Here is a 58,456-nt window from a genome sequence, read left to right on the forward strand (position 1 = left end):
TACTTGAACTTTTTTCAACCATCAAATTATAGAAACTTCGACAAAACACCTTATCATCCATCATTGACATGTTCCCACTTTCATTTTACAACGTATTTATCATCCATCAAATTAGTGGTACGTGAGACGGGTTGTACGCTCAACTAGATGTAGACATCGATATACAATTATGATTCGAAAATTACGTATTTAACTAAATAATGAGGATATATGATTGTCGATGCCATTGTAGAACGATGTATATATATGAGGATGGATCGAGTATTTTGAATAAAGTATATATATGGGGATGGATCGAGTATTTTGAATAATGTATATATATGAGGATGGATCGAGTATTTTGAATAGTTGCACCTTCGCAACCGTAAATAATGTTTCATTAATGTGAACTTGAGCCACAATTTTTTCTTGCAAAAGAATAGACCCCCAAAGAACCAAAAGGAATGAGAAAGGCAATAAATTACAGAAGGAAGAAGAAAATCAAAAAATGGGCAAATTTCCTTACATAGAAAGGGCACTATACCATCTCTGTTTCACAAAGGCTTCAGGCATCGCGATCAAAACTCCATTTATATAATACGTAGAACGAGTAATTGAGCATCATTCTATTGCACCAATGGGGCTTGTCATCCCTCTAAAACCCGAGGGCAGGAGGAAATATACGAAGCATCACTTCCCTCCTTGTTCTTGAACAACCATGATATCCTGTATTCTCGGTTTGCTTTCTTCAGCCTCGGTAGTTTTGTATGCCATCATAGTTTTAAGCTGCGCTAACTCTGTTCATTGATTGTATCTCCTACAAAATCCTAAATTTGTATATCATCCGATCTTCTTTCCATTAATAAACCTGTTCACCAATCAAATCGAGACCAACAAGCAAGAACGAAATCCCTTGAAAGAGTAAGAAGTAGAAGTGGATGCCTTGCGCCGAGAGAAGGCTCCTGGCTGAAGCTGTCAAGAGAAGAAACGCGAGCGACAACTCCTTCATGTAAATCCTATTGTGCTTCTTCTTTTTCGAACTTTTAAGGTCTTGTTTTCGTAGTTCCTCCTTCATTTCCACAAGGGTAGTTTCCGAAAAGCTCTTTTCATGGCTTGGCTGTTCTTTCTCACCTAAAGAGACAAGATCGCCTTCTGATGAACGCCCAGATTTCTTAGTTACAACCCACTCATATGCACTACCCAACTGAAATAAACCGGAGATCATGGCATTAAACTTTGTGACCGACATTGTATTCTCAAATAGAAGGTACGGGACAATGAACGGGAAGGATTTTGGGGCGGGAAGGATATTGAGGAAAGACATTGTAGCGGGAATGTAGCATACAACCCAAGCCGGAAGCTCTGCCTCAGGAATAAACATGGTCATTGGTAGGATTATGCAGAAGAGTGTGAAAGAGTAGAAGGGCAAAATCAACTTCCTCAAGAGGAAAAAGAGGAATATCATATTGGCCTTCTTCCAAAAGCATATCTGAAATTTCATCACATAACATATATACATGTCAAATTCATACTCAGCTACAACCGCCAAATTTAACATATTCCCAAAGTAGGGCAAAAGATTCATCCTCTAAAATTACCTTTGATCTGATAATGTCGGGCAAACATAGACGAAATAATTGCATAGGCCCCGAATGCCATCTATGCTGTTGCTTTCTATAAGCTTCATAGGATTCGGGTAATTCGCACGTACACTACAAAATATGAAAATTCCAATGATCAATATTAATCCCTAAGGTTAAAACAAAAACAGAGACGGTCTCTTTGAGAGACCATCCCTAAATTGGTGAGTCCATTATAATTTTTTAGTTTAATTAAACTTTTAATGGGTTGGGCCCGTCTCTCGGAGACCACCTGAAACAAAAATAGTGCTGATTCTATTCGGGTTTAGTAGCATAGGAAATAGAAAAACAAAAGTAATGGGCACTAAGCTAATAAAAGCAAACACAAGGGCAATCCAACTGGAAAGAAAGGGACACAAAGCAAAGGGAATGGGAATACCTCCACATCATTTAGGTAGACAAATTTCCAGCCTTTAAGATGAGCTCGGACAGCAATGTCCATGTCCTCCACAGTGGTCCTTTCCAACCATCCACCTGATTCCTCGAGTGCTTTAATTCTCCACACACCCGCTGTCCCGTTAAAACCGAAGAAGTTGATAAAGATCCCATTTACTTGTTGCTCCACTTCAAAGTGAAATGCCAAGTTTATGTTTTGCAACCTTGTCAATAAGTTTTCATCCTTATTCACAAATGACCACCTTGCTTGCACTAACCCCACTTCTTCATTATCCTGTCCCATTTCAATCAAATACATATCTAACATTAACCAACCATATCATAAACTTTCTTTTTCTATAATGAATTAATGAAAATTAACATTTAATAGAATTTCAACCAATAAACATTAATAATCCATGTCAATGTTACACTCCACTTTAGCTCAAGTATTCGTGTCGGACCCTTAACATCGGACATGAATGGGATACTTGAACACTTCAATTTGATTAAAAAAATATTGGGATTTATCATTAAGTAGCCAAGATAGATACTTAATAACATCACATATAAATTTTGAAATGCTCCATAATATAGCCAATAAACTATAATAAATGAGTAATTGAGCTTAAAAATCACCTTAAAATGGATGACAGTACGCTTAAGGAAATCAGGAGAAGGCTGAAAATCAGCGTCGAAAATGGCAACAAATTCATAGTCCTTAACATAGCTGCAACTCATGGCAGACTTAAGATTACCAGCTTTGTACCCATCTCTAAGAACTCTATGACGGTATACAATGTTGGCACCTTCTACTTGCCATTTATGGACCTCTTCCTTTATCAACATTTGGGTTGTTGGATCATCCGAATCATCCAATATTTGAATTAGCAACTTGGATTTTGGCCAATCCAAGTTACATACTGCAGCTATAGATTGTTGATAAACCTAAATCAACAAACCCAAAATCAATGTTCAACAATTAGGGTTTTTTTATTAAAAAAAAACTCAATTACAGAAGAGCAGAATAGAATTATATTTATTATTACCTCTTTTTCATTGCACATGGGGATCTGAACAAGAACCATTGGGAAGTACCCACAACCATCGCCGGACTCAACATCGATGACTTGATCCGTTTTTGGGATGGGTTTGATCTTTTTGAGTCGGATCCAGAAGCAACCTAAGCATAGGATGAGTCTATCCAAAGACTGGAAGAGAAACAACACAATGCAGATATTAGCCAGCCATTGAAGAGGTGGAGCAAGGTACCCAACCCGGATAAGGACCCAGTTTTTATAGACCCACCCGAAGAAATCCCGGAATGCGAAAGCAGTACCACTGCCGGATATTAGAATGTGATCAAAGTAAAACGCAGAATCTTTGAAATGCCAGCCTTTAAAGTAAGCAGCAATTTCAAAGCATAGTAGTAGAAGAGAAATGGCTAGAAAAGCTCGGATGAAAGTGTAGAGACGTGTACGCGGTGTAGAATCTTCCGTACATGGTGTGTCGGTGCGGCCAGATTTAACACGGCGGCGCACGGCGGAAGCTAGAGAAGAAAGACAACCAGCTGCACGGTGGGCTTTAAGGAGAAGAACCCAAGTAAGCTGTTTAGCATTTTTTCCTCGGAACCTTCTAGATTTCCTTGGGATGAAGTCATCTTCATCTGAAGAAGGGGTTTCAAATTCAGAAATTGACCAATTAGGGTTTTCCATTTTGATAACCACAGGTGTTCCTCTATGATGTTTTTGATGATCTTTACCCCCTCCATTCCACCATGGAACCATTTTTCTAAGCTCTTTTTTCAGATGGGTATAACACAGATGTGGAATAAAACAAACAATTAGGAGGGGGGGAAGAAATTTGGTTGATTACAAAGTATAAGCAACCATTGTTGAGATTTTAAGGAATTCAAAAAATGGAAGAGAGCTAATTAACAGCTGGAATTGAAGAAGAAAAAAAGGGGGATTATGGAAGAGGGATATAAACAAGGGACGCTGATGAAGAGAGATAAAGGAAGAAGAGAGAGAGAGCGGCAATGGGAAAGTGATAGACAGGTATGGAGGTAATGGTATGGTAGTAACAGACAGCTCAACACGTTTTTGATTCCCAGTACAATTCAATTTCAATTCTTTCCCTAATTAATTAATTAATTAATTAGGTCAAATTAATTTGAATTAAACCCTAATTTTAAGTCAAAATTAGGGTTTTTTTAAATAAAATTATAAAACAAAAAAGGGGGAAAAAAGGAAGAAAACGATGGATGATTGATGAAACAGAGAACCCGGAAAGATCCGACAAAACCATAAATAAAATAATCAATTCAAACAAACCCACATCTTTTCTTAATTTGAATATGCCCCAGAAAACACCTAACTATCGACATCTGGGGATGATTGCTTTAAATTTGAATTTTTAGATTCAAATTAATGAACAGAAACCCAGAAAAATTAAATATTAGGCTGTAATTTTTGTTTACAATTCAGGAATTTCGGTTGATTATTTGAGGAGGAAAATTGAATTTGTCCAGAAATCAATTTGCCCCTTCCTTTTTGGGGGAAGATTGGGGCGAAGTCTGGGAAGATTTCTACAAAAAATGTTTAACAAGGGGGGTATTTGTTTTTTGATATTATTGTAAGATCTATAATTTACCTATTGATTTATGATTTGCAAGGTAAGATTTTGAATCATGTTTATTTTTTTACTAAATAAAGATAAAAGATAAAGATAAACATCATAGAAATACTTTTAATTTTAAATTTTATAAGAAAAATAGCAAGGATATTCTCAGGGTAAAAAAGGAAAGTCTTTCACAAGGAAAGTGTGATTTTCTAACAAAGTAAATACTCGGTCCAAGGCTCCACCATTTTATCATATTTACTTTTGGCACGCACACAAAAATTTTAACATTAATTCTTAAATGAGAGAGTTTTACGGTGAGATCATTTTTATTTGGCTGATCTAATATATATTTTTGTCTTATAATGATCACTTCTAAAGTTAAAGTGATCACTTATAATTTTAATGTGACCTTAAAACTGTTACTTATGATCTTAAAGTAATCAATTAAAGAAATGGACTATTATATAAACCCGTCTCATGGTGAGACGTTTTCATACAAGATGAGCTGAAATTTTAAGTGGGCATTTGATATACGGGAATGGAAATATAATAATAAGAATGTGAGATTGGGATTGAAATTTGATTGTTGGGAATTTGCATAATATATTTTCATTTCTTGTTTGGTATGTTAATGGAAGTAAATTGAAAATTGTGGATACATATCGAAAATAAAATATTAATTTACAATTTTACTCCATTAAAAATAAAAAAAAACTCGTGAAATTCTATAAATAAGAGTATAATTCTACCAAAATAAAGAAATAAATAAATAAGGGTATAAAAGTTTTTTTCACCCTCTAATACTTGCCCCCTTTAGTATTGATAAAATTTGAAATGAATAAGATAAATTATCAAGAAAATAAACGAAATAAAATAAGTTTCAACTTATTTCCAAAAGTAAACGTGCGATTTCCAATCCTGTGGTTTGGCGTTGTTCGCAGTCAGGTAAAAAAACAAATTAGTTGTTCTCAGTTATTAACTGCGAACAACTTTGACTTTTTTTTTACCTGTTCGCAGTTAGTAAATGCGAACAACTACTTCAATTTTTTTTGACCTGTGCGTATTTGTGGAACATGTTGTTCGCAGTTACTAACCACGAACATGTCAAAAAAAAAGTCAAAGTTGTTCCCAATTACTAATTAGAAACAGCTAGTTTGTTTTAGTTAGTAACTGCGAACAGCCCCAAACCACAAGTTTGAGAATTATACGCTTACTTTTGGAAATAAGTTGAAACTTATCTTATTTCGTTCATATTGTTGTTAATTTGTCTTAATCATTTCAAATTTTCTGCTATTGAAACCTTAGGAATTTACGAGAAATAATCTCATTCCCAATCCTCATTTCTAATCCCAAGTCCATTTATCAAACACGAGATTTTATGAAATTTATGAATTAAATTCCCATGTCCATCCGGCCGTCCCATAATCCCACATGTCAAACACCTCTAGAATATAATGGGTTGAAGTGCTCGAATATTTAAAAATAAAAGTGAATATAAATGGTAAAAGTTATGGAGCCATCAAAAAATAAAAACAATATATATCTATTGGGACGGATTAAAATGAAAAATAGATACATTGAGTGAGCGAAAGGAGTAAACATACAATTTAATTGATTTTGTTGGACGAAGCAAAAAGTATCTGAAAATTAGTTGTTGAATATTAATTGTCGATTTTTTAATTGATTACAAAATTAAAAGTGAGTATTTCATTACACAATTGTAAAATGCAAATCGTTATCTAATATAGAGCAACTTAATAAAGTTGGAGTATATTAAAAAATAATAATAAATAAAGTTGGGAGTTTATCAGTTTATTTAATTTTGTTCCTAAAGTTTAGCTATAACAAAGCAACGTACATATGATATACTTGTCCGTCATGGTTCACAAAGTGAATAAATTGTCTTTTTTTCATCCGATCAATGAAATATAAAAGTAATCTTTGAAATTTATGGTTCACAAAGTCAACGGATTACTTGCAAGTAGAAAAACTTACAATTATTTTTGTTTAATATCCTTACGCCTTTTTTTCTACTTTAAAGAAACAAACTTGCTTTCTTAATTCGTATTTTTGGAGTATAAGACAAAATACGTTTACGTAAAAATAAGTGAATGAAATATATAGAGACAACACGTATCTCGATGAGAGAAGTGACAAAATGTGAGACCATTATCAACAATAAAATTTTTTCAAAATCGAAGAAAAATCTAAAATTAATAGTATCAAAAAATTAAGATAGGAAGTACAATTTTACCGATGCTTCCTCAAGTAATCAAGTGACAGGGACCAAACAAATTTGGTACAATAACAGAAGACGGAGAGGAAAGATTTACCAAAGATATAGGTATTTAAAACAAATCCGACGATCTGAGATTAACTCGACCTTATAACCGAACCTTAATTTAACTCGACTTTAAAATGAAGTTAGGATTATGCAACAACCAATGTTGATACAAGAACTGATTTTAATTCGACCCAAAATTGAGCCGTGATAGCCGAATGACATCTAACTAGGAAAGTAGGTTAACTTATTTACCCATCTTCCCTAAAGAAATAAAAGCATCTATTTATTACTCCCTCAATGCTAACAATGAGACATGAGATGATAACAATGAATTACTCATTCAAGAATTTCCTCATTAAAGGCGTAAGGCGAGCCCCGATAATGCGTGCGTCTTGGACTCTCGGTTGGTATGTCGCCTTCACGATGTTGGACAAAGGTCTCTGCAATGCATTGCTACTTACTGCACTCTAGTTTAGTAAGATGCAGTAGATCAGAAAACTAAATCTCACTTCTCATACTATCAAATTAGATATCGATCCCTTTACAAAAAAATAGTCAGTACATACCGATTTAAACATTCTGAAGCTTTTTGTTCACTTGGTACGAAAAAAATGATCAAGTTCGAATGGTTATCAAACAGCTTTTCAATTTACAAAGAAGTTGTGAACCTAACAAAACACCTTCTCTAAAACTCGAAGAAACGTCAGGAGCTGAACACATTTACAACACCACACCGAGGCCTGCATTATCTGTTTCCTGCAAATATATATTTTTCCTTCGTTTTTTTCTACTCAGGTCATTGCGTAGTCAACTATAAATTGAATTTTAGGTTAGGAGGGATCAGAACCTGCAAATTTCCCACAATAATCCTACATTTCCAACTTTGAGCTACCTGCCGAGGTTACAAGGGACAGTGTTTCAGCTATCGTCATAACAAGAAAAGGAATTTGAGGGAAATGAAATTAATGAGCAAATATGTCCAACAGATTTCTATTTCCTACCATTTAGTCCTAGACCACAGACAGCAGAGTTAGAGTCAAAACCCATTTGAAGAAGACTTTGAAGGTCACTATCCCAAACAGCCTGTATATGCCAGGAAATTAAGGTGTTACAGTTTTTTTTCACTGCCAAATTCACCATGGTACTGATAAATTTGTTATTGGGCATGTACACAACAAGGCCCCTATAAGAGGAGAATTAACTGCACACAAACCCAATGAGGTTCCATCCTAAAACCAACCAGCCCATCTTGTATTAGACCGTCTCACGGTGAGGTTTCATTCTATTGGGCTATTTAACCCAAATATGAAACATGTCTCATGATGAGACCATCTCATACAAGAATTTGTGAAAACCAATTGGTCTTAGGAGGAGTAGCCCATCAAATTATTCTTCGATGTAGGATCGCATGTGGGTTATTTTTCAACATGCTATTTTGTCAAAGAGTTTCACCTGAGGCAAGTGATGATATTGTGAAGTTGAATTTGGCATTGTGGCCAAACATTGATGAAGTCCCTGAGAGAAAGCAAGAGAGGAGCTCATGGGTTGGTTGAAACCGAGAACAGGCGGACCGCTACCTCGTGAATGTAGAATCTGCAACACAAAGCAAATGTGGGCAATGTCACCAATCAGGCTTGGAAAGTAGAATCAAGTTTATGATAAAGAGTTCAATGGATTTGTGGTTACATCTTTGGATAGAAGGCGCTCAATGTCGAAGTTTAATTCAGGATTGACGGTGGCAAGTTTCATTGATAGAAACTGCAAAAGAACAAAGCAAAATGTTTAGCTAGCTTCAGATATCCCTTTTTTAAGGGTTACTATAGGTACGGACGTATGTTTCCCAAACCAAATCTTACACCTTAAAAACGGTAGCAAACACATGGAAAATGTATGTCTAGATGCATACTTCTATATTAGTTTTCCAGATAACGAGATTGAAACTATTAGAGTATATAACATATCCTAGGGCCTCAACTATCAGCTTAAGCTTTTGGTTCCTTGACATGGTATCCGAGCTTAAGCTTAAGCAGATGATTGAGGCTCTAGAATATGTTATATACTTTAACAGAAACGAGTATAATGAAGAAACCTAAAATTCATACATCTAAAACAATCAAAAAGACAAACTTAATTGATGTATACTATATGCTATTTCAAAATAAATACCCCAATGCCAAAATGGCTGCCACCTATGGAGGGTTTGGAGGCTATGTATGCAAACTTAACCTTGTTAGTCACAACAAAGAGGTAGCTTTTGATTAACCTTGATAGCAAACATCATCTGGAACTAGTGTACATGATTTAACAAATCATTTTAACATATAATACATTATAATCCAAAACCAAACAATTATGAGTCTCGCCCTATCGAAATAAGGGGCATAAAAATAAGTGAATTGCATGCAAGAAGATACAAGGATCCATCTCTAAATTGTAAGATTATAAAAGCATGCCAAAAAAGCTTACCCATAGAATAATGGTTCACAAATATTTTATATGAAGATATACTTTGATTTGGTGATGGTTTTTTCAATAAACAGATTACTCACCTCAACCTGTTGCTGAAGTGATTGCACATAGTTTATTATCTCATCAAGCATCACAGCTTTCCCGGTAATCTAAACAACGGAAAGCAAATTATGATCAACTTAGTTTGCATGAACATCACTTTTAGCCACAATTATAGCAAAACATCACAGAAGTCATTGCAATTGCGGTAACGGTCGCGATGTTGCGGAAGCAGCACCTTGTTTACATGATTCGCTAATCACCTCGCGAACCACGAATCGAAAAAAGCAAATTAGGGTTGTTTTAGGCTATTTTTGAACCATTTTGAGTGAACGCGAATTCAAAAAGCGAACTAACTAGAGAATTATGTTTCGCCGAATTCAAGTTTTCTAGAACGTGTATATTCAAATTAAAGCTTATAACAGGCTTTTTAGAGCCTAATACACTTAAATAAAGATAATAATGGATAATATGTTGGAATAACACCATATTATGGTTGTTATTACATGATTCTAAATCACATGTTACGTAACCGGGTTTTTTCGGTTCAGTAAGTTCAAAATCCATTATAAGCGGCCGTTATGTAACGTAACAACCTCATTTTTTTCCATGGTCACAACTTAAGGTAAAAAGAAAATTTCAGTCACCTTATTACACCCCGGAACAAGCTCTTGAAGAAGTCTCATTCTCTCGCTGATCTTCTCTCGTCTTACCTGACCATTGAATATACTTCCAATTTCAGCACATGTTCAAAAATCGAACTTTGAATAGATACCACAAGCACAAGGTGTGTGAGAAAATTACCCTTTCGGCAAGACTGTGACTATTTGTAGCCTGACCGCGTCTAGCCCTCACATGAATGTAATTTTGTTTAGGAGCTTTTTCGTCTTGAGAATTTTCTTTCACTTGTTTTCCTGCTTTCTTACAGCATGAATCACCAGCAGCATCCCGGTCATTTTTCTTTTTCCTATCCTCTTGTTCGTTTTGGCATGAAGCATCACTTAGATGGTCTTTGTATAGCTCTCCAGTAGTATTCTGTCATGCACAAAAGCCAGCATATAAGCTAATGCAACAAATCACTGATCAAAAAGCCAACAAACTAGAGTAGGATTACATCATGGTGTTTAGGCTGTGAAATATATATCGCTTATGATAATTAATAACAATGCCAAATTCTTAATCCCGACAATACATAAGACCTATGTTACTCGGACTTTTCATTTTGCTTCACATACCCGAGTCCGATCCTTGAAACTCGGACATTGGTAAGGCACTTAGACGCTTTATTTTAGGCGTAAAATTGAATATTTAGATGTATCTGATACTTGGACACGTACCAGTATCCAACATCAGTCCCCGAGTCCAAGTAACATAGCACAAGACTTACAAATTACAGTGATCAAACAACAAAAAATTGACTAATATTCAATCAAAATGCACAATCAACACAGATAATAGAAGTAATATAAAGAAGATAAATTACCTCTTCTAGTGAAGGAGAGTCCGTGCCTCTCTTCCTCTTGCCGTTTGGTGATACTCCTACAGTTCTTTCCTCCACGAATTGACAGCCTCTCTTAGCTTGTGTAACATCCACCGATTCCTTCTCATCTAACCCACTTCTACCGGATGCATAATTTTGTGGAAAGGGAGCATTAAGAGTGTGTAGACCCCCGGAAACGTCAAAGGGATTAGCAATGTCAGTGTAATTCTTGTTCCCCAACATTGGAAGCTTCGGCAACATTTGAGCAACGTTGGGATTGGAGTAGTTTACAAGGTGTGTGCTACTAATCCCATGGTTTTCCATTAAAAGAGGATATGACGACGATTTAATCAACTCGGCATGAGAAACCATTGAAGCAGAAGCACCAAAATTATCAGTTTGGCTAAGGGAAACCATGGAATCCCAACCAGAACCATACACTGAAGTTAATTTCATAGATCTAGTATTCATGCTAGAAGATGGAGAATTAAGCATAATCTCACCACTTTGTTGAAAACCCATTTGACTAATCCCATCATCACCCATGTTCTAGAGAATAATAAAAAACCAGAATGTAAGTTACTAAAATACACCCAAAGTGTAAAAATAGTCACACACAATTCAACATATACCACTAACTAGAGGTGTTCAAAACAGACCCTATGACCTGAATCTTACCCGAACTTGTAACTGAACCCGATTGACCCGACTTCAAAAATTATTTACAATTATGTAAAAACCAATATGAACACATAACCCGATATCAAACCGACACAAAACACATAACCCGAAATCAACCTGATGACCCGAATGAACACCTCTACCACTAACAAACCAGTACATAAAAGATGCAAAATATGATAAATTAAGTAAAGGAGCTATGTGAGCTAAAGCCAAAGGTGACCAAAATCAGCAACTGATATCTTGTAGAACTCAACAAGGAACAAATAACCTTTGCAGCTTTTGTAGACACACTGACTAGAAAGGACCTAAAGCAAAAGAAAACCTCTTAATTCAGCATCTTATGATGCAACTAATTCCCAGAAAAATAAAAGGGAAATCCAAAGTATCAGGCATAAAATCTACTCCTAGTCGGCTAGTCCTATATCTATTCTCTGACCCTTTGAATTTGCTACACCTCGTTCAAAAAGCTCTCACTTTAAGTCGCCTAATTTAGCAAATTTAAAGGGATAGAGTAGTACATATCTACACATACTATAAGGTAGTTTCTCCCTTGATTTTCAACACTGGTTAGTAGAAGTATAGTATCACATAACAGACAGGAAAGTGAGAAATTTTCAGGGCATAAAGTATACAAACAAAGAAGAAATGAATAGCATAAATAGTGACTAGTGCAAGTAAATAACAGCTCACCAGAATTACATAAAGAAAGCAGATTCCCTTTTCTTCTTCTGTAACTTGTTTTCTTCAGTGTTGGACTTTTGATTTCCTTTACTCACTAACAGTTTTCTTTGTATTTTTTTTATAAAATCTCAGTTACTTCTATTATACAACAAACAATCTCAAAGTCTTAATCCCAAAAAATTATGGTCGGCTACATGAATTAATAGATCAGTTCTAACTTCTAGTGGTTTGTCCCGAAACATTATTGTATAAAACCGAGAATTTTTTAGCTGGGTTTCTTTTTCTTTAATAAGAAAGGAGGATCAGATTCAAGACAGCTTCTTAAGCAGAATAGTTGTGGGAAACTGGGATCCAAATGGGTATTCAACTATCAATGATACAGAGCAAATAATACATTGAATTTGCACAAACATCAAATCAAACACCAGAATTAGAAAGAAAATTGAACAGATTGAAAAAAAAAAAAAAAAAACTTTTTGGTAATAATCCGAATTGGGAAAATTAAATAAGGTCAATTGGCAACAAATTCCCCTTAAAAATGTAAAAATTTGCCTTAAACTGGTAGAGAATCAAACAATTTATGATTTTGGGTATAAACCCAGAAAGCATCAAACAGTTCTTTAGTTGAATTTAGGATGAAATATCAAAAATTCAACAAAAGATTCAAATCCCAAAATGTAAGGTATCGATCACAGTAGAATTAAAATTCCAATAAGAAGTTGAAGAAGAGAGTGTGTAATGAATAATGATTAGTACTTCTTACTGAGGGAAAAAAGGAACATACCAAGTTTGTAGAATGGGGCCATAGATTAGGAGGAGTAAATTTGGTTACCTGCTCAAGCAAATTATGACATGATTAATTTATTTAATGCAGTTTAATTAGTAATTACTGGCAGTGCCAACTGCTCCTGTACTCCTCTTGTTTGGTAGAATCATTTCATAAGAACTTGTTCAATCATTTTTTTAGTTTTTTTGGCCTGTAAAATCATTTCAAAACTTTAATTAAAGAATTTGAAGTTATAATAATTTAGGTATTACTTCTACTATGAACTTCCTCTTCCAATTATATATTCACACCCAAATATAACATGATATATGAAAAAATATCATTATCAATATAATAAGAATAATGAAATGCAGCAAGTATATTTAATACTCTAATCCATGGAGTGTTGGGGACTTGGAGTGGTGATTCTTGAGTCTTGAGAGGGTTTAGGAATTTAAGATAGACATGAAATTTGTGTTGTTTTGTGTTTCGTTAGAATGGACTAAGTACTTAGAGGAATGTGCTCTATCGTGACATGACATGATATGAGCATGCAAGTCGTGTTGTGTCGTGCTATGATATTAGCAAAAATATAATTTTTTACTTTTATATTTTTTATCTAAAAACTGTCATATAGTGAAAAATTGGAAATGAACATTTATTTATATGTGTTGAATTAATGAAATTATAAAATGATATTTTCCTCAAATAAATTTTTTTTTCTTTTATTGACAAAAATATTCACTTAAATATTAGGTTTTTTTACAGCATAAAAATATTGATAATGTCAGCAATTTTAGGCCACTTATATATAAAATCACCTATAATATGAGTTTTTTTTCTTATTTAAAAAAATTTCCATACATGAATAGTAACGTGAAATTATGTTAAATGAAAATAAATTTTAAATTTTTTTTATTGAAACATTTATTTCTAAAAAAATTCAATCACATTAGTTGGAAATAAAAAGAATTATGGTATTTTTTCTTCCCTTAAAACTTAAACACAATAACAATTATTATCTATTTATTTTTAGTACCTAAGGGATTGCAATATTTTTTATTTTAGTGTATCTCTTTAACTTTGCTGAAATTCGATATTACATAGTAATCTCATCGCTTTTTTTAATTCTTATTCATATATGTTCTTTCTTTTCTCTTATTTATTTTTAATAAATCAATCATATGTAAATGCACATTTTAATGGGCTAAATGGCTAAATTTCAATGTACATAATAATATATCATCCTAGTGTTATAAGATCAATGTATATATTATATGTATAATTAATGAAATACGATCAAGGTCAATGAAAAGAGAATATGTCAATTTCATACTAAACTTAATTTATCTTGTAAATAGTAATTTATTAAATAAATAATAAAAAAATAAAGCTAATTAGTGATTAATAAACATATTTAGCTTCTCTAAGGACCACATGCAATCAGATTGCGTTTAGCGTTGGCCCAAAACGCAAGTTCATTGCATTTTGAGATGGGCTAAACACACCCATATTGTGTATAAAGCTCATGTAAAAAAATTCTATTATTGTGGTCTAAATGACCTTGACGAGTTCGTATTTTTATAATTTATATTAGTTGAACTATTTAATTAATAAAGTTAAATTTTTATTTTGTGAGAAAATATTAAGTAAAAGAGTGAATAAGATCAAGAGAGAAATTGGAGAAAGTAGTAATAACACAATAAAAGAGATGCCGAAGTTTAAAATGCTTTTAAATATTATAACTTTTATGAAAGTACCTTTAATAATATAACATCATAAAATGATAAAAACGCATTGATAGTTAGCATATGAATTTTTAAGCTCTGATTTGTATTTGTAACAACTTTTTATTTTGTGGTTGCTCTAAAATTTAATGATTTTTTCATCCACTATTATAGTTGCTCTAATGACATGTAGCAGCTGCAAACTAGAACTTAAAAGAAGGAGGAGCGTAATCTACCATTGAAACTGGGACCCAAATGTGTTTACATCGTGGAGCATGATTATAATATCTTCTTAAAGCTGAAAGTGAATCAGACTGGCATATAGATTATCCAAACACGACACGACACGACACAACATAATACTGATCATGACGTAATTTCACACAATATGATTTAACATAAAGCACTAACACTATAGACATAATACACCAACGATCCAAAACAACATAATTTCCATATTCTAATTCTAACTTAATTGCAAAAGCCAAGTTCTTATCCACTAATTAAATGCAAACCTCATCATTCCTAAAATATGGTAAAGAGACTCCAAGCGTGCAATTATGCACACGAGCGGTTTAAATCTTGTCGCATTTAAAATAAAATCGTATTTTTAGATAAATTCAAATATTAATTTAGGGAAAAACCAGAGATTATGAAAAATATTTGTGTTGCTATTTATTAGACCTAATAAATACTGATGCGACACAAACCTAACTCTAAATAAGCGAATTTAAATTTAGACTTTTAATCTTATTAATTAAATAAATTGACGCGACTTAATTTATTTGTTAAATAAGTTGAATTTTGGTGAAAAAATATACTGTATGTTGAGAAGCCTATACATTAAAAATGACAAAGAATCGTATTAAATATCTCTCACAAGATTCTCCCTTTTTCCCTCTAATTTTGGCCAAAAAGTTCCAGTATTTTGCTTATAAACAGATAAATAACCCTACTTTTGTCCCTTATTAACTCTAATCACAACCTCCTCTCATTTTCTTCCACTAAATCCTCTTTTGTTCCCCACAAACAAAGATTTCTTCTCTTTTCTTTTAACCCACTATTTTTCCTTACTTTTCTTTGTCCCTTTAAAGCTAATATATAATCCCACATTTAAATATGAAAAATTAAAAATTAAGTTTAATGGACTACTTCTTTTATTATCAATCAATAAGTCTTGTATGCTGTTTTACCGTGAGATAAATATATAAAATTAGTCAATTTTTCTAATTAATCACATTAAGATTTTAAGTGATCACTTTAAAGTTATAAATAATCCCTCTAGTTCTATATAAAGTTATCACTTTGAAACTGTAAGTAATTATCTTAAGGTTATAAGTAATCCGTAAGTATACATTGAGTCAGCCCAATAGAAATGCTCTCACCATGAGTTGTTTCATTTGAAAATTTGTCATCATCAATTGGTTTTAAAATACAGTCAACTCTGTTCTTATATAAGTCTTATTGTATATATGTCCGATAACAAATTTGTCAACTTTTTCTCATGTAACATAAAAAAAACTTACTCTAACTTTCCACAGGAAAACTACACCAAGTTTTATCAAGCATCATTCCAAGCACCAACACGCCAGTCACTGGCCTGCTAGGTGTTGTTATCCAAGGGAAGGAAGACCATAGAATTCAAGGTCAAATTCTAATCTGGACTATCTTCCCTAGAGCTATTCAAGCTCGTTCTCCTACCATTAGTAATGTTTGAATCAAGCAACACTAACAAATCCAATGAATAAAACCTCAAAAATAACAAAATAGCAGACAGCGACGAGTCGTCGCCTGAAAAGCCGACTCGGCTTTTAGCCCAAAGCCAACTGGCTTTTGGTTCTGTCCCAAAATTGCGCAACAGAATTAAGAGACGACTCGTCGCCTATGGGAGCTACAAGTCAGCGTTTTCTTCTGTTTCCTTTTTTTCTCATTTTATGGCATATTTTTGGACTTGCTATTTATAGCATGTTTGTCCCACTATTATTTTAAGTAAGTAGTATATAAAATTTAGGTCTATATACTCTAAATGTTCAACATGCGATTCCCAAAGTCAATAATTTTTTTAAAATTCTAAAATACCAATTTCAAAACTTTAAAGGCTAATTCTAAGACTTAAAAGACAAATTTTATAATTTGTAACATCAATTTATAATGTTTAAGTCATTCAACTTTAAAGTTGTAATGAAAATTTTAAATGTTGAAATTAGTCTTTTTAAAACTTAAAATTGGTCCTTAGTCTTAAAATTAACCTTTAAAATATTAAAATTATTAAATTTTATGACTTAAAACTTCAATTCCAAAGCTTTAAAATTAATCTCTAAGTCTTGGAATTGGTCATTTTAGTCTTTAAGTTAATCTTTTTAAATTGATGAATAAGTCTCACTTGAGACGGTCATACAAGTGAAGCGGTCTCACGAATATTATGTGTCCAGGGATTGGTATGAGTCTTAGATAAACACTACAAAATAGTATATTTATTGGCCCAACTCCTGAGCCTTCTTTTTCAAGACAAATAAGCTTACACAAATTCTTGTTAGAGGGTATCTCGTTGAGAGATCATTTCTAATTAGATCGTCCTATTATATATTTTTTAAATATTATAAGTAGATATTAAGAATGATATATATAGATATTTAAGATATTAAAACTAGGTATTAAGGTTATGTTAAGTAAGCATTAAGGATAAATAAACATTAAAAATACAGTAAGTAGACATTAATTTTTAATGGGCTGAGCTTGAGCTTAAGCTTGAGATATGTCTCTCAAAGAGACGTACTTTTATTACGACTCAAGTCAAAACCTAGTCTTAAAGTTGTGCCAAGCACATCCTAAACCGTTTTACTAGTTTATCCTCGCTAGAGATGATGACAACAGACCCGACGACAACACATTTACTCGAACTTATAACCAATAATATGAAAGAACACCTCTAATTCTCACGCACACACTCATCCCATAGAGCTAATACATGATACTCCATATAATTAAAATAATAGACCCACGGAATAATATCTAACACAAGTGTGATACATGATAGTACATCAAACAAGCTAAAAAGTAGATAAATCTGAGTCTTTGTTGGCGAGGATAAGCGAGATATTAGCTATCATTTCAACATTTAAAAAAATTAGTAGTATTCACATGTCACAACTCACAAGCACTAATCAAATCATTAAATTTCAGGCATCAAACGGAAACTTTTCTGCAATTAGAAAGGATATATATTACATAAATCTGGATTCTATACTGCAAGTGTTAATGAATTGATGAAATAAGATATAGAAAAGATCGATATATAACACGATTGAATAGACAGGGATGAAGGAGATTACAAAAGTACTATTGTACACAGACTGCTACAAGCAGCCTCAACTCCCTCAGTGTATAAATCATGAACATACAAACATTCCTCAATACAAGTGGAATTAAATCTATCGGACTAGCTGGACCGACCAATAGAGAGCACTTTTGACTGCAGTTGTGCATCCGCGGCTCTCAAATTCTTCCTTGTATCCCCAACTCACTTCCCAGTCCTTATACTCGAGTTATCAACCTCCGAACTAGCAACTCCATTCATCTGACGATTGTCATTTGGTTTTACGTTAACCTGAGCATCTACAAAACCATTATAACCATTAATCATTCCCATCAAAGCAACCCCACCATTGACCCCAGTAGGATAAAAGCCGGTGCCATAGGGTAAAGGTCGAACACCCATCATCCCGCTGCCGTTCCAAGGAGACCTAGGAGGAACCATGGGCATCCCATAACCAACAATGCCATAGCCACCGTAAGGATATCCGCCACCATAGTAATACCCAGGGTAAGGAACGGAAAGAGGATACTGGCCAGGATAATTCACATAGGTAGCAGGACCTCTCGGCCGATTGTTATCATCCGGGTAAGCAATTGGGGAAAATCCATTACTAGCAACTCTAGGGTTATTTCCATTATTATGATTCCTAGTTACCTCCCTAGGTACCGCTCTCTTAACCTCCACACGCTTCCCACCCAACTCATGAACATGGTGACTCTTTTGCATAAGCTTCTCAACTACTTCCTCAGACTCAAAAGTTATAAACCCAAACCCTCTAGGTCTGTTAGTGGTGTTGTCATGCATTACAACTACATCTGTTATCCTACCAAACTTCTCGAAATAATTCTTAAACTCCTCTTCAGTTAAGTTAGCTGACAATCCACCTACAAAAATTTTCTTAGCCCGTACGTATTGATCAGTATTATTAGCTCCAAAACTACCATTAGTGTTCCTAACATAACCTTTACTTGTATGTGAGTTCACATTGTTGGCTTGTCGTTGTGGTTGTTGTTGTTGTGGTTGTTGTTGTTGTTGTTGTTGTTGAGCATTTGACTGTTGTTCATGTCTTGGTATAGCTCTTTTCACTTCTACCTACATCTCATACAGCCCAAACCAAATAAAACAAATTAACTCAAACTGTTCATATAAGTATCCTTTCTTACAGCTTAAAACAATACTTCGGAAAACGCTAATTAAGAGTCAATTAAAAACAAGCTCTTTTGTATTACAAGGCTAAATTTGTATATGATTGATCCCAAGTCCTACCTAGGCGGAAGCCACTTGACAATACTTCAATGATCGGTTCTTTTTCAGGTAATACACACATAAATGCTAGAGCTTTAAAACCCATGGTATAAATTCAAAGACACTAATCCTACTTAATACAATAAGAAATGAAGAAAATAATTGAAAGCTCAACTTTTAAATCTAAACCCCAATTATTTACGAGTTTTTCTGAAATAATGAATCGGAATCCAACAATTCACAAATAAAATATAATTACATTGCTCAAACAAAATCTAATTGTTTGAAACTAAGATTTCATACCAAAAATATTATATTATTATAATTTAAAAAGAATAATATCACATATACAAACACTTGATCTCAACAATTCAAATCACAAGCATCTCTAAAGCTAAAAATCTAGGGCTCATGGAAAGGAGAGGAAAGCACCGACATTGAAAAAAAAAATTCAATTCAAACACAAAAAAAATTGAAAATCCAAAAAAGACAGAAATCGGTTTAGAAAAACTGACCGTTCTACCAGAAATAATATGATGATCGCTAAGAGCACGATCAACAGAAGAAGGGTCAGAAAAAGTGACAAAACCAAAGCCCCTAGAGAAACCAGTGATGCGATCTATGGCAATATTGGAGAATGAGACATCGCCATATTTGCCAAAGTAATTTTTAAGAGTATAATCAGTAGTATCCCTTGAGATTCCACCGACAAACAATTTACCGACATCGGAATCCGCCATTGCTGTTAGAGATCGAAAGCAGAGTCCGAAAAATTAAAGAACCCTAAAATCAGCTGAAGTATCGCTTTTGAAAGCGAGTGCGAACAAACACTCGTTCTTTCTTTCCTTTTCTTTCTTTCCTTTTCTCACTCGCTGACCCTATTTTTCCATATGGGTAGTAACTTCGTGTAAAGTTACTAGGGCCTAGGCCCAGATTGGGTTTTGGGTTGGGGCTGAGGGTAATAAGCCCAGAGCATTTTTGGACTTAAAAGGGTATTCGCTAATCGCTACTCTTTTGAGAAATCGTCTCTCGTTAAGACGACCTTAATGAGAGTCTATATTCTCATAATATGTATGAATAGACTATTTAACCCATATATGAGGCTCGTCTCTTGGTAAAGCCATCTCATACAATAAATTTTAATTCACAAATTCTCAAATGAGGATTTATGGGTATGAAGCTAGTAGGCCTAGAGGATTTTTATGTAGTGCTTAAGGATTTTGCTAATACTTTTTCCGGAAAATGAGCTACTCTTATGAGAAATTGTCTCTCGGTGAGATCATCTAAAAAAAGTAGCCTATATTCTCATGATATGTATTAAAGGACTATAAGATGCGTCTTTCAATGAGACCGTCTCATACAATAATTTGTGCTGGTAAATAATTACTTGTGAATTGAAGATTAAATTACTCTTGTAAGATACCGTCTCTCGGCGAGATGACTTCAAGATAAAAAGTCTAAATTATCATAATTTGGGCTATTTAGCTCATACATGAGGCGCGTAACGAGTTATGTATTAGACCGATTCACTATAATATGAGCCCATATAATTTACACAATTCTCTAATTGATTATTTTAAAAATGTAGATCATCACTTTAAGGTTATAAGTAATCACTTTAAGACAACAAGATTATTTTTAATTGATTCATAATAACAAACACCACCTGCAACTTCAAATAAATAAAAAATGTATATTTCCTTGGAAACCATTATAACAAATGACTACTTAAAAAAAAAATGATGCATGAATTACATAATAAAGGTGATTTTCATACAATATTTGGCTTCTTATAAAAAAGAGAAGGTATGTAAACATATAAGACTTATAAGTAAAAGATGGTGCAGAACTATTCAATCCCAATACATGTTTCACATGGCTGGTTAGTTGTAGTATGTCATTGTTATTCCATTTGTATTGCTAAACTGAAAAATCAAGCTTATGATAAAAGCCAAAAGGACCATAAAATAATAATACAGCCAAACTAAACTTATGCGTGCGAATATTTCGAGCATCTACTGAATATTACTCCACTATTCAAGTTTATATACTTCCCTCGTGTCAATGAATTTGCTTAGATTTACTATTTTATTCATTAAAATGAATATATTATGTTTGAAAATGATGATTTCATTTGAAAATTTGAAAATGACTCAAATTTATTGTTTGGTAAATAAAAAATTTTCAAAGTTGAATTTGGATCAAATTCCAATATTATTTTTAAAGTATTTAAAGTTGGAATTTGAAAATGACTATCCAAATCTTGTCATTCTCAAATTTCTCATTTATAATTTCATAAATTAAAATAAAATACTTGTTTCCAAACACTACATTATTTTATTTCTAATATTAGATTTGGCCCTACTATTTTTACTCTTAATAATTTTTGTTTTATTTATCATAAATTCTTAAATGAAACTGTCTCATATTGAGACTATTTCTATAGTAAGGAGATCACTTATAATTTTAAAATGATCAATTAAAAGGACTAATCATATAAACAAAATTTATGGTAAGATAATTTCATACAAAATAAGTAATTTAATTATAAATTGTTACTTAATTTCTTAATTTTTGTTTTATTTGTAAAAAAAGGGGTAACTAACTAAACATATGGTTTCACGTTCATTTTTAAAGCAAATTAATTAATCCTTCATCCTTTTCTTCTTTTTATTATGTCGATGCGATAGTATGCGCTATTCATGTGTCATAGCCTTGGAAAGTTATCATGCACGCTGTCTCACCATCAAATCTCAAAATTTCAACCGAATATAATAATTCTTTAAGTGTTACTTCATATAATACTTCAATGTTGTTGAAAGTTGCAAAATATTGGGTGTGTTCGATTGGAACTAATGCTTAAAAGTTGTTTGTTAGTGCAATTACAAATATTGGCTATAGTTTTGAAACCCAAATATTTAAGTTAGTTATAGAAGTATTTGGTGATAATTAAAATTATTAATTGTTTTTGACTTAAGGTAAGGTGTTTGGCAAAATAACTTTTTAATTGACTTTTTACTTTTTAAGTGCTCAAACAGCCAAAAAACAATTAATAAATAATTTTTAAGTCAATTCAAAAGTTATTTTTCAACTAAACTGAAAAACTAATTTTTAAACCAAAATCATTTCCATATAAAAATTGTTAATGATAGTGGTTTTACCCTTGCCAACTCTTCAAAAATCAAGATGACTCAGTATATTATCCACATGTAAGAAATGTTATTCTGCAAATAAAAATTAATTATTCAAAGAGATTTTAAGGTTTTTTGAATACAAAAATCAATTAGCTTATTATTTTCGAAAATTTATAAGTAAACGAAATAAGTGGAACAATTAAGAAATAAAATTATAGCAAATTGATTAAAACCGACAAATAATTCATATCTCTATCCTTAAGAGTGATGAATGATGATGATTTGAGCACATGCACATATGCACTGTTGCACCCTTCATTATATAGAAAAAAGTGTTGGTTTGACTAGCAATTTTAGGATGTAAAATAATAGTCAGGATGAAAAAAAGATAAATTAAATTTTTAGATGAAAATTAAAGAAATATTATGAGTTATAGTCAAAAATTGAATTATGACAAATTATATTGGACATATCAAAATGGATATACACCAAAATTGGTGGCGTAGAAGTAAAAATTCCAAAGAAAGCCTCGTATGAAGTTATTTCACAATAATTTTATGTGCACAAATCTTAAAAGATTAAAATAATAAGTATTTTTACTTGAGAAATACAATCAAGTATATTTATTAAAAAATACTTATTTATTATTATTAAGTTAATATACACTAAATAGCGTAGAACAAATCTATAAAAGATTATTAATATCATAGTATGAAATATATTTAGGGGCCGTTTGGTTCGCACAAGGGAATCGGAATGGAATCAGGAAAGGGAATGAAGGAGAAAGAAATGGATTCCCCTAATTTAGCCTAGTTGTTTGGTTGTGTTCAGGAAACGGAATGAACTGCTGAATGATTCCCTTTGTGACTGTTTGGTTCAAGCTAAGGAATCAAAATTTGATTTTTTAAATTCTTTTATATTTTCTCCAAAAATAAGTAGTTGTTATATGATAAACTTGAAAAAATTATTTTTTGAAAAAACATAACTCTAAATAATAACAACGTAGCTCGATTAATTATTTTTTGAAAAAACATAACTCTAAAAGAACACCAAATGTGTATCGATTTATACGAAGATAGTTCCTACACAAAGTGTCACTTTCTCTAATCATTCTATTCAAGTTGTGCAATCTCATTTTTCTCCTAGTTTTTTTATCAAGCTTAACATAATGGGAATCGTATATAGTTTTTCTCATCGAGTACAACATCAAATGTAGCAACACAACACAATTAATCATAGTAATTATGAACCGAATACAATCCCAATTTCTCTTCCTTTTCAAAGAAGTACCAATGCTAGCCATTTTCTGTACAAATGAACATCAATAAGAACATCAAAGAATTACCAAGCACCTTGTTTCCATGTATTCTTGAAAACCAAACAAACAAACAAACAATGATACATAATCAAGTTTCTAAAATCCCAATTTTTAATCATACTAAAACAACATCAATAATCCCAATTTCTAAAATCCCAAGTTTCTAAAACAACATCAATTTGGATATCAACAATCAACAAGATTCAACAATCAACAGCAACACGATATAGTTAATGATACAGCAACAAGATTCATCAATTTAATCATACACCAATACTGCTTCAACAATCAACACCATACAAGATTCAAACATCAATTTAAATGGGAAATCAACAAGCATCAACAAGCATCAACACAGTGAACTCAAATTTGGTTTCAACAGCAACAAGATTCAAGCAACTGAAAACGAAGATTCAACTTTTAATGGAACAATACTGTTAATGAAAACGAAGATTCAAGCAACAAGATTCAAGCAACTGAAAACGAAGATTCAACTGTTAATGGAACAACACTGTTAATGAAAACGAAGAATCAAGCAACAAGATTCAAGCAACAGCATCAATAGCTAAATCTAAAACGAACGATTTCAACAGCATCAACAACATCAATGGAACTCAAATGGGAAAACGAACGAAGGAGCAGAAAACGAAATCTAAAACCTAAAATTGGAGATTCCGTTAATGGAGAAAGAAGAAAAAGCAACAAAAAAGCAAACGAAAACAGCAGCAGAAATCTAAAAAAGGAGAAAGAAGAAAAAGGAAGACTCACCTGTTAATGGAGATTCCGTTAATGGAGGCGCAGCAGCAGCAGCAAGGAGGCGCGAGGAGGGAGGCGCGAGGAAGGAGGCAGCAGCAGCAGTAGGGAGGCGAGGAAGGAAGCAGGAGCTGAATGGGGAAGGGAATGGAATGGGAAAGTGGAGGGGGAGGTGGGGAATGGGGATTACGTGATTTAGGTTAACCAAAACCTAAAATTGGGTAAACGGAATGATTCAAAATGCGAACCAAACAACATCAAAGGGAATGGGGTATTTTCATTCCCTTTCCCTTTCCTTAATACCCCCAACCAAACGCCCCCTTAATGTTAATGTACCTAGCATCTCTAGGTGTTATGCAATTAAGTATCCTTTCTAGGGTTTCACACTCTGAATAGTCATCTTCTCGAACCCAAAACCCATGGATATAAGACCTTAGACTACATCTTTTATAAAATATTGCATTTTGCATAGGGTTTAGAGCCTAAAAAGTTATAATCCTTGATACCATAACTAAAAGTATTGATACTAATTTCAACCTAATTAAATTAATACCGACATTAGCTAACTTATGCATTTTGTTTATTGGAATTTGATCCCATTCGCTAACCTCTTATCTCATCTATCTTGATGCAAATTACTATGTACAAAGTAGCATACCTAGACACATGACTTGCATGCCATCAAAGCTCATTTGACCATGCTATCCTCTTACAGTGAGAATATGTTTTAGCTTATTACCTCCATTCTGAAATACTTGTAACTAATTATAATATGTTGTGTCGGAAAATATTATATCAATTACAAGTATAATAAAACGAAAGAATTAAACATGTTTGAAAAACGGATAAATGCTGATTGTCAGTAGTTGATTGAAGTGACTGATTTAAATAATTGTTTTATCAATTTGTTTGACCAATTGATTTTGAACTCATTGTTAGGAGGCAATTTTTTTTTAAAATAGCTAAGTCATAACAATAGATGATTCAACCACCCAACCATTATTTGTATCAAAATAATGTAACTAAGTAATTTTACCAAACATCAATAACAAAATTTTAATCTATTAGGAAAATTATATTACATGAAGTAGTATTTACAATTCACTACATACTATCACTACTCACCATATAAAGTTACTTTTAAGTTATCTTATTTTTATTAGCTTTGAGGATTAATACGAGAGACGATCTTTTTAGATATCATCTTTAATTGAATTGGATCATTATATATTTTTAAAAAACTTATAAGTAAGCATTAAGAATGATCTAAGTAGACATTTAAGATACAGTAAGTAAGCATTAAGGATAATATAAGTAGGCATTAAGAAAATGGTAAGTAGGTATTAATCTTTAATGGACTAAACTTGAACGTCTCTCAAATAGATGGTCTCTTAGAAGACTAGCTGTATAAAGTATTCATATGTTTTTAAAATCTAAAATCATATTCCCTCCTATTCAGCTTATGTGTTCTATTTCCTTTTATGGTCAAGTCACCTTAATTATCCCATTTCTATTTTTGGTATGGGTTTTTGACTTTTATGCCCTTAGTAGCTTTATCCTATTTTCAATTATACCCTCCATTACCCATACTAATTTTACTCCCTTACATTAAAAATCCATAATGCCACTCTCTTTCCTACCCTTAGGGTTCCACTTTTGACTCTCTTTTAAAATTCGTGAAAAGTCAAATGAGACTCTCAAGGTGAATAGGAGATAGTATTAAATTAAGAATTTTTGATAAAATTTAGTGTTGATTGAAGTATTTATAATCAATGCTCAATATTTATCCTTTTACATTCTTAATTTATTAACTTAATGCTTCCTAACCTATTGTCCTTGCAGTGTTAAGATACTTTTCAATTTCAGTATTAATTTATGATATTTAATTGGTACTATGTTGCAAAATAACTACTCATAATAATAATAATAATACACTTTTAAAGTCTTACAAATATTAATAATAATTAGTATACTTCATCCTAGGGCAATAAAACATAAAGAAGATGAACCTAATGTAACTTTAAAAATAAGGGAAAAAAGAATTAAACCTCAAAACTATGTTAATTAAATAAAGTAAAGATTTGAGCTATTATCCTCTTTATTATAAATACGATTAGTTCTACCGGTAATCAAAGGTTTATCGCTAATTCAAATATTATTATGCGATTTTTAAAGTTATTATTACATATATATTATATCATTTCAAAAACATTTTGCAACATTTTTAAAGTTATTATCACTTGTAAATATTGTTTCAAAATATGAATATAAAAAATGCTTTATCGGAGTAAATATTATGTACCACACAAAAAGTTCCAACAGCTCTTAACTATATAAAACATTAATCTCATATTTTTCCTATTTATATGCCATAACTAGTAGGCATTTTAATTGAATTTAAGTGTTAAAAAAAATCAAATTTCATATCAAATAAAGAGTAAGTATCAATTTTTCGAGTAAGAATTTAAATTTGATTTTCATTTAGCTCTTATTTGTGTTAATGAGTACTTGATAGAGGGACAAAGAATGCTTCCCCTACATCACCTCTTGTTTAGTATAGTAAAAGTTAGAAAATCAATGACATTGAGCTTGTTAAAAAGACAAGTATGATTTGTTAAGCTCAAAAATTAATCCTTTTTTAGGGGTTACTATTCCAAACTCCAAGGATTACAAAAAACTTTAGTAGTTTAACGGAATTTTAGTAACTTAACAGAACTCCGTTATATCTTTCAACCTTTTGTCCTCAATCTTGTTTGGAGTTTTGTTAGTTGATAAGTGATACTTCGAGGGATTGACTTGATCAGCTGATATCATTAATTGAATTATTTTAAATATATTGGTGTAAATAATTTGCTGTAAATTATGAAGTATGATTTATATAAATGAGTTTCTTCAATCAGTTATATTACCGAACACTAGGTTTAGATGGTTTGGTCACCCAATTATATAAAAAGCTAAAATTTTAAAACAAGTTATTTTGTCAAATTCTATCCGGGCAAATAAGACATTTAGACGGAATAGAAAGAGTACTAATGAAAATGACTTGAGGTATTCAAAACAAACCCGATAACTCTACATTTATGTGACCTGTGTAACCGAATTTAACTTAACTCGACTTCAAAACAAATGTAAAACAATAAAAAAAACAATATAAACACAAAACTCAATTTTAAACCGTCCCAGACACAAAATCCGCCAAAGTGAACACCTAAAAAATGAGCCCATTGTTGCATCCTTTCCTTCTCCCTCTTGATCTCTAGCTCACTCACTGTTTTTCTCTCTCCAATTATTCCCCTTTCTTAAAATATCCTCTCTTAAAAGAGAACTAAAAGCTCTTATATTTCCTCAACAAATAATTTAACTTTCATTCCAAAATCCTAGTACCCAATACCCAAATGTCTTGTCTTCAACACTTTCACATACCATTCTTAACCAAAACAATGCAATACCACCTTCTTGCATTGCTCTAATCTTCACTTTCATGGAGTTTGGACTCTTGGGTTTGGGCGGGTTTCCGGGTTCTACCAATGGGTTTCCTTCGCCGTCCTTAGATCATCCATCTAAACAAAAAGAAACTTCTAGAACTTCTCTAGATGATACTATTCATGGAGAATGTAAACCCACAAAATTTGCAAAACTAAATGAGGATTTAACACCCATTAAAAACTTTCTTCCTTCTAAGCATTCATCATCTTCTCTTGCTTTCTTTGATGGACAACAAGAATTGAATATGCTTAGCTTTTCCACCCCAAAACTAGACTTTAAAAACCCACAAATCTCTGCATTTCCTTATTTTCAGCTTCCTAATTCTTATTACAATAAGAATTCAGGTAATGCGTGAATTAAGTACTTATAAGTATTTTATTTCACTAATTATCAACTGTTTATTTTATTCTTTTTGTTTAATGGTTTTGTTGTTTCCTTGTGGGTTGCAAAAAGATTCAACCTTTTATATCTTTTTACTTTTTTTTTTTCTAATTAGTATTTAATCTTCTATAAGTATTATTGAGTTTTTTGCCCCGGCGAAAAACCGCCACAACTTTAAGCGAAAATAGGTCGAAAACATTTATATCAACATAATAAAAATTTTAATTTGTTAAAAGGGATGAAAATTGATTTCAGGGTATTTGACCAATATTGTTATTGGAGTATTGACTACTAAGACCAACAAACATTAATAGTAATCAATGAGTTCTATTATAGGCTAAATATAACCATAATTACACTAGTGAATTTTTAGGATGAGACGTGACTGACTTTCGCCCACTAGTGTTTTGAAGACGGAGCAAAAAAGTATGGAATAAAGTGTTAGACAATCGGACTTTGTCTCAGTTGGAAGGTGAATACCTCGTTTAAAAAAATATGTTGAGTTCGATTCTCATGTAACCTTTCTTGTTAGCCTATCCCGTAATTAAGAGATTTTATCTTTTTAGTGCTTTATATTAATGGTTGAAAAGTAGAATTAAAAGTCTTTCATGTTATGTATTAAATAATTGATGTTGAAGTGTTCTTTTGTTGGTGCGTATTGTAGGATATTCCTATTCATGTACTGAAAATGTGAATGCAAACACTTATTATCTGAATGGAGTAAGAGGACCATTCACACCATCTCAATGGTTTGAGCTAGAGCAACAAGCATTGATTTACAAGTACATCATAGCAAATGAGCCTATACCACCTAATCTTTTGATTCCCATAAGAAGAGCTTTTGAATCAGCTGGGTTATGTACTTTTCCTGGTGGACTTCTAAGACCCAATACCTGTAAGACTTACTTACAAATGTTATGATCTTTCTCTAACGATTGATTTGTTTTGGTTTGGTTCATGCAGTCGACTTTTATTTATCACTTTTCTTTGGTCTAATACCTTATGTCTAGATTTAAGATGTTCACATTGTTTCAATTAATCTCATAGTTATAGTTGGCAATGAGACATGATTTAATATAAATAACCTTATACAACAAACCAATGTTACTTGGACTAGGGTACTGATGTTGGATACTGGTACGTGTTCAAGTGTTGGATACGTCAAAATATTCAATTTTACGCCTTAAATGAAGTGTCTAAGTGTCATACCAATGTCCGAGCATTAAGGATCGGACACGGGTGCATAAAGCAAAATGAAGAGTTCGAGTAACATAGGAACAAACAATGCCAAAACCTTAAGATGGGAGGTGAATTAATCTTTTGTTGATGATGGGAATCATAGTTTTATCAAATAGGTGGGAGAAAAGCCTACGACCACTAGACCAGCTTAGGATACTCGTATGCATCTATTGACTTGGAGAAATAAGCTATTTATTACGTTAGTTTAGGAAACCATGGCCCCAAGTGTAAATATGTGAAGGACAAGGCACCCTATAGATTTGAATTAGTTCTATATAAGGTTAGGTTTAGCACTAGAATTATTGAATGTCTGTATTAGGATTTAGCTGTGAAACATGTCTTATATAGAAGAGTATATACTTGCCTTAATAACTTCTTTAATTCACCTGTTGGATTCCCACAAATGCCCACCTACCAGTCTTTAATCAAAAGGATAAACCATTTATTGCTAAAAGAGGTGTATGTCTTTTCCTTGGCCATACCGTGAATTTATGGTTATAGGACTACATTTTAATTGGGAAAATCTGTCATGTTTTACTTGCCTTTAATCTCAACCTAAACCCGGGAGAATTTATGAAAATTCAACCAACAAACGCTGATACATACCACATTTCATTACCAATGCTATCCACTGTCTCCCATCTAGATGGGGTTTGGGAGATAACTGTAGGCAACCTTGTTTTTCTGATAGACCCTTGATAGCAAATATCATCTTCAACTTCACATTAAAATAAAAGTGCACATGATTTTATGAGTCTATTTAATGTACTTTTATTCATTATAATTCTAACCAAAGAACTTTATTTGGCCTATTGAAACGCGCTTTATATAGGGGTTAAATAGTCCATCTAATATATATTATGAGAATATAAACTCTTTATTGGAGGTCGTCTCATTGAAAGACGGTTTCTCAGTATCGCATTGAATTAAGGGTCAAAGGACCAACAAATGGTGATAATGACCAACAAATGGTGATAATTGGACTCATTTAAATAATTGATCACATAATAATCAGAATGATAAAAAAAAACTTACTGAATCTGGGGTACTATTGCTAAATGGCATGCTGATATTTGACTGTGTGTGCTGTAGTTGGATATGGATGGGGTCCTTTCCATCTTGGCGTAGCCAATAACACTGATCCAGAGCCAGGACGGTGTCGTAGGACAGATGGAAAAAAATGGCGGTGCTCAAGAGATGCAGTACCTGATCAAAAGTACTGTGAGCGGCATATCAACAGAGGCCGCCATCGTTCAAGAAAGCCTGTGGAAGGCCAGTCTGGCCATTCCATCTCTGGAGCCACCACTAACAAAGCTAGTAACTCCGCTACCACCTCGTCTGCATCAGTGATGTCTGGAGCTGGTCAGTCCAACAACTTTGCTATAAATCTCGATCGAAACAAGGACTTGCAGCCTACATCTTCCCTTGTTAACAGGTAACATCCCAGATTTCTGCACATTACATAAATTGGTAGAAATGTATCAGAGTTTGATCATTGATGTACTAAAACGCATTATCGTCGTTTCAGGCTTATGGTGAACAAAGAAAAGACCAGTCAGGAAACAGGGGTTGACCTTTTATCCCCTAAAATTAGCCTGAGTTCCACCGGGAATACATTCTCTGTTACCGAGTCAACTGCAGATGATTTTGCATTTCTCACATCTGATGCCATCTACAGCACCACAAAGACGGGATCATCTGTCTCGAGAACTTATGCCCAAGGATCCGATGCACAACAGTTTTCTCACATATTTGTAGATGATCATGCAAGTATTTTGTGGCCTAAGTTACAAACACAATCAGACAAGACAACAGCTGATTTCATGTCTTCAACGTCTTCTCCTACAGGTGAAAGAAATACTCTTTCATCCCTTAGATTGTTTCGGGAACTTGATTCAGTCCCAATGGGCTTGAGTACGGATACTGATGTCTCAAATGAGCGGAGCACCATTTCGTGGGAAACTTCCATGGGTGGGCTGCTTGGAGAGGTCCTTAAGATCCCCATGAGCAGTAGCTTGGGGATGCAAAGCAAGGATGTTCCGGCTTTGAACCTCTTATCTAAGGGATACGGGGAAGGAAGCCCTCAATTGGCTTCATCTCCAACAGGTGTACTTCAAAGGACTGCACTCTGTTATTTTTCTAACAGCAGTGCAGGCAGCAGCCCTCGACCTGAAAGTGGGAAAGCACTCGAGAGTGGCAGCATTTGTTGTGACCTTATCGGTTTCACCCTTGCAAGCTCCTCTTGTCTGCCCTCATAGGTCGTTGAGATCAACGAGTTCATGCTGAAGACCCGTCTGTCTTTCATCTTCTAACGTGAAATTTGTACCTGAATCACTGTCATAGCTCGGAAATTTATTGTATAATACTGTTTTTGTAGTCTACTATTGTATAATGTTCTTTCAATCCCAAGTCAGATGTTGAACACAAGGCTAAATGCAGGATGGTTTTTCAGCTTGCTAGTATTTCTATATAGGTAGAGTTTGTAAAAGGCTTTGTTGTGTTCTCTGGGCGATGTGTCAAATTTATTGAGGATATTATGAAAAAAGCTACATTAAAGACTAATGAAATGTAAAATTTCAGCATTCCGCTGCAGCAAACAGGAATCAACATGAACAAGCGGTTTATACCTAGAGTCATGTTGAATCCATCGCTAACTCGAAAACTCCTATCAAACATACAAAGTCGGCCTCTGAAATGAATCCCCAAGATTCCTCCATAATAAATAATACTTATCCAACAAATGATCCCTAACATACTGATCCAAAGTCATCACCACCATCTCCGTTGCCTTAAGATTAGGGTCTAGATCTAGACCTGACCCTAATATTAGGGTCCAGATAAGGGTCAGGTCCAGGCACTAAAATACCCATCTGGCCATCCTATTGAGTCTCATATCGAGTTTCACCTCAAAGTGTCACAATTCCCATTCCAAACAATTCAAATCTGTTCATTTTGCTATCAATATTGTAATTTGTTACAGAAATAACTCATTTTTCTCATTAGTTACCATCGATAAACTGATGTACAATCACATCATTATGAACCCCATTCATACAAGACTATCATGCAATCCTAGCCTATCATCTATCATTCAATTATGAGTAGATAGTTGATTAATATATTCCTTCCAGATCTTTAATAATCCGTCATTGCTATCATTCTCCATGCTTTCTTACATCTTCATTCAGTATTAAGCTTTTCCTAGAGCCTCTTCACCATCTCATTTTCAACATTCCTAGAAGAAGGCCTTTGTAAAAGTTTATACATTTCAACAAAACATCTTTCTAATGTTCCTACACTACCCATTTTGAAAATTTAGAATTTGCCAAGGATAGTGGTTTGAGTATATAACTCATATGTTTATGTTAGTGGTAGACTGAAAGGGATTATGATAACAGAAAGGAAGAATTTTGGTTATTGCGGTAGGTTAGGGATGACCATGGCCCACGGGTGCCTACTTAGTGAATTTTCTCGGACCCAATTAGAACCAGCTCCTGAAAAATGGAACCAAAACCAAAACCGATAGGACGAACTCCAAAATATCTAAAAAACTGGTCCTGGGAACTAGATCCAAAATTACCTATTATCATTGTAAATGCCATCATAATGAACAAGTATTTCTAACCCAAATCTATAAATCAAATAAATAGATCTCAACCAACAGAACATAACATTCCAGTATTTCACTACCCAAATGCCATTAAGTGGCTCCTAGTCTCCAACTTAGGGTGGGTTTTGGGGAATTGGATGTACACAACCTCAACTAACAGAACTATCTCCCTAATAGATTACAAGAAAATAAAGTTCAGAACACCTCGTGAGATTAACATAAAGGTCCAACAAATTGAGTTTAAAACAGAGTTCAAAACGACTTGCATCCATTTCTGCCTTGTATATCGTCTCTGGCAACTTCCGCTCCTTTTCCAGGCAAATCACCTTCAATAATTAAATTTCAGGCCTGCAAGCAGTTTCGTAACAATTTTCAGTTACAAGCAGATGAAACTGATTAACGATAATTCAGACAAAGTGTAACAGGATTTACTGCAAGTCTGCAAGTGAAATTCCACAGCATAAATAAACAATCAAACAATAACACTATGTATTGAAACTACGAATCCATCAAATTCAAGAATTCAACACAAATCTTACTTTACACCATGGTCACAAATCGTAAAGGAGATTTCTCTGACTAGAGTAGATTTTCACAGCTAATGACTATACATTTCCAAACACCAGATATATATTAGAAACTATAGAGGAGATACAATCTGCAATGACAAACCCTGTGTATCTACAGAAAGAGAATTCAGGTTATTTTCTTTAATAATCATAAGCTTTCGTACCGTCTACCCCCAGAAATTGAGTTCCAAATATTCAAACAGTTCAAAATCACATCTCCCACATCTCAAGATCCTTTAACAACCCGCAAAGAATTGAGGATCCATTTTCAGCACCAAATTTACGAAATTTACAGCATTCAAACATATCCTCACATAGAAACAAATAAAACAAGTGATCGATTTAATTACAGCAAAAAGGCTGATGTCAAGTTCAACAAAACAGCCCCAAAAATGAATGGGAAGAAGAGCATATGGCAGTTTTTACTTTTTCAGCATAAGAGTTGAAGAGGCACAGTTATGCATGAAGTTTCTGCGAGCTGTTAACAAAGTTGGTGATGCACCCAAAGTTGGTTTTCGGACAAAATTTTGGCATGTACCCAATTTTCAGATTCAGGCAAAAAATCTGTGATTGTAGCAAGCCGAGTCGCAATATAAGTAGAACCACATTGTTCGAAAATCAATTTTGTGGAGTGATCAAGATAGATTGTTGGTAAATAGGATTATAGTTTATATGAGCACTAGATCAGTCGACACTCGATACTGAACCAGATCAAATTGGAACAAAATTTAGATCTGAAATAGTTGGAATTGTAAAATACTCGCTTTAACACAGGGGAAATGACCATTTTACAAATACAGTTGAGAAAAAAATCCGCTTCCCTGGGTACTAATTGAGTTTTTCACAAAGGGGTAAGGGGTCATACCTATAGTGTGTGAGTACGTTGTGCTCTGTCTAGAAAATGGCATTTCAGGCTTCAGGCATCCTCACTTAACTTTACATCCTGTACTTGATATCCAAACCGTGACCACAAGATCTGCATTAAGCCACCATTTGCAACATGCAAAAGGAATATCCAGGTTGGATTCACAAATGACGCAGAGATTAACTTGAGGACAACGAAAACACAAGCAGTGCCCAGAAAATTCCAGTTGATACCTTGCGCCTACACGCAGAAGATCAAATAAAGCGGGAGATTGTCATACAGTCACAAAAAAGAGCGACGACTAAATATTGCAAGAGCATAGTACCTCTTTTAGTTGAAACACCTCTTCAGATGTTACTTTGATGAAGTCAGCAATCAAGCACCCAAAAAGTAGACCGAAAGGCACCAACAGTTCCTGATTCCTAGATATAGTTGCTATAATGTCTGACAAAAAGCTCGAGAAGAACCACGCTATGAAAGACCATTTAAATACTTCTCCGCCAAAGGACAACAATCGTTGCAATGCTTGGTGTTCTGCTTTTTTCCACGGGAAGTTTTTAACAGAATCAGGCAGAGAGTTTTGTAACTGCTCCTTGACAACAATCATTTGCTTCTTTGCCTTGTCACGCATCCCACATTGAGCAATTACTTTTTTCATCAAAGGATTGTAAGAGACATTATGATGGGCAGCACGAGTCAACTTATATTTTTGAGGTAGAAACAGAGAAACACTAAATGATTTTTCCTGTCACAGTATGAGAAACACAAGAAAAAAGGTCACAAAGGCTTAGAGAATCCCAGAAGAAAAAGAACAAAAGAATAAAGATAACTGTAAAGAAAAATTGTTTCACGATTATAATAAGTACTAATGATAGAAAGTTTAACTACTGAAGATCCTACATGTTTCATTTGATCTTTTTCTTTAAAGGAACTTTAAGAACCAAAGTTCACCAAAACAATCACAAAACAATAACTTGGGTTGCAAATTATGGAACAGGGAGGGAAGGAAAAGGGAGGTGGATAAGTTCACTCATCTAGACAAAGGGTTGGAGAAACTTCCATCCTATGATATACAACACCCCCCTAATGTTGGAGATTTTTGGCAGAAAATGGAGCTCCATTTTCCCCTTCCCATCCTTGTATCCTCCTCTTATCCTCACCTCCCTCTTCCTTTTGGACTCCTACTTAAACAAGCTATAAAGCTTTAAGTAAAAAATTCCAAGTGCAAGATGACACATTGAGTGAAACGATTATTGTGAATTTGTTGAGTTGGAGGGCAGCATTTAATCATCTCATCAAACTCTTACTTTCATGCTATACGATGAGAGAAAATAGAGGAAAAAGGAAGAGATGAACTATTAAGGGACGTAATTTCCTTTATTAACCAAAAGGGCGGGAGGTAAATGAAAGGAACAAATAGGAGGGTAAGACTTCTTTTTATTTTGTAAAAACAAAATCTTCCTACATTAGAAAAACTGAAAGTAAGACACATCGTTCTTCCCCTCCCTCCCTTTTGTTCTTCTTCCCTTCCTCCCTCTCCCTAATCTTTTTAAATGTTCTCCAAAAACACACTTCCATCATAACAATAGTCAATTAAGGAAAATCATGGGTTAGCCTAGGTGTTAATGTTTTCATTCCACCTCGTGAAAAGGGTTCAATTCTCATCTACAGCAAGATCAACTCCCCTTCCTCCCCTTGCCCGTAAGTAATTTTCCTTACTTAAAAACATAAATATGTTTGAGCAACATTATAAAAGATAAAAAAAAGGGAGTGGAGGAAAATGGAATTATATTTTCTTTCCAAATCTTTCCATTGTAAGAAGAAATTGCTGTATATAAAGATGAAGGATTTCCTCCATTTCCCTCACTTTTCCCTTTTGCCTATCTCTATTTCCTTCTATCCAAACACAACTTAAAGGATAAAAAGTTGAATCTCCAGGACTTTTACTTATCTGTAAAGCATTCCAGCAACAAAATGAAAACAAGAACCCAATTGCACACAAATTTCCAGTCAATTTGCAATTTGCAGTTGTAATCTCGCAATAGATTCAACTCTAAAACATGGTTTTATCATTTTGAGTAACGAAATACTCCTACTAGTGTAACTTCCTCGTATATTGTTAAATTAGGCTGGACTTATTGTTAATGCCAGCATATTAACGGGGGACACAAGTGCACACACTTCATAAGCCAAGGAGATATATACCATCCCAAAACCATATGGCAATGGGAAGAAGGTCTCTAATAGTTTATAAAGTGTGCACACCATTTTCAATTTATCGATGTGGGATAACTCATCCCAACACCCCTCACATGCGAACCCCCGTCAAGTTTGCATGTGGGAGTAATCAATTAGGGTAGGAACACCATTCTTTTCGAACCTATCATTTTTTAAATTATTGATCGAACCATCGGCTCTGATACCATGTTAAATTAAGCTGGACTTATTGTTAATGACAGCATATTAACGGGGACACAAGTGCACACACTTCATAAGCCAAGAAGATATATACCATCCCAAAACCATATGGCAATGGGAAGAAGGTCTCTAATAGCTTATAAAGTGTGCACACCATTTTCAATTTATGGACGTGGGATAACTCATCCCAACATATATCATCATCTCTCAGAAAAGCTATTGGGTAGAATCAATCTAATTGTTTAAGCACTACTCAGTATTCAGTATTCAGTATTCAGTATTCATTATTCAATATTAAACAATGAAAGAATACAAAACAAATCCAGTGGGTAGTGAACAGTACAAAAGGCGATGCAATAAGCCAATAACTATGAAAAGAAGAAAAATTGGAAAGTGTTGTTGGAAGCAAACCTGAAACGTACAAGGATAAACTGCGCACCGCAGTACAGCCACCGCCATCTTCTCGCCGGCTAATCCTCTATCTCAGTGCGTCTATCCCCTCAATTTTCATTCACGCTTCGTCTTTATTTTCATGAGTTTGTAGGGGATGGTAAGTTAATCCGCGGTGAGAATCGATCACTGTCAGAATCGAACTATTTTTATTCTTCACCGAGTTAATGAGGGGTGAAAATCAAATCTTTATTCACCAAGTTTAAAGGAAAAAAAAAAGGAGAATGATGATAAGTAAAGTTTTTTTTTTTAATGTTTGTTTAAGAGTATGAATCAATTGCAAATTACAGTTTTAAAGTAGTCTTTTGACTAATATGCAAGTGACTGGTGAATTTTCTTTTTTTATAAATTAAATTTCCCAACATAAATTTATTCAATTGCAATTTAGTCGGAAATTCCGAATAACACCTGTTAGTTAGAAAGTCGGTCGGAAATTTTCCGCCTATTTTGTGTTAGTTAGAAACGTTCAGTCGAAATTGCCCCCTTCTTTTTTAGCGTATTAATGATTAAAAAATGTCTATTTGTGTCCTCAATACATATAGATATATATTAATAATCTACAAAAAATCAAATATATACATGAATAATTTATCAACATAATTTTATTGTTTCAATTTTTTAATTCCCATTGGTTGATCAAAATCATTAAACGAACACTAATAATCTGCATCTTTGAATAAATTATAGATCAAAATATAATTATAATAATTCATATAAGAAGTTGAAAAAACAAATCAAGAACTATATCAATTGGGTTTGATATTCCAGGAGGTCCAATAAATTAAGTCGACTCGATCCAACTCAAGATCCACAAAGGTACTAAATATTCAAAAATTGATCACCTAAAGAGACTCGTAGATAAATAGATGCCTTTGCATTGCAATCAACTAATTAACAAAATACCCGACTCAAGAATATTACTTCCTCATATTCAGCTTATGTGTCCCATTTCCTTTTATAGTTAAGTTACCTTAATTGTCTTATTTTTATTTTTGGTATGGGTTTTTGACTTTTATGCCCTTAGTAGCTTTATCCTATTTTCAATTATATCCTCCATTATCCATATTAATTTTCCTCTTTTATATTAAAAACTCATAATACCACTCTCTTTTCTACCCTTAAAGTTCCACTTTTGACTTTCCTTAAAATTCGTAAAAAGTCAAATAGGACTCTTAAAGTGAATAGGAGAGAGTATGAAATAAGAATGAGAAGATCTTTTGACTTTGGCATTAGAAGGGGGTTTTCTAGGTCTTCCCCTAAGCTAGATTTGCATTTAATGGCTCACAAGTCAACAACGGAACTAAGTTCATTATTATTGCCTAGGAGTTATTTATACTTTAGAGTCATTTAACACACATATTAGTATACAACTATTTGACCTGACCTAATTGAAAATTGAATTTGCACCTTAAATCATATATAAACAAGAGGAAAAAAAATAAATAAAGAACAAAATACCGATAAAGATAATTTAATTATATAGTTAACGTAAAGATAAATTTTTGTCTTAATTAAATAAAAATGTTGAAAACAAATACAATCATATTATTATATACTTCATAATAATAAAGTTGCATACTAAATTTCTTCCGGATTGAATTCGACCTAAAATTATGACAAATTTGTTCCAGAGTTGACTTAAAATCAAGCTTTGAACTATGTCAACTACTTCTAACAAATCATGACCCCATCAAATTTTTGAAGCAATAAGTCAACGTAAGAGACAAATTTTCTGTGACTTTGCTCGATCATGTTACAACTGTAAGCACATATACTACATGAAATTGAACCAAGCATGCAATTAGGAAATGCATCATCAAGAAACTTCTAGAATGCTACCTCATTGGTGCAACGACTACGTCATGGTTCTAAGCATGTGTAAAATATCCGATTGATTTCGAAGAAAATCTCAAACTTAAATTTTATTTTGCCCTAACATGAAAAGTATTACAAAATAAATACTCCCTCCATTTTTATATGTTCCTCTCAAACAGAATTTACGAATTTTAATGTCAAACTTTGACTACGATTTCTTATCGATCTATAAGAAAAAAACATATTCATGTGGGTTCTTGTTAGGTTCGTCTCAATATATACTTTTTAAATATCAACTTTTTAGAAGTTTTAAAAACTCACAATTAAAATTATTTGATTTTAAAATTTACATTGAAATCTGCTAAAATAAAATAAATAGAAAGAACATTTAAAAATAGAAGAAAATGCTACTTTAAAAATTATTGTATATTTTTACTCTATTTCTCGCTTACGATTACTATTGTTATATGATTGAAATACACAAAAGTTTTCAAACCTTGTCCAAGAAGTTGCATTGGTGATCACAAAGTGATGCTATTAGTTTTGAAACTCTGGGTTTTTATGTGCATTATTTCTTAGTTTTATTTGGGTTGTTCACGTCTAGTTCGTAAATTTTATCATGGTATCATAAATGATGATTTTCAAACAACTGAAAAAAAAATATCATATTTCCATAAGTTCCCTAATTAATAAAATAAGATCACATGTGAGGAAGAGTGTTGGAAAATAATTCATATGTAATCCCACATTGTAGAATTAAAAAGAAATTGACTAACATATAAACTTGGGAAGAATTAGCAATGAAATTATTTTCCGTTTCTAAATAAAATCCTACATTTTCTTTTTTCAATTACTCCATAGATGATTTATCTGCTAAATATTTGAATAAATTTTACTCCGATCCCTCAATTTTTTAAAGTTGTCCAATTTAGTTTTTTTACACTATTCATTGGTCAATCTTAATTTGTATTTTATTCTTAACCTAAACGTCAAAATATAGTCAAATGGGATCTTGTTTGATTCGTCTCAATGTAAATTTTATTAATATCAAATTTTTATAATTTTTAATTATACACATTTAAATATATTTAGAATTGAATTAGTGGATAGTGTGTCAAAACTAAATGAGACAACTAAAAAGAATTGGAGGAAGTATTTCGTGGCAGATAATTAACAACAAATTTGAGCAAGTATAATTCAAACAAAGCAAAAAAATAAGTCACCAATTAATTAGTGAGCCTATGCTATAATCATGAATATTTATCCCTCCCTTTGTTCACATTGGTTGTAATATATTCATTTAATTTGTTTGTTTAATATGTCTCATATTAATCGCAATGTGTTGATATTAGCAATTTACATAAATAAGATAATTAATTTTTGTCTTATTTGGAGAGCAAATATTTTTTTTAGGTAGGATCCTAAATTCGATTATAAGCTAGCCCTTCTCTTTTCTTCAACCTATCCTGTAATTTTTAAATAAAATTAATTAAAAAAAAATGCTTTAATATCTTATAAAATTAAGTATGTTATTTATTTCATGTAGAATAATTAGAGCCCAGGAAAAAACATAAAAATACCTCAACTTAAGTACTCAACATAAATCCTGATCATGTCTAAATTAAAATTTGTAATATTTATTTAATATTAAATAATGGAGAAGTATTTATACTTCTTGCTTTAGATGCAAATACACTTTTTAAAATTATGTTATCACAATTTCAATGTAATACTTAAAATATTAATTACTAATTTATAAGTATACATAATAAAACTATTATTAGAATAAATTGATATTTGTATAATACATCTCTAAACAAATCTAACAAAAACTCACAAATATTATATTAGACGATTTTAACATGAGACGATCTATATATTGTACGTTAAATAGCCTAATTAATATAAATTATGAAAATATAAAATTCTTATTATTTTGAGATCATCTCACTGAGAAATAGTCTCTTATAATAATGGTTAAATACATTTCTTTATAAACAAAGAATAATACAACTACTCCTATACTTGTAAAGTAGCTAGCAAATAAAATATAGTATAAACCTAGATAATTTTTCTAATTAATTGTGATAATCCCTATAATGCATCTTAACCATTGATATAATAACAGAATCTGAGCAAATAGGCACAAGTACAAACTACATTCCAACTGTTTAGTGAATGAAAATATGCTCTTCATATAAATCACTTCACAATGAGCCAACTGTTTCTGGGATTTTGCCAGATTTATATCAAGTTTAATACACACTAATGAATATTAAATATTAAAATAAAGAAAAGGAGTAATAGTATAAAGAATATATATATGGTTTATACTTTATAGCAAAGAACACTATGCATGCTGATTGTTGAGCAGAGACAAAAGAGTTTAATCTGCAGGAATATTATATTTCATGTTTTACTCATTTTGTATATTTACGTGAAAAAACTCTCACATCGTAATTTGAAATGATGTAAAATGGTAGGAACGGACGAGCATGTAGCTAGCAAGGGCATTTATTTCTTTGTTCTACTTATTTTACATCATTTTAGTGAAAAAGTATCATATCCTAATTTAAAATAATGCAAATAAATTGAGACAGATAAATCCTTTTGTCCTTAGCTAGCTAGGGCATCTCATTCTCTACTTGTCCTTATTCTATGCATTTGTACTTCACTCTTTTGAGCGTTTGATAACTAGTATCTAGTAATATATCCAACGAAAATAGCTACAAGTATAAAATTTTACTTAGTTAAGTCTTAGACAAGATCCAATTTTCGTATTTATATTTATTAGTTAAAATGATATTTAATATGTGGATGAAGATTAAATTAGTGAAAGAATAACGGGTCATTTTCAAAATAAAAAATATAGTAAACTTAATGGGATAAATAAATTAAAAATAAAAATTGTAGCTACTTGTATAGTTGTATGTAATGAAAGAAGTATATGAACAGATATACCTAAAAAAGCTAACCTAACTTAGTAGCTAACACTTCTTCATTCTTTATATTTCATTGGATTCTTGTACTTACACCAATAAATAGATAGAAACCATAATCCCATTTCTCTCTAACTCCAAGAAAAATTCACTTGTGTTTCTGACTTCAATTATTTTCTCATCATATTTTTTATTTAAAATAAAATTTAAAATATAAAAAGTAATATATTGTTTTCTAAAGGAAAAAGTAATGCCACTAGCTTCAACCATATATTGAAGAAAACAATGTCCAACACAACAAAAACCACTCTCAAATAAATTCATACACACTATAATTTACACCAAAGTTTTTACATAGTAACAAATAACACACAAAAAATGAATACTAAAGCTCAATATTATTAGGGTACCTCATATGCTCTTCAAAATGACTACCTTCTTCTTCAATACCTTGAATCAAAGCATTACCATCAAGTTCCAAATTAGGAAGAGATCCCATTGAAATCATTCCTTCATGATTGTTTACCAAATGATCACCACCGTAATCGCCGCCAGCACCGCCACCACAACCACCACCGCCACCGCCATACAAGAATTCAAGTCCATCTAAAACCTCCCTTTGTGGGTTGTTGCCATTATTACTACTCATCAACGCCTCAATTTCGGGTGGGAAAGTACTACTTTGCCCTTCCACCATTTGACCTTCATGTGTATAGATATCATTACTTGGATAATCAATGTTATTTATATTAGGATAATGATCATGATTATGAAGAAGGATTTGATTAGGGTTTATAGTATGATCATAATCCCCTTCAATCTTCATCAGTAATTTCATGGTTGAAGTGTGATTATGATCCTCATTATTGCTAACTCCTTGGAAAATATTACAAGAATTTGAGTAATTAAGCAAATTCAATTGAGGAAGTATAGGGAATTGGTTGTGATTATTGTATAAAGATGAAGTAAATGAAATTGGATTAACCATTTTGTTATCCATTACTTCTTGTTTTAGTATTGGGTTATTGCTAGGGTTTCTAGAATGTTGTTGTTGATCTCTCCTTTGTTTACCCAAAAGCTTCTTCTTCAATCTTGTATTCCAATAATTCTTTATGTCATTATCCGTTCTTCCTGGTAATTGTGCTGCAATTATAGACCACCTATTCATCCAAAATTATGGTGTACAAGTTTATCAATTACCAAGAAAATTAAACTAATTTGGTCCAATTGGTTAACGGTACTAATTGATGTAATGAAAATGATGAATTTGTAGTGTAAACTTTAATGACATTTATCATGTCATTTCCATGGTAATGAAAGTATGATCATAAAAAACATTGTTTACAATTTTTGATTACCATCTAATAGTATCATATGTTCAAATGATAATGCATTGGAATTAATTTTTTGAATAGAATAAGCATGACCATTATTATTAAATTTGTCAAGATATATTCCTACCAAACTACACTAAATTCCTATTAACATTTTCACCATTTGGTACTGATTACCAAACACACCGTTAGAGTATATAACATATTATGGGATCTTAAGCATCAACTTACATTGTATAAATATGCGATATAGTATATATCATATATTAAGACCTTAATTATTAACTAAAGTTTTTGGTTAAAATTCGAAAATATGTTATATACTTATCAATATACAGTTTGAAAAATGAAAATGGGAAATTAAAATGATCATACCTGCTTCCTATACTAACATAAAGACTTAAGATAATCTTATCTTCCTCTTCTGAGAATCCTCCATGCTTGATGTTAGGTCTAAGATAGTTCAACCATCTAAGGCGGCAACTCTTTCCACATCTCTTGAGCCCTAGAAATTCACATACAAAGAAATAAATAAAATTAAGATTGAATCAGCTTAAAGCTTTTAGATAAGGTGATTTTTTGGTGCATGATATCATAAACCTAAGTCACGATTTTTAATTGTGAAACCTCAGCCATCATCTTAAACTTTTGATTGAAATAATTTCTTACAAAAATTTCAAAAACGATTAAGAAAATATTTTAGCTAAATAGCTAGGGTTACCAATCTCAACCATCACCAACTTAATTGAACTTTTTCTTGAAATGGTTTCTTGATATAATAGCCAAACCCAAATTAAGGGTTCAAATAAAACTTCAACCATCAACTTAAACAGAGAATTTCATAAACGATCAAGAAAATATTTTAGCTAGGTAGCCCTTATAACTTGTAATTTTGATATCATGTCAAGAAATTAACCAATAAAACTGATTTAACCTGAGGATGCTTGAGATTGGTAACGGTAACCCTAAAGGGTTACCAATGTCAACCATCAGCAGGTTAAACTTCGGTTTCATCGGTTAATTTCTTGACATCATATCAGAAATTCAAGTTATGGGGTTGAAAAAAATCATAGCCATCAGTTTAAACTTTTAGTTGAAATAATAGATTTTAAAAACGATCAAGAAAATATAGTGGCGAGGTAAATAGGGTTACCGATCTTTTGAGGCAAGGCAATCCAATTACCACCAGTGCCATGTTTTTCAATATAAGATTTGAGCTTAGCATCTTCTTCAGGAGACCATGGACCTTTCTTCACATTAGCTTTATCACAACAAGGAGCTCTTCCCATTTCTTTTAATTTCTCCTTAATTATATTATATGATTAATAATTATTTATGTTTAGCAATATGATTAAGAGGTGATTAACTTGTAATCTCTTCTCTAATCTTTAATCTTTTCCTTAGAGAAAGAAAGAAGAAAAGGGTGAGGAAGATAACAGGAAGGAGAATAATGATAGATAGGAAGAGGATAACAAAAGAGTACTCAGAAAAGTCATGTGTGGATAATTAAAATAATATTGGGTGTAAAGTAAAATGATTTTTGAATGATATAATAATTAAGTATGATTAATCATACCAGTATGTAAGACAGGATTTTTCTTCTTGTCTTTCTTCATTTGGTATCTAATATAATGTTTCATCATTTTTATAGACTCATGGGTCTAGTCATTACTCTAGTTATATTTCTTTCCTTAAAACATATGAATGCCATGCATGGGTCCCATAATAATTTTATGTGATGTTAGACATCATGTAATTTAACTATCAATTCATATTGTTTACTATTTATTCAAATAGTTGAATTAAATAAGACTCTAAAGAAAAGGAAACTAGTACGTTGTTGCAACACTAAGATATGCGTAAAGGTAAAGGTAAAGGAATGAATTATAACAAAAATCGCATAAAATATAACAAATATTACGCATAAAAGGAATAAAAATTGAGTTTATCAATAAGTGAAAATAATTAAACCCTAAAGTGTGAGTTTAAGAACGTGCATCTTAATGTAATTGTTAAATTATCAAAAAGATATATAAATTTTTTATTTTGGAAAGGCCGAGAGGGCACCTAAAAGGCTAAAAGTACCTATTGAACGCTTAAGTTTTTGATCATTCATACCGTGTTTGACATGTGGTTTATTGGCTCTATATATTTTTCTTTTATCTTTGCATTATTTTCTCTGCCTTTGAGTGTCTAAATTCATAACAATAACAAGTGATAATTTGAGATAATTACAAAAATTTTACCATGATTTTATCATAGTACTTATTTCTATACCAAAAAAGACCATATAAAGTTCCACGAGAGTAAAGTAAACTTTGCAAGTAAACATCTTTGACACAAGTATACAAACACATTACTTAATTTGACATTTAGATTTTTTATTATTACAGAATATATTGAGAAAAGGGACTCAAAAACTTATGTAGGATAGTAATACTTGCTCTCTAACAGAGATAAAATCCGATTCTCTTACAATTAGACTATTATCATTGTTGTAAATTGTAAGCTTTTAACAATTTGCAAACACTCCATCTAAACCACAAGATTAGCTTAAAAATGGTAATTAAAACATTCAAATGTCAATATGTATACAATCTTGGTGAAAAGTGTAGAGTCCTTGTTAATTAATTTCTACCATCCAACCATTTTTGTCCTCAATCAAACCATTTTGAATTGCAACATATGTTGATGAAAGCCTCTTCGATACCGAGTTCTCACCTGTCCTGTATTCTATCCTGCATTTGTAACAATATTATTCTAGTTATTACAAGACGTTCTCATCAATAGACAATTCTATATTAAGTTAAGTCTCGAATTATATTAATGAAAATATCAATTTTAAATATTAAAATACTTATTTATTAAATTTAGGTTGCTTGTATTGACATGTCTCAAAATGAGACAATCTTATACAATTTTTTTTCTTTTGACTTAAAAACTCTTGCCAAACTCAATATGACTAGGCTGTTGGGATGATTTATCCCACATCAACAAATGAAAGATAGTGTGCACATTTTATAAGTTATTGAAACCCTTCTTCCCATTGCCATATGTTTTTGGGATAATATTACCTCCTTGGCTTATGAAGTGTGTGCACATCATTTCTTCCCGTTAATGTGCTGACATTCACAATAAGTTCAGCCTAATTTAACACATGCCCATTATGAACTAGCACTTGACGAACATACATGTCAACTCTAGTTAGAACAGGCCCAAATATTTTAAATGACTTGAACTCAAAAAAAAGGTTCAAATCGAGTGTAATAGAAATACGACTGTTTTGACCTGTTTTCTTAATTTTTGTAAACTTTTATGTTTTATGTCATCAGTTTTTGGTAGGCACCTTAAATTTTGTATTTTTAGTCAATATTTCTTTATTGTAGCCTTACTATAAGTACATTAGTCCTTTTTATAACAAAGTAGTTTTAATATCAAAATTAGTTATTATTTTTATGAGAAAAATGTTAATGATAAGAAAAAAGTTTTAAAAACCTCAACCCAATGGGTCAACCCAAACCTAACACAACCTAGCTCTAAAGTTAAGCGCCCCATAAAAATAATCCGACTTAAAGTCGTTGGCCTCACGCGTAAAAATAGATATTTTTACGCACCTTTTACCACGGTAAGTAATGGTACCCACAGGAGCAACAACAACGGCTGTTCCAGTGCCGAAAACTTCGTCAGCTTCAAGCAATTCGCTCACTGGGATAAGCCGTTCTTCAACCTATTACAATCAACGTTTTCATCAAGTTGTAATAGTTTAAACAAACTAGCTTATACGACAATTCAACCAAAAGGTTAAGCAAATAGTTAAGGTCCGAGAATATGTTATATACTTTAATACGCCCATGATTTGTCATGTTGGTTTTTGATACCATGTAAAAAAACCAACTCAACCAAAAGTTTAAACTGATGATTGAGTCTAAAATATGTTTTATACTACTCCCTCCTATTCACTTAATGTGTCTCATTTGACTTTTTAATACTCCCTCCTATTCACTTTATGTGCCCCATTTGACTTTTCATCATTTTTTAGGTGGTCAAATGAGATCACATATAAAAGAAAAAAGTATAGTATTTTTAAATTTTAATAGGGGTAAAGTGGAATTAGTAGGTGTAAAAGTGTGAAAAAATTAATTTTAGTAAGGGTAAAATGGTAAAGTGAGCATACCTAAAATAGAAATAAGACATTTAAAGTGACTTAACTAAATAAGGAAATGAGACATTTAAGATGAATAGGAGGGAGTACGTTTTAGGTGATCAATTAGGACACGTGTGAAATAAAAAAGTGTAGTGTTTTAAGTTTTAATAGGGGTAAAGTAGGATTTATATGTGTAAAGGTGTGAAAAAATTAACATTAGTAAGGATAAATTGGTAAAATTAACTTACTCAATATAAAAATGAGACATTTAAAATGACTTGATCAAATAAAGAAATAAGACATTTAAAGTAAACAGAAAAAAGTATGACATAGCGATTTTAGGTTTCGTAAGAATGATACTATGACTCACATTATAACCAAGATTGCGAGCTATTTCCATTACGCTTTTTCGAGTGACTCCTGGAAGTATTGTACCTTTTACCGGAGGAGTTGAGATTGTGTTTCCCTGAAAATATAATGGATTCAATCATTAAGATGAACCAAAGGTTAATTGCAATAGGTAGAAGTCATTTAATAGCATTAGTAGCCCGTTTGGTTGATGATATTAAATGGCGGTAATTAGAGATACGAACGGGGCGGGGCGGTGCGGGTATTGGAATTACCATTCTCATCCCCATCTGTTAATGCAATCCCCATCCCCGCGGCAGGTATAATTTTTTTCCCCGTCCCCACCCCGATGGATTTGTATCTGAAATCATCCCCGCCCCACACCCATCTGGGTATCCATCCCCGTGTAATTCCCATTTTCCCCACCCCACCACCCGTCAAATCCCCGCTTAATACCCATCTGTGCCACATATTTATATTCAATCCTTGTCTCAAACAAACGCATAACCAAAGTCTCAAACAAATATACATGTCTAAAACAAAAGTATTTCAACATCAACTCAAAATCATCCAAAGTAAATCAATCCAAATTTAGGGTTTTGAAAATAATTTCTTTTTAAAAAAAAATATAAACCGGATACCGGGTACCCGGTTTCCCAAAATTTGTACATATATTGAGGCGGAGCGGGGCGGGGCGGGGATGGGGTGGGTATCACCTAAAACCCATCCCTATCCCCATCCCCATCCCCGCGGTGGGTATGAATTTTATACCCGTACCCGCCCCATGACCCATCAAACCGGGACCCATCCCCTCCTCGATGGGGCGGTTCTCCTATTAGACCCACCCCGCCTGCATCCCTAGTGGTAATGGGATTGAAAACTAGTGTAATTTTAGTTGAAAAATCTTTTGGCTACCCTGATGTTTATGCTTGTCCAACCTCAATTATCTCATTTTCCAACACATTACCATTGGGAGAGGTGATATTAGACTATTAGGTAGTAATGGAAATTTGTAAGAAAAAACTTTTTCTTGTGATCAAAATTCATTACCATGGAAATGACATGGAACTTTTGATGAAATTTTACATTATAAATTATTCTCTTATCATCATTTAGTACCACCAACCAAACGAGTCTGATGGTAATAAAACAGAATGTTATGGTTAAAACAATAGTCAAGTAGATGAAGTTTAAAGGAATTACCTTAACAATGAATATGTTACAAGAAGAAACTTCCTCAATGTATTTCCCGTTCACAGAATCAAGGTATAGAACATCCGAAAAACCTTTGCTCTTTGCCTGAATCAGTGGCCTCAAAGCCTAATATAACAAAATTTGTACTTAATATGACATGAAATCTAAGTAAAATTTCCTCTTAAGATGAGGAACTTAAGCCTGTCAAACTGATTATCGGATTTGTGTTCGAATTATATATAGGCTGGTCAAAACCACTTGACTCAAACCTAGCTTGTTTAGTTAATTTGATTGAAATTCAGAATCATTCAGGTCAACCTAATTTTCGACCCACTTAACCCATTTAGAGTTTTTTTTTTTACATTTCAAGGTCTTTATAATTGATTATATTTAATGTTTTAGGCATCAATTTTAAACATTTAGTATATAACTTTTTTATTTTATATTTCCTATAAAATTTTAGATCAAATTAAATAAATTAAGTTCATATTATACTGATTGATTCAACTCAAAAATAACTCGTATAATTACACAAGTTTATTTCAGGTTTAAAACTTTGACCATAACCTAATCTATTTAATAAACAAATCAGGTTGGATCGACTCATTAATTAATTGTGTCAAAAATCTCAACCCAAATCCAATATCGAGTAAATTTAGATCGCATTAGCAGAATAAATCAGATTTTGTCAGGCCTAGAGGAAGTGTTGAAATGTGCTTACAGGTCCATAATTGCTAATAGTTTTTATTCCACCGGTTCCACCACGTGAAGCACGATCAAATTCTTCCTCTACACACAAATTCAAAGGAGAACTGCCTTCCTAAAATAGGATCAAACATGATTAGATGGTCTAAGAGATGCATGTACATCAATGAAAAGTCAAACTTGGGACTTAATCGATATAAACATATATGTTTTTCAATCTATATATAAGAAACGTTTGAAAAAAACAATCATCTTACTTTGAAATAGTATCCAACAGGGGAAGCATAGATGACGAACATATACTCAAGTGATGGACTCACCCCAAGTATGGGTCCACTTCCTAGGAGTAAAGGTCTAATGTAGAGGGATCCCTTTCCAGGAGGAGGAATCTATTACAAATTAAAATTAATTAATAACATCATCCTAGTAGCGTACGTACATTTTAGAATAAGAGTCATCAATCCAGTATTCTGCATAAGTTAGGTCTGATGGAGGAGGGTATGTGCCCCCTTGTAAGGAGAAATGCACTCACATTTCATAATACGTACATTTTATTATCCCAAAATCATTAAATCGTACATACCCAACGTTTGTTTGCTATAGCGGTCTGCTTCACAGCATCAATGAATTGGCTGACCGAAGGAGAAGGCATGCACATTCTTTCAGCACCAATTTTCAGTCGTTGAGCGTTTTGGTCAGGACGAAACAAGAAAATTCGGCCATCGTCTCTCCTAAATACCTTCATTCCTTCAAATATGCCCTTCAAAAATGTAACATCACCAATGTCATTTACTTATGTTTATAATAGAATAACTGAATCATATTGTTGAAGTGTCCATTTGTATTCACATGTGAGTTGTCTCACATTAAAAAAAGAAAAATATACATCACTTCGTAAACTTGAAAAGTAACTCCCTACTCGTATCAATTGGTATTGGTTGTATTAGTAAAACTCTTTTGGCTTATATGTGGTTTCAAAATAAAATGACTTAGAGTCTTTTTTGCAAAGAGTAAATCTCTTATGCGACCGCTGTATGTATGCGGCCAACCAAAAATTTCAGCCCAACAATTTTCAATGTTATTAATATCAACAGTCAAAGTTTTCAATGCCTATTTCAAGGGTTAAGATGCACATTCCAATAATTAAAATGGGTCATTCTAAGTATTAAAATGAACATTTCAAGAATTAAGTTCAACATCCTACTATAAAGATTTTAATATTTATTTCAAGTCTTAAAATGTACTCCCTAAGCGCCATTTAATTTGCACCACTTTTCATATTAGTTTGTCCCACTCTTTTTTGGCAATAATCCTACACTCTTTTTTAAATCTCATTCACATATTTATTATTCTATCTTTCTTAACCATTCATTTTTGTCATCACTTATTTTTCTTGTCTTATTTTCCAACCAAATTTTCCACTTCACTAAATTTCACTCAAAAAGTATTGGGTGCATTCTCTTATAGATAGAGTGAGTATATCCAAAAGCTTAAAATGTCCATTCCAAGGATTAAAAAGCCTAACAATGTTTTTCCAAAAGGATTAAGTTTAATATCCTACTTCAAAATTAAAATCTCTATTATAAGGCTTGTCTATTCTAATGATTAAAACCCTTATTCAAAGCCTTAACCTTCCTTTTTTATACAGATTGAAATTTAACATTCTACTTTAAAGTTTTTGACGCCTATTTTAAGTAATGAAATGTCAATTTCAAGCCTTAACCTTCATTTTCCAAAAACATTAAGTACAACTTCCTACTATAAAGTTTTAGAGGCCTTTTTAAGTCTTAAAATGTCTATTCTAAAAATCATATTGCCTACTCTAAAACTTAAAATGCCAACACCAAGCTTTAAGTTGTCAATTTAATCCTTAAAATGTCAATTACAAAGCTTAAATTACCTAATCCAATTCTTAAGTTTAATATCCTACTTAAAACTTTAAAATGTCAACTCCAAGCTTTGAATAGCCAATTCGAAGCCTTAAAATGCCAATTTTAAAGCTTAAATTGCCTAATCTAATACTTGTATAACTATTACATTTAGATAATTAAAATGTATAGCCAGTTAAAATCACATAGTTGCAGATGTCATGAAAAACAAGTTAGAAGTCGTAGTGCTACATGGAGATGGAAGCAAGCATAGATAGTAGATACTTCAGTTGGAGATATTTCATCATCTCCATCACCATACTTGTTTTCATCATTATCATATTGTCTTTAGTACCAAACCATGGCTATCCCATGCACATCCACAAATTAAAATTTTAATATTATAAAAATAATTTTATCTTGTATAATCAAGCAAATGGAAATACACATAGACAATCAAAGAAAACGATCGAAGAAGACGATTGAGAAGAAATGAGGACTGGTGTGATGAAGAAGAATTAAAAAAGTAATTAATTGTTTTCTTTTATTTTGCTAAATGAGCTACTAAGCCCAATATAACAAGAGATGTGACACCGTCTCATGGAAGAATTGTTGTTTTGCAAAAGGTTGTTAATGGTTGCACTTGAAAATATTGGTTGATTAGTTAGCTATTAAGCTAGCTAGAATGAAAATATTTAGTAAAACCTTATTTTTGAGAGTCAAAAAAGTGGCTTAAAAGCAAAAATCAAAAATCAATAAAAAATATACTAATAACTTTTTTTTTGAATTTAATAAGTCAACTTTTTATTGCTTAAAAGTTATTTACAAAACACTATTTTTAGATGATAGACCATACAAAGTCAAAAGTCAAATGTAAATTTAAAAATGTCATTTATCAAACGCTCTTTTAGTCAATTTTTTTTTAACTATTAAAAGATTGAAGAAAAATTAGCTCACTTGTCCATAGTTTAAGGCCCCCGAAGCAGGGCTTAATTCAAGATTTCCGTAAGGATTAAGTTGGCCCTCAGCAATAAACCCATCTTCTTGGGAACATTTCATCAAGTACATATAATCCGTAGGGATTAGGCTAAATCCAAGCTTGTCCCAATCAATATCAGCATACTCATCATCACAATTAACTTGGCTGTCAAGGAAAAAACACCTCAATATATTATCATCAAAAGTGCCCGTATAATTCATAATTATCTTAAAATTAAAAGATTATCAATTTTTGGGTTATGATAAATTTAGGAAAATAATATATACAGTTCTTAGGGCTGTGAATAAAAATTAATAAATTTTATTTATGATTAATGATTTTAATTTTTTGAGAGAATCTAATCTAGAAATTAGAAAATAATTAATTTTTTATATAATTATTTTTACTTCCCAAAAAAGAATAAATGCTTAAGTAATAAAGTATATTTAAATTTTTATGTTTCCAAGCAAAAATTATAATAGATTACATAAATAAAATGCAAGATTCTATTATACATACAGCCCTTAAATCTGTATATATTATTTTCCTAAATTTTTTTATTCCGTTAAAAGTTATATACCTGTAAGCAGGAGATATTGCCTGGGATGCGTGAAAATATCGACTTTCAAACTTAAGATACTGCATCCAAAAATTTAACAAATGATTGTGACTAGCTAGAAATTTTCAAAATGGTTATATATTCATCAAATTCTTCATAGGCAAAATTTTGTGATACAAACAACAATTTTTATTACAAATAGTTGAAATTTTTTCCCTTAAAATTGTTGGAAAAATAAATAATATTTGTTTTTACATTGATAAACAAATAAACCTTGATGGGCATGTTTAAGAATTTAATTAGTATATTTATTTTTTTATGACTTAGTAATTTTCTTTATTTAAATGTGGTATCACGCTATGTCAAAATAACATTATGTTTTAGCTGTTTTTTAAATTATATCTTAAGTAGACATTATGTTGGAAATTATTTTCCCCTCAAAGTAAAGAGGCTATAATTTTTTTTTTAACAAATTTAAAGGAAAAGGTCTTCTGAGATTACAAATTAAACAATACCAAATGTAATGAAAGTTTTTTTAGGGTATGGGAAATTCCTACAACTAATAGAAATAGAAAATTAATCTTTGTATAAGTGTTGAGAACTGAACCTCTATTATAAAGGTGAAAGAAAAAGTTTTTAATAATTATGTCAATTCATGATTTTCTGTTAGAAGATTTACAAACGCTTTTTATCTAAAAATAATATAATTTTTTTAAATGAATTGCCGTTAAATACGAGTTACCAGAAGTATAAAGTGTAAATTGATATTAGGGCAATGAGATGTTTTATGGAAAAAATTAGAAATATATTAAATAATCATAGTTTGTGTTTAGCTGACATTTAAACTTTAATTTTTCGACAAAATTCATATAAAAGGCATCGTATAATACTCCATCAGTGAACTTACTGCATATAGCATTTTTAGCTTTTCTAGTAAATTTGATAGGATTCAATATTGGGATGCGTATACATTAATTCTCGTTATCTTATCTTAAAACACAATCTTATTACTTTAAATACAAATATTTCTTTAAACTACTTTTTTCCTATTTTCTTCTATTCACTCCCAATTAAACTCAATAAACTATAGACAACTAAAAATAAAGCAAGCTCATTAAAACAGATTAGAGGTGTTTATGGACCGGCTTGAGCGGGTAGTAGATCGGGTAGTACCTAAAAAATCTACCCGCCGGCTCAAATATTCAAAAGTTCGCCGCATTTGCAGGAATATTTTTTGTCGCTACCCGCTTATTTTTAAAGTGGGCGGGAACCGCGGGTAGGCGGGTATTTATTATATAAAAATAAAAATATAATACAAATTATAAAGTTAAGTTTTAATAACAAAAAATACAATACATTGTCCAAAATACTCTAAATATATAAAAAGTCTCAAAATACTCAAATTACATGAATATAAACGTTATGTTGAATCCAACAAAAGCATTGCATCATCGATTTATCTTGCTACGGAGTACGAAGTCTAGACATATACCTCTTCAATCATAATAAATTAAAAAAATTATTAAAGTGGGTATGAATTCTAATTATGGGTATGTAGTAGACTAATAGTACTAGAGAGTAGACTACTAGTTTCATAATCAATAGAATTAATTATTTAATAATTAATACATTAAACTTAGCGGACGGGCGGGTATAACCGTGGGTATTTTTTGGCGCCGCTACCTGTCTATTTATCTTGGCGGGTCGGTATTATCCGTCTAAATTTAAATTTTTTTAAAAAACATTGTCTAAATCTACCCGTTTTTTGAGTCGGGTGGATCAAGCCTAAAGGGAAATCTCCTCTGAACAGCTCTAAAACAGATGATTAACTAAACTAATCAATGCCAGGTGAACCTTGGACAAAGCAATCAATATCTAAGAAGAAATTGGGAAAAAGTGGTAGGGCAGAATTGGAGCTTGATATAGTCAATTTTAGATCAATTTGGACTTTGAAAATGGTCCTATTGATGTACACGTGGTCCTAACCATACATGTCAGAGTGGTAGTTACTAGTTACCATCTTACTCCCTCACTTCAATTAGGAGCAAAACAAAAAAAATTGTGATTTTTTTTTTTAAATAGTGAATATTGGTATTGGTAATAAATAAAGTGAAAAAATAAATTACGTGAATAAAATTAAAAAAGAGTTAAAAATATTTGGATGAGGTTAAAAGAAAGTGATGAATTTTTGTCCAAAAATAAAATAAGTGGAACGGAAGAATGCTAGCTCAAATATGATTAAGTCATCAAACCAATAAAACTATTTATGGGGTAATTACTTTGTAAAATAATTTATTTAACAATTTTAACTTTTTTGACACGAATAAATGATTGGTTGGTCAAACCATTTACAGACCGTTTGGTAAGCAGTAATAAACGATAGTTATGGGAATGAAAAACTAGTGTAGTTTTGGTTGAAAAATCTCTTAACTACCTTGATGGTCATACTTGTCCAACTTCAATCATCTCATTATCTTCATAAAATTCATTCCAATGTATTACCACTGAGAGAAGTGGTATTAGGTGGTAATGGAAATTTGTAAAAAAAAATAATTTTGTGATCAAAGTTTTATTACCATGGGAATGATATGGAACTTTTGATGAAATTTTACACTATAAACCATTTGCATTACCACCATTTAGTACCACTAATCAAAAGGGTTGTTAATGCTTGTTTTTTGTAAATTAGCTTGTTGAAACAACTTAATATTACAAATAAGTTGTTTTTAGTAGCTTGTTCGAAATCAGCTCGTCAAACGAGTTGATAATATCAGTTGGTCAAATCAGCTACTTCAACCAGTGAGTGGCTGAAGCTTTCAGCTTTCAGTCATTCACGAAACACCTCTAATGTGTTGATTATAAGTTTATGTATGTATATATAATTGATTTGGGTGTCATTTCTTTTTATTTTACTTCCTCTTTTCTTCATTTAACTTTTTATGTAACTCAATTTGTTATTTTTAATTATTTATATATTGAAAATTGAAATGCATGACCAAAAGTTTCAAATAGTTAATACTTTTATTATAAAAGTATTTAATTAGACAATTTAAATAAGACTATATTTTTTCTTACATATTAATCACATATATAAAATAAATTTGAATGATAAATAGTGTCGACAATTTTTATATAGTAAGTATTACAAAATAGATAAAATATATGTTTATAATTCAGAATGAATACATGGGGCAATGTTGAATAACACAGTAGAAAAAAATGAAAAAGAAAAGAAAAAAAAAAAAGAAAAGAAAAGGGGTAATGGTGAAAGAAGAAAGAAAGATGATGAGTAGTTTACTTGAGTTGGATCAAAATTGGGGTTAAAGATGACAAAGGAGAGTTAGAAGGTCATTATATGAAGTCAGTTGATCTGATCATTTGTCGAATTTCAATTACATTGTCGCGATGTTGTCACATTTTAAATTATCGCTGCTATAATTTATAAATATTTAATTTTACAACTATAATTTATAAATAATCTTAAATTTACAATTATAATTAAAAATTAATTTAATTTTAAATTATATATTTCAGACTACAGATCAGAAATATTTGAAATTAAATTTACTATACGTATTTGAGTATTGATTTCCTTATACGTAGGATATCTAGATTCCCCGTTCATAAATTACGACTAATCATACTCATTTTTTGTTCTACTATTAGCACCCTCCATATCATTCCATGTTACGTTTTTCATTTTGATTATATATATAAAAAAAAAAAAATAACTAAAAGGCATGGTTTAGTGTTTTTTTTTTTTTAATGTGGGATAGGGCAGAGAATCTAGAGAGGTAAGAGGAAATGTAGTTAAAAGATGAGATATGAAATTTGATTCATTCTATAACAATGTTTTAGTGACTTTATTAATATTAATACATCAGTTTTTTTAATTTGCAAATAAAAGTGACATTTTTCATAAAACATATTATTGTTGGTTGCAAATTCAAAGATATAGTCGTATAGAGAAGTCAACTCAGCATACACAAAAAAATCATTTTATTCACTTGTATACATGTATTAGAAGGGTTAAAAATAGATCTGTACATATGCAATTAGAGGGTGGTCAAAATAAATTGGTGAATTCCATATGGTAGCATCGAACTTTCATGAAATGCTAGTGGTAGTACTTTTGTAAGATTTTTCTACATGGTAGCATCCAGTTTATGCCTTATCTAACTGTCGTAGCATTTTCCGTTAAATTCTTGTCAATTTCCGTTTAATTCATCATTTTGACGTTTCTTCCCTTATTAAGTGTTGTTGTTGTCTTTATAATTTGCCCTAAATCATTTTTATGCTCTCAAATATTTAATTTACCATTTTGACGTTTAATTCACTGTTTAATTCATCAACGCTCTCAAATATTTTGGGGCAAATTATAAAGATAACAACCAACACTTAATAAGGGTAAAAACGTCAAAATGGTGAATTAAACGAAAATTGACAAGAATTTAACGAAAAATGTTACGACAGTTAGATAAGATATAAACTAGATGCTACCATGTGAAAAAATAGTGTTACCACTGGCGTTTCATGAAAGTTTGATGCTACCACGTGGAATATCGCAAATAGATTTGACGATTCGTTATTTACCGGACTTTAATAATTCGACTTCAAAATAAATTTAAAGATTAAATCAACGTGGACGACGCAAAGACTCAATATTAAACCGATTCGCAACATCTAACTTGAAATTCGCATGGTGATTTGAATAAACTGACTCTACAAGGAATTAATGTAACAACATAGACATCAATATACATGAGAAGTTTTTTAAAAAAATTAAAAAGAAATGTACAAGGAATATTAATTAGCAAGAAGACAAAAACATAAAATTAAATATGGGCTCGATCAAATAATGTGCTACAAAATGAACATAAATATTGACCCTAGCTCGATTACAAGTGCATGTAGAAAGTGGCAAATGTAATCAAAAAGATACTTCTAATGTATGTAGTCTTAAAATCATTCATAAAATATTTGCATTATATAACATATTATTTAAAGAGTGTTTGGTTCCACAAATAATATTAGCTTGATA

At 32.0% G+C, this 58,456-nt stretch overlaps 7 protein-coding genes across 14 annotated transcripts; 1 reads left to right on the plus strand and 6 right to left on the minus strand.

The window, feature by feature from the left end:
• Positions 1-338: 338 nt before the first annotated feature.
• On the minus strand, positions 339-4,725 carry LOC130810405 (probable xyloglucan glycosyltransferase 12). The gene is made up of 5 exons (XM_057676449.1): positions 3,044-4,725; positions 2,634-2,942; positions 1,999-2,289; positions 1,578-1,691; positions 339-1,468 (listed from the first exon to the last, which is right to left on the minus strand). Exons 1-5 carry the CDS (start codon positions 3,779-3,781, stop codon positions 839-841), a joined length of 2,082 nt encoding a protein of 693 aa, XP_057532432.1. The 5' UTR covers positions 3,782-4,725; the 3' UTR covers positions 339-838.
• A 1,719-nt stretch (positions 4,726-6,444) lies between these two features.
• Positions 6,445-13,312, minus strand: LOC130810388 (transcription factor bHLH74-like). Of its 8 annotated transcripts, none has more exons than XR_009041042.1 (10): positions 11,392-13,307; positions 10,892-11,291; positions 10,213-10,443; positions 10,056-10,121; positions 9,450-9,518; positions 8,587-8,658; positions 8,353-8,493; positions 7,902-7,983; positions 7,467-7,792; positions 6,447-7,367 (listed from the first exon to the last, which is right to left on the minus strand). XR_009041042.1 is itself a non-coding variant. In XM_057676427.1 (10 exons), the coding sequence occupies exons 2-9, from the start codon at positions 11,432-11,434 to the stop codon at positions 7,770-7,772; spliced, it is 1,227 nt and encodes a 408-aa protein (XP_057532410.1). In that variant the 5' UTR covers positions 11,435-11,437; positions 12,263-13,308; the 3' UTR covers positions 7,387-7,656; positions 7,748-7,769. The 8 variants fall into 8 exon arrangements, 5 of the variants coding, with proteins under 5 accessions (XP_057532410.1, XP_057532413.1, XP_057532411.1 ...); XR_009041040.1 differs by having other exon boundaries at positions 6,452-7,367; positions 10,892-11,437; positions 12,263-13,307; XM_057676427.1 differs by lacking the exon at positions 6,447-7,367 and having other exon boundaries at positions 7,387-7,656; positions 7,748-7,792; positions 10,892-11,437; positions 12,263-13,308.
• A 4,632-nt stretch (positions 13,313-17,944) lies between these two features.
• On the minus strand, positions 17,945-20,174 carry LOC130811125 (RNA-binding protein 1-like). The gene is made up of 2 exons (XM_057677303.1): positions 19,823-20,174; positions 17,945-19,154 (listed from the first exon to the last, which is right to left on the minus strand). The coding sequence occupies exons 1-2, from the start codon at positions 20,045-20,047 to the stop codon at positions 18,267-18,269; spliced, it is 1,113 nt and encodes a 370-aa protein (XP_057533286.1). The 5' UTR covers positions 20,048-20,174; the 3' UTR covers positions 17,945-18,266.
• A 7,575-nt stretch (positions 20,175-27,749) lies between these two features.
• On the plus strand, positions 27,750-32,176 carry LOC130810434 (growth-regulating factor 1-like). Its single transcript, XM_057676497.1, has 4 exons — positions 27,750-28,342; positions 29,044-29,274; positions 30,711-31,053; positions 31,147-32,176. The coding sequence occupies exons 1-4, from the start codon at positions 27,994-27,996 to the stop codon at positions 31,874-31,876; spliced, it is 1,653 nt and encodes a 550-aa protein (XP_057532480.1). The 5' UTR covers positions 27,750-27,993; the 3' UTR covers positions 31,877-32,176.
• Positions 32,177-33,281: 1,105 nt separating this feature from the next.
• On the minus strand, positions 33,282-37,703 carry LOC130810435 (uncharacterized). The gene is made up of 4 exons (XM_057676498.1): positions 37,492-37,703; positions 34,988-35,407; positions 34,663-34,902; positions 33,282-33,576 (listed from the first exon to the last, which is right to left on the minus strand). The coding sequence occupies exons 1-3, from the start codon at positions 37,537-37,539 to the stop codon at positions 34,714-34,716; spliced, it is 657 nt and encodes a 218-aa protein (XP_057532481.1). The 5' UTR covers positions 37,540-37,703; the 3' UTR covers positions 33,282-33,576; positions 34,663-34,713.
• A 3,844-nt stretch (positions 37,704-41,547) lies between these two features.
• Positions 41,548-45,050, minus strand: LOC130810952 (transcription factor RAX3-like). Its single transcript, XM_057677071.1, has 5 exons — positions 44,772-45,050; positions 43,994-44,123; positions 42,695-43,444; positions 41,680-41,736; positions 41,548-41,572 (listed from the first exon to the last, which is right to left on the minus strand). The coding sequence occupies exons 1-5, from the start codon at positions 44,905-44,907 to the stop codon at positions 41,548-41,550; spliced, it is 1,098 nt and encodes a 365-aa protein (XP_057533054.1). The 5' UTR covers positions 44,908-45,050.
• Positions 45,051-46,221: 1,171 nt separating this feature from the next.
• Positions 46,222-53,021, minus strand: LOC130810563 (branched-chain-amino-acid aminotransferase 2, chloroplastic-like). The gene is made up of 8 exons (XM_057676670.1): positions 52,835-53,021; positions 50,593-50,769; positions 50,267-50,398; positions 50,026-50,124; positions 49,314-49,430; positions 48,133-48,228; positions 47,233-47,345; positions 46,222-46,356 (listed from the first exon to the last, which is right to left on the minus strand). The coding sequence occupies exons 1-8, from the start codon at positions 52,943-52,945 to the stop codon at positions 46,242-46,244; spliced, it is 960 nt and encodes a 319-aa protein (XP_057532653.1). The 5' UTR covers positions 52,946-53,021; the 3' UTR covers positions 46,222-46,241.
• Between the last annotated feature and the right edge of the window lie 5,435 nt (positions 53,022-58,456).

This window comes from Amaranthus tricolor, chromosome 4 (genome assembly GCF_026212465.1).
Source record: "Amaranthus tricolor cultivar Red isolate AtriRed21 chromosome 4, ASM2621246v1, whole genome shotgun sequence".
Lineage (NCBI taxonomy): Eukaryota > Viridiplantae > Streptophyta > Magnoliopsida > Caryophyllales > Amaranthaceae > Amaranthus > Amaranthus tricolor.

What these genes read in the sequence shown, in the direction of transcription:
- LOC130810405 (XM_057676449.1), bottom strand. Translation starts at nt 3,781, where the DNA reads ATGGTTCCATGGTGGAATGGAGGGGGTAAAGATCATCAAAAACATCAT. An exon ending in GTACTGTCATCCATTTTAAG is followed by an intron (nt 2,290 to 2,633) that starts GTGATTTTTAAG and finishes GAAATGGGACAG; the next exon opens with GATAATGAAGAAGTGGGGTT. An exon ending in TCTACCTAAATGATGTGGAG is followed by an intron (nt 1,692 to 1,998) that starts GTATTCCCATTC and finishes CATATTTTGTAG; the next exon opens with TGTACGTGCGAATTACCCGA.
- LOC130810388 (XM_057676426.1), bottom strand. Translation starts at nt 11,434, where the DNA reads ATGGGTGATGATGGGATTAGTCAAATGGGTTTTCAACAAAGTGGTGAG. An exon ending in GTCACAGTCTTGCCGAAAGG is followed by an intron (nt 10,122 to 10,212) that starts GTAATTTTCTCA and finishes TTCAATGGTCAG; the next exon opens with GTAAGACGAGAGAAGATCAG. An exon ending in AATATCATCACTTGCCTCAG is followed by an intron (nt 7,984 to 8,352) that starts GTGAAACTCTTT and finishes TGGCATATACAG; the next exon opens with GCTGTTTGGGATAGTGACCT.
- LOC130811125 (XM_057677303.1), bottom strand. Translation starts at nt 20,047, where the DNA reads ATGGCGGATTCCGATGTCGGTAAATTGTTTGTCGGTGGAATCTCAAGG. An exon ending in ATATTATTTCTGGTAGAACG is followed by an intron (nt 19,155 to 19,822) that starts GTCAGTTTTTCT and finishes TATGAGATGTAG; the next exon opens with GTAGAAGTGAAAAGAGCTAT.
- LOC130810434 (XM_057676497.1), top strand. Translation starts at nt 27,994, where the DNA reads ATGGAGTTTGGACTCTTGGGTTTGGGCGGGTTTCCGGGTTCTACCAAT. An exon ending in TTATTACAATAAGAATTCAG is followed by an intron (nt 28,343 to 29,043) that starts GTAATGCGTGAA and finishes TGCGTATTGTAG; the next exon opens with GATATTCCTATTCATGTACT. An exon ending in ACTTCTAAGACCCAATACCT is followed by an intron (nt 29,275 to 30,710) that starts GTAAGACTTACT and finishes TGTGTGCTGTAG; the next exon opens with TTGGATATGGATGGGGTCCT.
- LOC130810435 (XM_057676498.1), bottom strand. Translation starts at nt 37,539, where the DNA reads ATGGCGGTGGCTGTACTGCGGTGCGCAGTTTATCCTTGTACGTTTCAG. An exon ending in TTTATCCTTGTACGTTTCAG is followed by an intron (nt 35,408 to 37,491) that starts GTTTGCTTCCAA and finishes ATACTGTGACAG; the next exon opens with GAAAAATCATTTAGTGTTTC. An exon ending in AGGTGTTTCAACTAAAAGAG is followed by an intron (nt 34,903 to 34,987) that starts GTACTATGCTCT and finishes TTCTGCGTGTAG; the next exon opens with GCGCAAGGTATCAACTGGAA.
- LOC130810952 (XM_057677071.1), bottom strand. Translation starts at nt 44,907, where the DNA reads ATGGGAAGAGCTCCTTGTTGTGATAAAGCTAATGTGAAGAAAGGTCCA. An exon ending in TGCCTTGCCTCAAAAGATCG is followed by an intron (nt 44,124 to 44,771) that starts GTAACCCTATTT and finishes GTGAATTTCTAG; the next exon opens with GGCTCAAGAGATGTGGAAAG. An exon ending in CATTTTGAAGAGCATATGAG is followed by an intron (nt 41,737 to 42,694) that starts GTACCCTAATAA and finishes ATATTCCTGCAG; the next exon opens with ATTAAACTCTTTTGTCTCTG.
- LOC130810563 (XM_057676670.1), bottom strand. Translation starts at nt 52,945, where the DNA reads ATGTACTTGATGAAATGTTCCCAAGAAGATGGGTTTATTGCTGAGGGC. An exon ending in CTATTAGCAATTATGGACCT is followed by an intron (nt 49,431 to 50,025) that starts GTAAGCACATTT and finishes TTGTTATATTAG; the next exon opens with GCTTTGAGGCCACTGATTCA. An exon ending in GTAACATATTCATTGTTAAG is followed by an intron (nt 48,229 to 49,313) that starts GTAATTCCTTTA and finishes TTATATTTTCAG; the next exon opens with GGAAACACAATCTCAACTCC.